This window comes from Theobroma cacao, chromosome 10 (assembly GCF_053813885.1).
Source record: "Theobroma cacao isolate CCN51 chromosome 10, ASM5381388v1, whole genome shotgun sequence".
NCBI lineage: Eukaryota > Viridiplantae > Streptophyta > Magnoliopsida > Malvales > Malvaceae > Theobroma > Theobroma cacao.
This window is the reverse complement of record NC_142648.1, coordinates 23,149,885-23,221,973: the sequence shown is the minus strand read 5'-3', so window position 1 is coordinate 23,221,973 and position 72,089 is coordinate 23,149,885. Positions and strand designations below refer to the sequence as shown.

Here is a 72,089-nt window from a genome sequence, read left to right as displayed (position 1 = left end):
TAGTAAAAAAAAACGTATGTGTTTTAGGTTCTTGAGTTTATTGGTTTATTCATAGAACCCCAAAGTTAAGGAATTGAAATTGATTAAACTGGTTTTTAAGTATTGTGATACTTATTTTTAGGCATTACGTGACTTTATCACTGCGTGATTGGTTTTTAGGCATTACGTGATTGGTTTTAGGCATTGCCTGATTGATTTTTAAGTAATGCCTAAGTCACGCAATGCCTTACTAACAAGTCACGCAATGCCTATCAACTAGTCATGCAATGTCTTATCAAAAACTAGTCATGCAATGCCTTATCAAAAACTAGTCACGCAATGTCTAAAATCAGTCACGCAATGCCTAAAAACTAGTTACGTAATTTTTAAAAATCACAAAAACTACTGTATTCCATTTGATAAGATCAACAACTTCAAACGATACACCATATTCCATTTAACAACATAATTGACGAATATGCCTACTTAACAAAGAATGCTCAAAATGTTCAAAAGTTTTTCTTCATATATAAAAAATCACTCCAAAATGCTTAAAAATGCTCAAAACCCTCACAGGTTTTCTTTGTGTATCAACAATTACTCTTAAATGCTCAAAATGCTTAAACGTTTTTCTTTCTAGTAAGGACTACTCCAGAGATGAGTAATCTGGGAAGAAAAGCTCAAAGAATATGAGTTAGCTTGAGGCGCAGATCTAAATATACTTGACTCGTTAATAGGTTTCGGGATGAGACGTGGAGCCAAATAAATGGGTCGATTTCATTAAGGGTAATTTTGTCCAAATTTTAATTCTCTTAGCTAAAAATTGTTAAAATTATAAAGAGGTCTATTGTTAGAAACACCTTATGCATGGGGCCCATTTAAAAAAAGAACTCTAAAAAATAATTTTTCTTAGAGAAAATTGTGAGAAATAACCTTTCTCATAAGCTCAATTTAAAAATATCATTTTTTATAATTTTAACTATTTTTAGCTAACTTTTGACATGAGTTGATGACAATACCCTTTAAACAATTTCAGACAAGTTAAAATGATTTCAGTTTTCTCTATCTTGCCATTCAAACAAAAATTTTAAAATTAAATCTCAATTTCTCTCTCTAGTCAAATACTGTCTATCTTGCCATCCAAAGATGACATCAAGCTCTTTTTTATTTTGTTTTATTTTTTTAGATGGTGGATCTTAGGGTTTTCAAAGACGATGAACAACGATTTTACTCTTCTATGGTGATTGCAGGCAGCATGATGAATTTGATAATTGAATGCTTTTTGGTGATGACTTGCTTCAAAACATGTGCTGCAATGGAGATGCCTGTGTTGATGAGTTGGATTAGATTGGTTAAGATGATGGGCTCAAGGAGAAGAAATAGCTAAAGTATGCTTGATGGGTTTTATGGTGGTTCACGGTTTTGTTGTGTCTGGGATTGGGATGATTGTTAAGCATGATTGCTGGGGAGTTTGATTTTTTTATGGGATTTTGAATTGAAATTGTTTATGGAATATTTTGTAAAAGGAGTATATTTTGTTTTTGCATAAGGAGAGTGAGCAAGGCCCTCTTGATAGGGATTTATTTTGTCTTGGGGTTATGGAGTTTTGTAACCTATCTTTTATGAAATGCACAATTTCATGGCTTAGCAAAAAAAAAAATGTGTTTTAGGTTCTTGAGTTTATTGGTTTATTCATATAACTCCAAAGTTAAAGAGTTGAAATTGATTAGTTGTTTTTTAAGTATTGCGAGACTGATTGTTAGGCATTACGTGACTTAATCACTGCGTGATTAGTTTTTACACATTACGTGATTGGTTTTAGGCATTGTGTGACTGGTTTTTAGGTATTACGTGACTGATTTTTAAATAATGCCTAAGTCACACAATGCCTTACTAACTAGTCACATAATGTCTAATAAAAAACTAATCACGCAATGCCTTATTAAAAACTAGTCACGCAATGCCCAAAGTCAGTCACGCAATGCCCAAAATTAGTCATGCAATGCCCAAAGTCAATCACGTAATGTCCAAAGTCAGTCACACAATATCTAAAAACTAGTAACATAATTCTCAAAAATCACCAAAACTACTGTATTCCATTTAACAAGATCAACAACTTCAAACGATACACCATATTCCATTTAACAACATAATTAACAAATATGCCTACTTGACAAAGAATGCTCAAAATGTTCAAAAGTTTTTCTTCATATATCAAAAATCACTCCAAAATGCTTAAAAATGCTCAAAAACGCTTACAAGTTTTCTTCGTGTATCAAAAACTACTCTAAAATGCTCAAAATGCTTAAATATTTTTCTTTCTGGTAAGGAATACTCCAGAGATGAATAGTCTGGCAAGAAAAGCTCAAAAAATATGAGTCGTCTTGAGGCGCAGACCTAAACATACTTGACCTGTTAATAGGTTTCGGGTTGAGGCGCTGAGCTAAATAAATGGGTCGATTTCATTAAAGGTAATTTTGTTCAAATTTTAATTCTCTTAGCTAAAAACATTTAAAATTATAAAAAGATCTATTGTCAGAAACACCTTATGCATGAGACCCATTTAAAAAAAAAACTCTTTCCCTTATTTTTGTTGACAGGAGACTTTGATGCTGCTTCATAATTCACTTTACAACAAAACTAATGATTTATAAGTTACAGGAATACGAAAGTGACATGCATTTAGAGTTATTGAAAGACGTTAATTACATTTCAGCTTCAACAACATAAATACACTTAAATCATAAATCACTTGTAGTTCTTAATTAATTGGTGTAGTATATATTCAGATTTCAGTTTTCATAATTTCTTCACTTGATATGCCACATACAGCTATATAAATGTAGGGCAATGAGAAAAAAATTGCCTTTTCATTCATTACAGATTTAATATTTTAAATCTAATTACCTTCTAAGCTACCTTTCACTTCTCACAAAGCCCCTCAAACCCCAAAATAATTCTTTGATTATTATTATTTTTTCATTCATAAATAATAAGGAGCTAATACTACATGAAACTGCCCTCACTCTATCCCCACTTGCTATCCATAGATGTATAAATCCATAATTATTAGTTTTTGGTAAGTATAGACCATAAATATTTTTAACTTTTAAATCTATAAAGATTTATTTGGTCTGTTGTGAAGCAACTTAATAGATTGGAACCCAATAATTTTAATAGAGGAAGACATGTTTTTACCTCTCAAGCTAAGTAAAGTGCTTGGATCCCCCATGGATAAGCCAGAAACTGTTTGAAGGTATATATTGTAAATTTGAGATTCCAAGAAACAAATCAATGAACAAACTAGTTTTGCAGATCATATACTTGTTCAGCAGTTGGTTTTCTGTCAAGATCAACTTGCAGCAGAATAGAAATCAAATTCTTTGCAAGCTGATGAAGAAATATTTTTCCAAGTCCGCCCTGTGTGAAGAGATTGATATTCCTTTCAAAGAGTAAAACTAAAATTGAAAAACCATATGCCTATATCAAGAAGGGATGAATGAAATTAACATACAGCCATTATCATCTGCTGTTTTAGGAGATTTGTTGAGCAATAAATGGTGGATAGCAATGGCATAGATACAAGTTTTTCATAGGCCAGTCCAGGAAAGTAGAAATAAATATGAGTTTATAATAGCAATATGAAAAGTATAAATATATAAAAGCTAATTAGAAAAGTAAAGAAAGAAAGAAAAAAAAACTTAAAACTTGAGTTGATGGGAAAATGAATAAAAGCATACAGTCCATATCCATATCCTCAACTACCTTCTTCCAATGTACGAGTCCCCCACATTTTTCCAATTCCACCAAGCTTCGCTTGCCATTATTTTTCTCGAGAAAATCGGCGAGAATGGAAGAAACAAAATTGCTTCATAATTTTAATTTTATTTAAAAGAGAATAAGTTATTAAATAAACAATTGGAAGCTTCAAGGAAGCAAAACTCTAGTAAGCTAAGCCGTGAGTAAGTGTACTTGAAGAGCTATACTTGTACTTCATCTCTTCAACCCACTTACCTTGTTAAAATCAAATACTAAGCTACTCCAAGGAGTAACTTGATTCCAATTAAAATTAGGAATCTAAAACCTCCACATATTCATATTCAGCAACTATATATCCTAGTTCTTTCATTATTTCTTTATCAAGAAATCTCTTAAGTTCTTGAAGAAATTGAAAAGAATCAGAGATGTTGAAGTTAAAAGATTTAGACAATCTTGATGATGGTGGTCTGTGGGAGAAGCTGAAGAAGGAGAGTGAAGTAGGGACTCATGATGAAAGCCAACGGCAAAACAAGCTATATGTGATGGTGTTGTTAGGGTTTATAGATTACTGTGCAAGGAAGAAGAAGAAGATGATCGTTGAGAAAAAAGGCATCAAGCGTCGCTTCAGAACTGGATTTGGAAGCAAAAGTCCTTCTGTTGAAGAAGAAAACGAAGACTACTGGATTAGGGAGCAAAAGAAGCAGAAGACAAGCGATGGCAAGAAGCAAAAGCCTGGCAGTGGGAAGAAGCAGAAGCAGAAGCACAAGACAGGCAGTGAGAAGAAGCAAAACCAGAGAAAGGGTACCGACCCATTCACAGAGCTTACTGCATTAGGTTTAGAACCACCCCCTGACATGCCTCAAGCGTTCAAGAATCGTATCGAAAACTTGGGTGGGACTGATATAAAGCTGGTTACACAAAAGTTCATAAAGCCTACTGATTTGAATCCGGGGCACAATCGCTTGTCAATGACATTGAAACAAGTTAGGAGTAAGTTTTTGAGTGAAGCTGAGGACGAAAAATTGAAGAATAATCAGGGAATGGATGTTATATTGGTAGAACCATGTCTTGAGGTATCTAGAGTGCACTTGACCAAGTGGCTCATCGGAGGAAGCTTTGCATATGTTTTCAAGACTCAGTGGAATCAAATTGTCAGGAACAATGCTGATACTCTCAAGCCAGAGGCGGTTGTACAAATTTGGTCATTTCGAGTTGGACCTGAATCACAGCTTGGTTTTGCCATGATCAAGGTTAAAGATGGGAAGGAGGTCTCTGAAATTAATTAGGTAATGAGTGGAAGATTTCGAAGAATACAAGATTCTAAATTGTAGAACAGCCGAAGGCTTTTTTCTTATCAATCTTATTTTATTTTTTTATTCTACAGTTAATGTTTCAAATTGTAAATATGTTTAGATTACTTACAAGTGATATTCAATTTAATGATGATGAATTGTTATAATTGTTATAGTGAACGAAAGTTTAGCAAATACCAGATAATAGACATACGTTCCTCTTACAATAAGTTGAGTTACAGCATGAAATCGGCAATGATTACAGAAAGGATGACAAGATGATTTTTATATAGGCAATATGTAATAGTTGAACATCAGTCCAAGGTTCCAAATCACACAGCAATGCTGTTGCATAACAGGTTATTATACATTCACTGGGCATACAAGAAAAAGATTGGTGCCTTCTGTCCAGGCTTAACGGATGATAATATATATGTTGTATCTTCATTCCTTTGCCAGCCCAGGACTGAGTGCAAGTTATTAGTGGCATGAATAGGGAGGAAAACACAGGAATGATAATTAGAGGAGGTGGACCGCCAAAGCATCATATCTGCAATGCTAATATGATGATTATGCTAATATGAAACGTCTGTCAATATTAGTAAGGAAGATGATACTGTTTACCATCTTTCCGCAGACAGCACATGCATGTAATATATACAAGGAGGTCAATGCACTTTGCACTACCATGGTATACATGCAAGCATCAAATATAAATTTCAATAGATACCAAAAAGAAGATTAGTATGAGAAAAAATCATGTTAAAAACTTTTCTTGTTTATATTTTACATTTACCAAATTGAAAAATACAAAGTTTCCCTTAAAAAAAATAAATAGTACATGCTACAAAGTTTATAATAAATTAAGATATTTAATTTTAAAATTTTGTAATTTGTTTCCTCAAAAAATTAAAGTAATTTGTTTGAAGTAAGCATGTATATCCCAAAATCAAGTAAGCATAAATATATAGTTATTATCTTTGAGATTCATATAATTAAGTATATAACTTTAAAGCAATTGATCAATAAATGGTATTTATATATAAATGAAAAAAAGAGAATAAGTGCTTGTTTGGCTTAGTGTTTTTTTAGTTTATCTAGCTCTTGAAAATATAAGCTAGACCAAATAGGATTTTGAGAAGCTCTTTTAAAAAGAAAGAGCTTAAAGATAAGCTTTAAAGAGGAGCTTTCTCTTCTTTTCTTTTAAAAACATGCCAATTTTTCAAGAAATATCCCTCTCCCTCTCAATCGATCTCCCTTTCCTTTCCCTTTTTCTACAAATCACCCTTCTCCAACGCAAATTGCAATCTCTATCTTCTTTATACTAAAAAAAAAGACCCAACAATAAAATAGCAAAATCTAAAATTTTTTTATTCTTACAAAGATTAAGAGAAAAGAAGACCCAAAATTCAAAACTGTATTTAGGTTTTATTTAAAGGTTTTCTTTCTTCTTCACAAAAAAGGATTTTAATGTCACGTGCATTGTTTCCTCTTTTTTATTCTTTTTGGAATTAAATCATCATGATCGGATTGCTTTCTAGATCAACGAAAATCTAATATTATTACTATTATACAAAGTTTGAAAGGTGTTCTGTGTATGAATTTCTTTGATTTTAACATATGAAACTCGAAGTAGACTCGTTTTGCTTTAGTTTATTGGGTAATTAAACATGATATGAATACATTTTATATTAATTTTAATCAAAATTAGAACTTATATAATTTATTTTTTCGAATAACTTTCCAAATAGCTTTATATTAATTTTCAGAACTATTATTTCTCATAAGAGATTAAGCCAAACAGGCTCTTACTCAAGTTTTAGAAGAAGGAAATACCAGTCCATTAATTAAGGCATTGGATGACATATTTCCATAAACATTTATCTTTAGAAGAAAATAAAAAACAAACCCAAGTATAAGATGACTTTGCTGATCCTTATCCATAGGCAGGTAGAATGAATAAACCTTTGATTCTTGCCAAAAGAAAAAATAAAACCTTTGATAAATAGCTTAGTACTCTTGCGTGATATGAATTTAAAACACAAGGTTGTTGTCATTTACTTATTTTTTAAGCAAGGACAACCAAACCAGACAGTTTGAAATTTTATCACTATTTTCTCTGAAGTATCACTGTATAATCTAGAGGAATGGAACGTCACATAGGACCATCTTAGAGCAAGTGGCAGAAACTGCCTGAAATGATTCGTAATTAATAATAAAATTGGTTATAAATTCCATTAAATGTTGTCAGATTTAAAATTTTTTTGATTTAACTTTAATTTCGAGGAAACTTCATTCACATCTACTTGATAGACTTTTTCAGTTGAATCAGATGCATTAATGTGACTTCTGCAAGATGGTAATTTATTTTTTCAACACACCTGAATAGTCAATGAAGCATATAAAATCTTTTATCATCCTTAAGTTTATTATACATAAGAATCAAAGATTGCTACAAACTATTACTTCAAGTTTCAAACAAAAATCACAAGAAAAGTAATGAAGTCAAGAATTTTAAGTATATTATATGAAAGGTCACCCAACATTGAATATGAAATAGATGACACGTCCAAATGTAATGCATATATATTATTGACTATGATGATTGTTTAATTGTATTTTGGCAATTGTCAAAGGAAATCATCACGAAAGTCGATCACATTTACATAGAATTTTCCTCGTTCAAACTTTTACCGATAAGGACAATGTAGATATGGTTGATCCAGTTCTCACATCACTCCTGGTTTTCGTGGCCATTAAGGCTCACATTTTTAAAGTACTCTGCACTATAAATACGGCAACTCCACCACCAAACTTGCATGCACAACTATCCCAACTCCACAAAATGAAGTCCGCTCATTACTCAACATTTGCCTTTCTTTTTGCCATTCTCTTCTCATTTTCATGGGAGACCTCAGCTCAGTCACCTGAGAAATTCCTTCATTGTCTTTCCCTTCGTTCCAACGACTCATCATCTATTTCTAAAGTCATTTACTCACAAAACAACTATTCGTATTCATCTATTCTGGAATCTTCTATTCAAAATCTTAGGTTTTCCACAATAGATATCCCAAAGCCTTTAGTCATTGTTACACCATTGCATGCATCTCATATCCAAGCAACAATTCAATGTTCCAAGGAACTTGGCTTGCAAATTCGATCTCGAAGTGGTGGTCATGATTTTGAGGGTCTTTCTTATGTTTCAGAAGTTCCATTTGTCCTTATTGATCTGGTTAATCTTCGATCAATTGATGTCAATGTTGAGAATGGCGTTGCATGGGTTGAAGCTGGGGCTACTATAGGTGAACTCTATTTTAGGATTGCTGAAAAAAGTAGAACTCTTGCCTTCCCAGCCGGTATTTGCCATACTGTTGGTGTTGGCGGCCACTTTAGTGGAGGGGGTTACGGCGGATTGTTCAGAAAATATGGTCTTGCGGCTGATAACATTATTGATGCTCAATTAATTGATGCTAACGGAAGAATTCTTGATAGACAATCCATGGGAGAAGATTTGTTTTGGGCGATCCGAGGAGGTGGAGGAGGTAGCTATGGGATTGTCCTTGCTTGGAAATTGAAGTTGGTTCCTGTTCCAGCAACCGTGACTGTTTTCTCAATCACAAAGACCCTGGAACAAAATGCAACCGAACTTATCCATCGTTGGCAGGATGTTGCACACAAGCTTCCTGATGATATATTCCTTATTGTCACCATAACAAGGGTAAATTCTGGTCAAGAAGGAAAGGATACAATTCAAGCTGCTTTTACTGCCTTGTTTTTGGGTGGGGTTGATAATCTCATTTCATTGATGGAAATAAGATTTCCTGAGCTCGGAGTTGTGAAACAAGACTGCATTGAAATGAGTTGGATTCAGTCTCTTCTATACTTGGATCAATTTCCAATAGAACGCCCGGAGATTTTGCTTGACAGGACTGCCGTTAACAAAACTTTGTTTAAAGTAAAATCTGACTATGTGAAGGAACCTATTCCAAAAATTGTATTTGAGGGAATGTGGCAAAAGTTCTACGAAGAAGAAGGAAAATATGGCATAATTTTCTTGATACCTTATGGGGGGAGAATGGATGAGATTCCAGAGACTGAAACTCCATTCCCGCATAGAGCTGGCAACATGTACAAAATCATATACTATGTTGGTCGAGCTCAAGAAGAAAATTTGGAATTTCAGAAGTACATAAATTGGATTCGGAGAATTTATCGTCACATGACTCCCTACGTTTCAAAATCTCCTCGAGAAGCATATGCCAACTATAGGGATCTGGACATCGGAGTGAATAATAAAGGTAATACAAGTTATGCACAAGCTAGCACTTGGGGTTTTAAATATTTTAAGAATAACTTCAATAAGTTGGTGCGTGTGAAGACATTGGTTGATCCTAAGAATTTTTTCAGGCACGAGCAAAGCATCCCTCCTGTTTCATCTTGGTAGAATAAGAAAGTTTACTATTGTATCCTCAAAAATAAGCTGGTTAATTTTTTTTTTTTTTATTTTGTTTGGTAGAACCTAAAATGTGTCAGTGCTCTTTAGTTGTTCGATAGAAATAAGCTAAAGTAATTAAAATTGTTGTCTCGACAAAATATATATAGGTGATTAATGTCAACAACTTTAAACAGGTGATTTATTGTTATTACTGAAATCAAAGAGATGAAAGAAATCCTAAATAAGTTTTTCTCTCCTCTCCCCGTCGTAAATAATGATGATGATTGATGAACAAAAGTCTATGGCGCATTCCAAAACAATAAAAAGAAAAGTCAACTTCTTTGAAAAAAATGGTTCCTTTGATACCATTTAATTCTGGCACCATGAGTTTTATGCTTAGTGAAATGAATGATGCTTTCCCTCCAATATTCGAATGTGCTTTTCCGTCTTTTCCAACCTAAATATATACCTAACCATGTTGGAGTAGGGTGTAAGAAGGAGTCAATTTGGTTGGAAGAGGTCATACTTGGCTGCCGGTACCTCATGATTTCATAATCACTGGTTTCTTCGTTTACTCAATCTCCCAAATTTGATAGAGGCTTACGGGGAAAGCAACCTTTAATTTTAAACAAATTAGCCATCCTATATAAACTTCATTTACGAATAGATTCTGTTTGTATATATTCGAAGATTTTGATGGGGTTTCATCTCGAAATATATGACGAAAATGGAAACTTTTTTTTATCTCTGATGGATGTAGACACCATTTTTTTAGTATTTTTTTTCTCAGTGAACAGGTATCGTTTTATTTATGATATTATTGAGTTACACAGCCAAGGTCAAATTAAATCCTGTAGCATTGATCCAAGTCAAATTAAATCCTCAATTTATTTATAGCAAGACCCTGGCATAATTCCAGGGCAGAATTCACCCAATTTATGCATCTAACCTTTTTAAAGCTAAAATTTCCTTTTCTTCCGCATTATCATGTTCTGTCATATAGTGTCTTTGAACCATCAAAACTCAAAACTCAGGATAAAACTCCAACGCTGTTTCCAGCGGTGTGAGAGAACACATGTTCTTCTTGCTTCTTTCATTGTCGTAAGAGACAGAATGTAAAGGAGAATCTCATTTGGTAGTGTATTGATCCTATCTTTGGCATGATTTTAGGAACAAGCGACGAGCTTTGAGGAAAAATTTTCCATGACAACTTATGAATTTCAACCCAACTATCCCCTAGCAGTAATAAATTAATACTATGATTTCTGTAAAATCTATTCGCTGCCAAAGCTTTCCCCAGTTGCAAGAGAAAGAAAGTGCTAATTCCAAAAGAAAGGGAAATTTTGGAGGGCCACAATCATGAAGCTTGAATATAAATATGGGTGGTGAAACTCCAAGTAAATTCAATAAGGGTATGTTTGGTTCGCAAAATGAAATAGGGTGGGAATAGAATTATCATTCCACGAGAATAAAATTAAAATAGAATAGTTATTAATTATATAGTTTAGTTCATGAGAACGGAATAACATAAAAATTGCTATTATGACTTATTCTAATGCTTAGTTAGCTAGCAAGAATAGTTTTAGAAATAACCAAAAAAAAAAGTGATAAATGATAAAAATACCTTTTATTATAATATATAATTATTTTATTTTTAATTTTTATTTTTAGTTTGAAGATATTAAACTATTAATAATTTACAATTAAAATTTTAATTTAATTTTATTTTAAAAATAAAGTAATAATTTTTAGCTTTTGTTTTTTCCATTTTAGGATTTTCATTTTTTTTTGTTTTTTCTTTCTTCTCACTAGCTGGCAACCGAAGATGTAGTCAGCATAATAAAGCATCGATCTGATGCAACCTATGGCTAGATCTAGTCGTTAGAACGCCAAACTGATGCTTCTCGTGGTTGGATCTAGCTAGGGAACACTTGATCGGCACTTCCTACAATAGGATATGGTGACAAAATTCCAATTAGCGTTTCCCAAAATCAATATGCTGCCACCACTGCCCTCCGTTAAAGACTTTAAAGAGAGAAGGAAAAATGTAGAAGATGGGTAGGGAGAGAAAGAAAATGTGAAGCTTGAAGAAAATCTATGTTATGATGGTAATTTTTAAATTTATCTAAGGAAAATTTTGTTCAACAAAATTTTTGACCTAGTCCCCACCTTTAGAATAGCTATTATTGAGATCCCTTTACTAATGGCTATTTAGATCTCTTCAGGAATGACCATTTTGAGGAATGGTAATTTTTGTGAAGCAAACAAGTTATTAGAGACCTTTAGGAATAGGGAGAATGGCTATTCCATTCCCCCCAAGCAAGTATGTTGTAAAGACTAGTGTTTTAGTGGAAGTTAATCACTCCAAAATCAAGTTGTGGTGGTGGTGAGGCTCCTATTAAGTGATGGTAATCTAGGAAAGCTAGATATCCCCAAGTCTTGCTTCATACATTTATTGGGGTTTTTATTTTTTTCTTTTCATTCTCTTTCCTTTCTCTTTACTGTCTCCTTATGTAATTAATAAGCAATTAAGCTTTTCTTTTAGCTTATTGCTTTTTATTATTAATAAAAGCCTACTTTTTCAAATAAAAAAATAGCCATCCAATTCACAGAAAAGTTACAGATTATCATAAAAATTCATTTTACACATTGAAAATCTAAATCCTTAAACATCTAGATCTTTTCTCTTATTGATGGTTTCATCATGCACTTGAGGAACTCAAAATTTCTCCAAAATAAATGGATGGATTCAAAAGAATAATTTTAACAAAGAAAAAAAAAGGCCATAGCCTCGTTGGCTATAGGATGATTATCTTAAAAGAAAGTTTTTAATTTAAGCATCCATACTTGATCAATAGACTTTTCCAAGTAAGTAATGTAGGTTAGGGCTAAAGATTCTAAAAGAATAGATAAACAAGCGCAAAATGTGTGTTTAACGGTAATCAAACCAAGGATTATTTCTTATCATGCAAAGGATTCTCTTTGGGACATTAGTCCTTTTCTAAATGTTTCCACTATTCATGTTTAGATAAACTTTTTCTAGAAAACAAGATTCATGTAGGATGCCATGCATTGATTTGCAACCTAAGTGAAGTTATTTATGTTGTTTTCACCCAATGAGAGGAAAAAGGGTGGTTCACTAGATAGGTTATCTTACGAGTACTAGGTAATCTTTCTCTTTTGATCTTTTCACCAAAAGATGTATAAACAATGGGTGGATGATAGCTTTAGGGAATGCATTAAAGGGTTTGTTTGTTGCATTCCAGGGGCAGCCCAATAAGTTCAAAGGTCTAAAGCGAAATATTCAAATAGGATTTTTTTTTATTAAAAAAAAAAATTTATTAAAATTTTATTCTTCTAGCTCTTTGAGATGTAAAATTTTTAATTAAACTTTTATAATCAAGTTTTTCTAATATTTCTTTTTCAATTGATAATATAGCCAATCCATTTAATCTTTCTTGAGCTATTGTTGATCTTAAATAATATTTTATTAATTTTAATTTTGAAAAATTTCTTTCTCTTGAAGCAACACTTACTTGAATTGTTAACATTATTCTAAAAGTAATATATGCATTTGAAAAAGAATCGAGTTTTCTTATATGATTAAGTATGTCAATTGGACTGTTTTCTTCTTGTATAATTTTTTTTAAAATTTTTAACTTTAAAAATAAATCTAAACCATCAATATCAAAATAGTTGTTATATTTTAAGGAACATTCAACATTAAGGCAATATTTTTTCAAATTAGGCTCACAGCTTTATGAAGATAATAAAAAAACAGACTTGTTGTGTATTCTTTAGAGAAAAATTGAAGTTAAAGAAAGAAAGAACAAATAAGAAATGAAAATTTCAAAAGTAGATATTATACATTGAAAAAAAATTAGTTTTATATATAGGAAAAAAATAGCTGTTGGAAATCATTAAATGCGTTGATTGGAAATAAGAGAAATAAGTGAGAAAAAAAATAGCTGTTGGAGATGATTAAATACATATGACTGTTAATTTATTGAAAATAAGAGAATATAGTTGAAAATTAATAACATTCTAGAAATAAGGAAGTAATAGAAAATTGAGATTTATTAGGCACATAATTAAAAACGTGAAAGAACAAATAATTTTATTAATTATTTTTTACTTTTATATTTTTTTAATTTTTATATATTTTTAATATAATTAATTATATTATAATTATTATAAAATTATAAATCTTTCTTAAAATTGGGGTCTTATCAAATTAGGGGCCTAAAACCCTTGCTTGGGTTGCTTCACCCAAGGGCAAGCCCTATTGCATTCAATTGAATGAGTTTGTGTGGTTTTGTTTTGGTAGAGTTCCCTATTTGCCTAGTTTTTAGAAAGAACTTTGCAAATTAACCGATTATTATATTGATCATTATTTAGAGAAATTTATCACCCTTTGTTATCACATTATAAGATTATTGAAATTTCAAAACTTTTGTTACTAAAGTTCAAGAATGTTCTAAGAGATGCCTTGGGGTGTTCATTAAAATAAGTTCATTCCAGAATAGTAACCACCAATGCCTTCGAAATCATTTTCACCATTCCTTGTGAAAAACATCCTTTTTTTTTTTTGTCACATGATTGCTTATTCCAACAAAAGCATTAAGACATGTACTATAAATCTTGAAGTTTATGTTTTCTGACAAAATCTTGCATATGACATGCACAAGTAAACAAAATACAAACTTCAAGAGTTTAGGAATTGTCCTATATTCTTGCGGGCAAACTGTTTAAGACTTGAGCCTGTTCTTTATGATGCCACAATTTCAACTTTCTGAAAAAGAATTCAATCTATGACAAAGAAGATTTCCAACGTTAAGCTTAAAGGTCAAGGTGTCATCATTGATGAGGCTTTAAATCCTTTATTCAATTCCTTGACTACTTTTCAGTTGAGTGGGCAATTGCTCCCATGTGATAATCACATTTATCATTTTGTTATAATTCTTTACTAATATATTTAGAATTATTTTTAAAGGCATAAAGATGAGGTATTGGTTTTTGATTGGTAGAAGCAAAAGAATAGGAATTGGTATCGACATATGGCAAGTCTTGGAATTTGGAAATGTTCAAGGTACTGGTGAAGATGTGGGTGCTTGTGGGTGGATATTTGCTTGGGAAGTTGGTTGCAAATATGGTGAATAGAGATATAATTTTTGAGAAATATTATTCAAAGAAATCTTTTATACTTTAAAGTTAACAAGATTGTTGCATTTTCCGTCAAAGAATGTGGTATAATCAAATGATGCTAATTACAATAGGGGTGAATGAAGTATAAATGCATGTGGCCAAAAATCGATAGATGCGTGGATGCACAAATGCTTGAATAATGAAGGGCTGATTAAATGTATGTATGGATAGATAGATGATGAATGAACAATGTAAAACACAAATATGTTTGATGATGAATGAACAATGAAACTTTATAAGCATGATGAAAGGATCATGAGAAGGATTCAAAATATGATAAAAAAGGTGAAAAAGGAAGAAAAAGACCCCATTTTTTATTTCTTCATTTTTTTTCCCTTTTCTTTATCTATGAAGGAAAGGAAAGTAATGGAAGAAAAATTTACTTCATTCTTTTTTTTACACAAAAATTTTTCCTTTGTATATCCTTACTTAAGGTGTTTTTTACAACTTTGGTCAACATGACTCTACCTAAAAGTTGGATTCTTACTGTGTTCTACATGATAAGTTTGGTTTCACAAGAAGCTAAAAGTTTTCAAATTGCTCCTTATTGTAATCCCACATTGAATTACCAAAGCACCTCAATTCTCACATTTCACATGCTACCAATAAAAAGGGTTCAATTTGAGTAGGAGAATTTCACTAACTCGCACAGAGGTTATCACCTTGTAAGAACGTATATTCCTTTGCACACACTTGACACTTCAACTTTTTACTGTTGAATAGAAAATCAAAAATACTTTCATATATCTTGAATTGTTCAAATTTACTTTAGAGTGAAAAAATTGCTTGATATAATATATTTAAGAAGTAATTAATTCGAAATGATTTTTCAAGAGATCTTGTTATTTCATTATCAACATTCTCATCAAATTGTTTTTTTTTTTTTCTATGAATGATATGTGTATTATGGAATTTAGGTTCTATATTCAATTTAGGTGCAATTTCTTTAGAAGAATATAGTAGATGCAAATCCATATTACCGTTAGTTGATTGGAACTAGAAAAAATAGTTGAGACTTAATAATATTGTAAGAATTGGGAAGTGATAAAAATTGAGATTTATTAAAGCACATAATTAAGGAAATAAGAGAATATATTATTTTATTAATTATCTTTGACTTTTACATATTTTTAATGAAAAATATGATAAATAGTTGAAAATTAATAAGATGGGGAAGTGAGAAAAAATAGATATTTATTAGGCATGAGAGAATAGTTAAATATTTTATTAATTATCTTAATTTTTATATATTTTTAATATAATTAATTATATTATGATTATTATAAAATTATCCTTTTCCTTTTATTATTATTCCATCATTTAAGTATCTAAAACTTTCCTAGATCTTCCCAACACTTTTGGTGAAAACTAAGGAGAGTCTCCTCATCTCGAGAGTATTCAAGAAAATTACTTATTTTAATATTTTATTAAAACATTTCATTAAATCTTTTCTTCTTTCTTGTTTCTTTTTTTATTAGTTTTATTATTTTTTTAATTTTTCTTAAAACTAAATGAAAAATTCTTTGATATTGAAAATTTTCTAAATTCTCCAACACTTTGGGTAACTTTAGAAAACTTCCCTACCTAAAAATTTTTTAGAAAATTATTATTTACAACTTTCTTAAAATTTCGTCATTGGAGAATTTCATCTATTTGTATTTTTTATCCCTTTATTTTTATTTTTTAATAAAAATAAATGAAAAACCCTTTATATTGAAAATGGCAAGGATGAGATAAATTTAAAGTATTGATCGGTTCTTCTATTTCTCTAATTTTTTATTTAGTGACAGTCTTTATGTTTCAAAATTATTATTATTATTCGATACAACAATATTGAAGTTTTTAAATTCAATAAAAGGGGTTAGATGATTAAAATATATCGTTTTAATAAGTAACTAGTATAGTTGGTCACGTACATTGCAATGAATATGTATTATTAAAATATTTATAAATTATAATTTTATATATAATTATTTTTTTTAGTTATAAGTGACATAAAAAGATGAAGGTGATCAGGAGATAAACATAAATTTTCTAAACAAGAAAAAAAGCTATGTGATATGAATTAATATTTTACATATCAAAGCTTGGCCAAAAGACTATTATACTTTGATAACAATGCTTCCAAGTTTGGCGAAAACTTGAGTAACATAATGCCAGCTCATCTTGCTCTTGCTTTCGCAATTAGTTTCTTTCTTTGATTGGATCAATATCTCGAGCCATGACGACTCCACTTGTCACAACAATCAAAATTCTTAAATGAACATAAACATTCAAACTTGTCATTGCAATCTTTATGAATAAAAAATAATTTCCCTTATTTTGGTTGACAGAAGACTTTGATACGGCTTCATAATTCACTTTATAACAAAATTAGTGATTTATAAGTTACAGGAACATGAAAGTGACATGCAGTGAGGGTTATTGAAGGACGTTAATTACATTTCAGCTTCAACAACATAAATACACTTAAATCATAAATCACTTGTATTTCTTAATTAATTAGTGTAGTATATATTCAGATTTCAGTTTTCGTAATTTCTTCACTTGATATGCCACATACAGCTATATATATGTAGGGCAATGAGAAAAAAATGGCCTTTTCATTTACAGATTTAATATTTTAAATCTAATTACCTTCTAATCTACCTTTCACTTCTCACAAAGGCCCTCAATCCCCGCAATAATTCTTTGATTATTATTGTTTTTTTCAAAGAGTAAGGAGCTAATACTACATGATACTGGCCTCATTCTATCCCCACTTGCTAACCATAGATATATAAATCTATAATTATTAGTTTTTGGTAAGTATAGACCATAAATATTTTTAACTTTTAAATCCATTAAGATTTATTTGGTTTGTTGTGGAGCAACTTAATAGATTGGAACCAAATAATTTAAATAGAGGAAGACATGTATTTGCCTTTTCAGCTAAGCAAAGTGCTTGGATCCCCCATGGATGAGCCAGAAGCTGTTTGAAGGAATATATTGTAAATTTGAGATTCGAAGAACAAAATTAATGAACAAACTAATTTTGCAGATCATATACTTGTTCAGCAGTTGGTCTTCTGTCAGGATCAACTTGCAGCAGAATAGAAATCAAATGCTTTGCTAGCTGATGAAGAAATTAAATGTTTTTCCAAGTCCTCCTTGTGTGAAGAGATGGATATTCCTTTCAAAGGGTAGAACTAAAACTGAATAACCATATGCATGTATCAAGAAGGGATGAATGGAATTAACATACAGCCACTATCATCTGCTGTTTTAGGAGATTTGATTGAGCAATAAATGGTGGATAGCAATGGCATAGATACAAGTTTTTCATAGGTCAGTCCAGGAAAGTAGAAATAAATATGAGTTTATAATAGCAATATGAAAAGTATAAAAATTTAAAAGGGGAGTATATATTAACTGCAATGCTATGTGTCGTGACGTGCGGGTCCGGGAACCCGTCCGCCAGACGCGGGCGAAAATTAAAATCGTGTGGGTGTGGGAGTCGCCACCAATCTTTTTTATCTAAGGTGTGATTGGTCACCTATTAACCCGATTCTTAATCGACGGAGTCCTAAATTAATTTTAGGTCCGTCGAAAGAACGAGAACTGGTCCACGTTTTTTAGAGATGGGTTCGGGAGTGCGGTTACGCACGGAGAAGGGTTAGCACCTCCGTGACGCCCGTTCTACGAACGGTACCATGTAATCTTAAATTATCTTAATATAGCCTTTTCTTAGTTTAATCCCTATTTTATTATATTTTTATTGAATTGCCAGACTGAGTTTTTCGCTTGATTTTACGTATGCATATGATGCAAGCGTAGAATGATGTCATGATTTGTTTATTTTAAATGATGGAGTCGGTAATCTTTTATTGGAAAATTATCCGAAGACTATCCCAACGCTTTGGTGAAGTCTCGAAATTCTCCTCACCTAGAGATCTCCCCGGAAGAACTCGTCTCTACGAGCTCCTCGGGGAAATCCCATCATCGGGATTCCCGCGCCATTTGCAAAATAAGAGTGGCATGCAATGACAGTATAAAGTGATGGTATCTACATGCGCGCGTTTATTGATTGTTTTAAAAAAATTTTGATTATTTATTATTTATTATTTATTATTTATATATATACTTTATTTTTTTGGTTTTCTATTCAAATCCATATTTGTTGTTGGTCAATTTTTTACTTGGTTACAAAGCTTATCTAATAAATAATTAATTAATTTTTAAACGATTGGATTATTTAGTAATATTTATTTAAATTAATTCGAATGTAACAAAATTTTCTTACATATATTATTTTTTTAACAATAACTATTTGACTTAACGGGTATTGGAGTTTAGAGTTCGGATTTATCCCGACGCTTCGGTGAAAATCCGTCTCTAACTTCACACCCGAAAATATCCACCGGAAAGAGGCAACTCTTTGCCCCTTTTTGGTGGTAATACTCAAATGTTTGTTCCAATTATATTATTTATTATTATTATTTATTTATTTTTCATTTTATTATTATCATTATTTTTTTATATTTTTTTATTTTTTTATTTTTTATTCAAAAAATATAATATAATATATATATATTTGCATCACAAATTATTATTATTATTATTTTATTTTTTTGCAAGCCTCCAAATATATTTATAATATTAACATTTTTTATTATTTGTCATTGTTATTATTTACATATATATTTTAATTTTTATTTTTATGAATTCTTTTATTTATTTACTTATTTGATATATATGTTCTTTTAGACTATGCATTTTTACCATTATTTTTTATTACTATCATTATTTTTTTATTTTATTTTTGATTTTTAATACTAAATATAAGTGTCCATATTATATAAATATTTTTTTCCTAAAAAAAATAAATGCATTTTAATTAAAATGGGCTAGACCCAACACTAAGAAACCCAAGCAAAACAAAACAAAAAAAAGGGTTATACCTTGTTGGGCTGCGATTGGCCCAACTCGGTGGCCCGCGGGAGCCCAAGTCTAACACCCCGGCCTACTTCTGGAAGCCCACGAGGTAGGATCCAAAACGCACCGCTTGATGCCTGCAAAGCCACTCAAAACGACGCCGTTTGGCCTGGACCTTCCAGCTTCTGCTTGCCTCTCTGAAACGACGTCGTTTTGCCCTCCTTCCTCTGAAACGACACCGTTTTGCCCTCCTTCCTCTGGGTATAAAAGCTCTCTTTTAGCCTTTTTTATTCATTTTCTCATTTCTTTTTCTCTCTCTAGCCGCACCCTCTCCCTTCTCTCTAAAAAGTTTTCTTCCTTTTCTTCGCCGGCGCCGGCGTCTTCCCCTCTCTTCCCGCCGGCTTCTCTCTCTCTTCTCTCTCTCTCGACGGATCTCTTCGCCTTCTGTCGGCCGATCCCTCTCTTTCGTCGGCCTCTCTCTCTCTCCTCTCAGATCTCACCCCCTCTTCTTTTCGTTTTTTTGTTTTTGTTTCTTTCTTTTATTTTTCTTTTTTGTGGCTAACTGCTGGTCGATCTACCCCCGTTTTTTTGTTTTTGTTTCTTTCTTTTATTTTTCTTTTTTGTGGCTAACTGCTGGTCGATCTACCCCTTTTGCAGGTTGCAGGGTTTTTAAAGAGCTGAGTTGTCCAAAAAATTGGACAACCCGGCGAGGGGGTTCTGGCACCCCCTGGAGTTGGTGGCCAGAACCCCCATCACGCGTAGTGGGTGGGGGATGGGATGGCGCCCAGCCATCCCCATTTTTTTTTTTTTTAATTATTATTGTTTTATTTATTTATTTTATTTTATTTTATTTAAAATTTTTTATTTAGGTGTCTACACTGAGATGCAACATTGCCCAGAAAAGCTAGTTAGAAAAGTAAAGAAAAAAAAAAGACTTAAACTTGAGTTGATGGGAAAAAGAAGAAAAGCATACAGTCCATACCCATACCCTCAACAACATATAAACCTTATGTTGCAAATCAAAAGCTTTTTTGCTGACTGTTTCATTCTTCAATGTAACGTGCTTTTGCTTTCACTACTGCGGAGCACCGTCTGACCTACCTTCTTCCAATGTACGAGTCCCCCACATTTTTCCAATTCCACCAACCTTCGCTCGCCGTTCTTTTTCTCGAGAAAATCAGCGAGAATGGAAGAAACAAAATTGCTTCATAATTTTAATTTTATTTAAAAGAGAATAAGTTATTATATAAACAATTGGAAGCTTCAAGGAAGCAAAACTCTAGTAAGCTAAGCCGTGAGTAAGTGTACTTGAAGAGCTATACTTGTACTTCATCTCTTCAACCCACTTACCTTGTTAAAATCAAATACTAAGCTACTCCAAGGAGTAACTTGATTCCAGTTAAAATTAGGAATCTAAAACCTCCACATATTCATATTCAGCAACTATATATCCTAGTTCTTTCATTATTTCTTTATCAAGAAATCTCTTAAGTTCTTGAAGAAATTGAAAAGAATCAGAGATGTTGAAGTTAAAAGATTTAGACAATCTTGATGATGGTGGTCTGTGGGAGAAGCTGAAGAAGGAGAGTGAAGTAGGGACTCATGATGAAAGCCAACGGCAAAACAAGCTATATGTGATGGTGTTGTTAGGGTTTATAGATTACTGTGCAAGCAAAAAGAAGAAGATGATCGTTGAGAAAAAATGTATCAAGCGTCGCTTCAGAACTGGATTTGGAAGCAAAAGTCCTTCTGTTGAAGAAGAAAACGAAGACTACTGGATCAGGGAGCAAAAGAAGCAGAAGACAAGCGATGGCAAGAAGCAAAAGCCAAGCAGTGAGAAGAAGCAGAAGCAGAAGCACAAGACAGGTAGTGAGAAGAATCAAAACCAGAGAAAGGGTACCGACCCATTCACAGAGCTTACTGCATTAGGTTTAGAACCACCGCCTGATATGCCTCAAGCGTTCAAGAATCGTATCGAAAACTTGGGTGGGACTGACATAAAGCTGGTTATACAGAAGTTCATAAAGCCTACTGATTTGAATCCGGGGCACAATCGTTTGTCAATGACAATGAAACAAGTTAGGAGTAAGTTTTTGAGTGAAGCTGAGGAGGAAAAATTCAAGAATAATCAGGGAATGGATGTTATATTGGTAGAACCATGTCTTGAGGTATCCAAAGTGCACTTGACCAAGTGGCTCATCGGAGGGAGCTTTGCATATGTTTTCAAGACTCAGTGGAATCAAATTGTCAGGAACAATGCTGATACTCTCAAGCCAGAGGCGGTTGTACAAATTTGGTCCTTTCGAGTTGGACCTGAATCACAGCTTGGTTTTGCCATGATCAAGGTTAAAGATGGGAAGGAGGTCTCTGAAATTAATTAGGTAATGAGTGGAAGATTTCGAAGAATACAAGATTCTAAATTGTAGAACAGTCGAAGGTCTTTTTTATTGATCTTATTTCATTTTTTTCCCTTTTACAGTTAATGCTCAAAGTGTAATTATGTTTAGATCTCTTACGAGTAATTCAATTTATCTAAACTTTTTTGCCTTCAAATTATTCAATATAATGATGATGAATCGTTATGGTGAATGAATAAGTATAGCAAATCTTTATTTATTTTTTTCTGTTTTCCACTGTTTTATCTTGTAACCGAACATCAATGCAAGCATAGGCTTTGACTCGAACCCAAAGCCTGTTAAGCAGCACCACAAGTAGAAGTTGGCAGCAACCAATATACTATTTTTCAGTAGATCGTAATGCTTAGTTTTCAATTTCAGCTAAGTAAAAGGGGGTTGAGGCACCTTGTAATGTTATGCTATCAGCAGGAGGGGCTGGCAGTTGATTTTACTTTCGTTTTTGTTTTGTTCAATCAAGTACGAGTTTTATTAGCATCGAAGAAGTAGGATACATAAGGTGTGGCAAAATCCATCGAAACAAACACAGGTCTAAGGGACCTGATAAAAGAAAAGAACACATTGTACATTACAACACTAAAGCCACTACATTGATAATAACATTGACAGATAACCACACCGGGGTTGATTATCCGTGCAGATCCACGAGCTCATCTTGGACATGATTTTTCAATTCTCATTATATTCGTTGACCATAAATAATACCCATTGATCCATTAAAGAATAATCATCCTTGGAGAAATTATCAGCATGAGTTTTAGGATATCATGTTAATATATAAAGAACCTTCACGTGCCAACAACCTAAAACCATTGTTCCATTCATTATCCTGCTCTCCCATCCTCCTCAAATACTATCATAACCTTTGGAGGATAAACAAGTACGTCTCTGGAATGACAAAATAATGAATAATTGTTTTTCTTATGCAAGAGCTACAAAATGATACTACTATTCATCAAGTAACTAATCTACATATAGTCCCTACAACATGAATATCCAAAGAAAGATTGAAATTAAGGACTGTTCAACTAATTGATGATATTGGAAAAGATGGGAATCCTATTGCTGACGAAGAGAAGAAAGGACAACGTCTTGGAGGGAGCTATCTCTTTGCATGGCAGCTTTGAATTCATCGAAAGTAACCTTTCCATCACTGTTTGCATCCATCCGGTCAAATATTTCGTCTAACTTTCCAGGTTCTGTTATATCCGGTGGAAGACAGTCATCTGGCAAAGCCTGATGAATGAAATCATTGTTATTTCTATGTATTGCATGCAACAGTAATACATATGCTAGCATCTTTTAAGATGAGGGAAGTGACTTTACTCTAAGCATTGATGCTAGTTCTTCCCTTGTAATGCAACCAGATCGATCTGTATCATACATCTGTTAAGCCAAGAAAGCAAAATGCTCGTGAGACGCTAAGCAAAAACATTGCCCATGGTCTGTTTATCGTATGGAAGGTTGTAAAAAGAGATATCTAGGCATATAAATAATTAATATGCTAGCATTTTTTTTTCAAATTTAAGATGTTGTAGTTGGGTGAGTAATGTGTGTGCCAGTTTTGTCAATGCATTTATCATGCCCATTGAAACACAGAGAGAAGAGTGCACCTCAAAGCACAAACGGAGAGCATCATCTCCTTTGGAGTTTCTAAGGCTGGAAAATCCACACACTATTTCCCTCATGTCAACGGTTCCATCACGATTGCTGTCAAACAGATCAAAGATACGAGTAGCCAGAGGGAGTAGTGAGGACATGTTCATTGCTTTTAGCACCTCTTCAAATTCAGGTAGGGTAGCATTGTCACCTTTAGCACATCTGCATGTTAGCATCAAAATGTTATCCTCATCACTTGCTTTAATGCCAACAACGAATAAGAAAAATGACACATCCTTCCAATCATTGTAAAATTCATCCTACGAACTTTCCAATCAATTTGAAATCAAAGAAAGCAAAGTAACTATACTTGGTAAACAGTTTATCAGCCATTGACAGCTGTTAGGTAGTGATGGCAACTGGTAAATGAAGAAAAGTTGGCGTTGAAAACCCACATGTTCTTAAAATATATCTTCAGGTTGTCAATTTCCTCCTTGGTAAGGTCATGGGAACCAAGCAGAGTCCTTAGCTTCTTTGTTCTCAGCAAAACCTTGCTGCTCAACACGCTAGCTATTGCTGCAGCTCGAAGTTTGCGGCGTGCATTAAAACTCTGCAGTCTTGACACAACCTCAGCATCCATTTGTTCCTGTTTGGCTGAATCTCCAATGACCCATGGATGAGCCAGAAGCTGTTTCAAGATACACACATATATATATATTGTAAATTTGAGATTGGAGGAAACAAATTAACCAATAAACCACTGTTTTGAGAGGTTCAAATAATTAAGAATGCAGATCATATACTTGTTCAGCACTTGGTCTTCTGTCAGAATCAACTTGCAGCAGATTAGAAATCAAATGCTTTGCTGATGAAGAAATGTTTTTCCAAGTCCTCTCATCAAAATTATAATCTCCCTGCGTGAAGAGATCAATATTCCTTTCAAAGGGTCAAACTGAATAACCATATGCACATCAAGAAGGAATGAATGGAATTAACATACAGCCATTATCATCTGCTGTTTTTGGCGATTCGATTGAGCAATAAATGGTGGATACCTGCGAGGTAATAGATGAATATGACATTTGTGAATACAGAAATTTAAATCCTCATGTTCATCGAGTCAGAAATCTTAGCAAGGCAATGGCATAGATACCAGTTTTCATAGGCTAGTCCAGAAACTAGAAATAAATATGAGTGAACATAATGTTTAAAAACATTCCTGATCTATTCAAGCAAATTTAAATCTTTCTTCTATCTAATCAAACTAGTATATTTTTATCTTAACTTAAATAAATGTTAATGATTAATGACACCCCGAGCATTTGGTGCATTGATTGGTGTATAATCTTTTTACTTAAAAAGCAACAATTAGGGTTTGATTAAACTTAATAAAAAAAACAAGAGTTTTTCATCCTATCACGTCCACAGGACATTTTGACTAACAATAATTAAAATAGAAATATAAACATTTGATTAAACATAATAAAAAAAAATAAGAATTTATTTGAATTTTCTTAAATAATTCATAAACTTTTTTGAGTATTGTCCATAAAAATATAAAGAGGTAATAAAAGTAAAATTGGAGTATCCTTATTATATAAAGTGAGGTTTATTGATATATGATTGTGGCAATAATGTCTGTGTGAGAGAGAAGCATTCTTACCATAATAGTTCGTTCTTCTCTCTTTTTTTATTTTGTTTTGTCTTCATGTTTGCTTCTGTTTTTTAGGGTCTTTGAGTGATTTTTCTCTTCTCCAAGTTTACAATTTTATTTTAAATACTAAATGGCTGAAGGGTTTATTTTTTTGACCAATAATTTTTATTTGAGTAATTAACACATAAATGTCAATTAGATTTAATAATGATAATATTTTAAAGAATTATCAAAAGCTTACAAATAAAGATAACAAACATAATCTACTATTATAATAGTATTAAATTAAAATTATTTTACTATCAAATTAATATAATTTTTGTTCAAATCAATAGCTTAAATAAGCATGAAAAAAGTTAAAATTAAAAGAATATACTTAAAAGAAGAAGAAGAAAAAAACATATAAGCCCAACCATGCAGTCCAATAAGAAATTCATCTAACAAATTCTACAATTTTATTAAAACTATTTTATTATTCCACTTTTTTTTCTCTATGATTATCTTTTCTTTTTTTTCTTTTCATTTCATTTCTTTTTTATTGTTAACATTTTCCTCTTACTCTTTTTTTTTAACTTAAATAATAAAAAAGAGCTCTTAAGTTTTTATTTATATCCAAACAAACCATTAACCCTAACAAAATAAGTTGTAATCCTGTCAAATTTAAACATTTTTTATCTGCGTGGCCTAATGACATAGTCACTTGACAACTGACGTGGTATTTTTCCTTAATTGAGATATAAAAAAGATGATAAATAACTAATCCAAATAATATTATTTTCTACAACAATAGAATAGTTGGACTACTCATATATAACTTAGAGATACTAAACATTTTTTTTTTTAAGAAGTAATTAGACTGTCAAATACTCTTAACAAATATTTCTAAATATAAGCAAGAAAAAAAAAACTTGAATGAATGTTATAGCAGGACAAAATTCAGAGAAATATGGGGGAAAAAATGGGGACATACCCAGAGAGCAAGATATATAGGATGACTCCCAAAGACCACATGTCACTCTTGAAAGTGATTTTGCCTTGAGAAAGAGCCTCTGGTGATACATAATCTATAGAACCAAATAACCCAACAACTGGATCAGTAAACTCTTCCACTGAACTTAATCCGAAGTCCATGATCTTCAATGTGGAATCATCACTCTTATTGAAGAAGAGGCAATTCTCAGGCTTAAGATCCCTGTGGACAATGTTAGCCTGGTGAAGAGCTGCCAATCCTTGAGCAATCTGCTTAACTACAGCTGCAGCTCCAGCCTCCGAGTACCTTTCCTGAGCTACAATCCGATCAAACAGCTCCCCTCCTGAGCATAGCTCTAACACTAAGTGCACCCCACTTTGGTCCTCATAGACATCATAGAGATCAATCACGTTTGGATGGGGTGAAACATTTTCCACAATCTTTCTCATAACCAAAATCTCATTGGTTAACAAGGCATCCGAGATGGAAACCTGATTCCATGCTGGTAATCCCATTGAAGCTATGCTTTTCTCAGCGCTGACTCGAAAACTCCCTGATGGGGTTGAAGCTGAAGTGCCAAATCTTTTTAGTGTCTTGATGGCTACCTGTTGACTACTTTTCTGCCCATCCGTTTTGATCTTTATGCCTCTCCTCACAACTGAGAATCCTCCTCTTCCTAGGATGTCCTGGATTTCATATTCATCGCATAGTTTTCCTTTCTCCTGTCCCATGGGAATTCAATGAAAATGGATGTTGGGAGAGACTTGGGAAATTGCAGGGCAAGGAACAAATGATGAAACAAACCTTGTCTGTTCAAATAAACAAATCATCAATGATGAGGGAGAGAAGTAGGGACGCGGATTGACATCAGCTTGCCAACAGGTTCTTCATTTGTTTATGCTATAAATTATCAAGGAAATTCAGATGGGAACAAGAGAATATATTATATGGGGCAAGTAGCTAAGGAAGAAGATGACAAAGGCAAAGTCAACTAACCATCTAATTTATTCCATTGCTAGAATAAGAGCTACGCTTTAGGTAGAAGGTTAGAATAAAAGTTGGAGAGTGCAACTACATGATGAACAAAGCTAGAAACCAACCAACTCCGGCACCCAAGTTGAGAAACTTATATTGGGAAAGACTTGTTCCATGATGTGATACATTGGGCATATAGACTCAGCCTAATATGCTGACAAAGCAAATGAGTCAGCCACCTATTAGTCTGTAATGGAGAGTAACCATGGTTGGAACATCTCTTGTAACATTGGTGACCCTATTACTGACTTTCGAAAATTATGTGACAAACAAAAAAGACAATAGCACTGTATTTTTATCAGGTGATGACGGATCACTCCCCTGTAATCATATAAGATCACCAGAATATACCAAACATGACCATCTCATCGACCATAGCTTTATCAGTTATCACCCTATCAGCCTTACCAGTTATCACCCATACCGAACCCATCCACCATTTCTACCCAAACACTAATCTATATTTATCACTATTCCAAAGCAACTTTAATTATAATTAACTTTGCCAAAAAAAAAATAGAAAAACCAGCTTTTTGCACACATCCAGAGCTTCTAACTTCCAAAATTTATAATGCAAATAAATGGCAAGATTTGTTATCCCCATGTCGAGGGGCTACAAATACCTCCGGCTTTCATATGTGACCTAAAAGATAGAAGAAAATATCATCCACCTAAGTATACAACATTCTTCCTCCAAATGATATACGTCCACTGTGCACATGACCATTATCACAGAATCTATTCTGTAAAGGAGGGAAAAGAAACTTCAGATCAAATTGTAATTTGCTGCTCTTCATTTGCTGCCAACCTGAGCAGTTGGCACTACAGCACTGTGGTACTCTTGGCACATAAATGTTTTTGCTCAGTCAACAATTGAATAATAAAGTCACACATGGAGCAAATCGCCAATCAATTCGTAAAGATCACAGCACTTTTTGCTCTTCTAACATTATACGTCATGAACTTCATGCATGACAGCAAAGGTTTATGCATGCCCTTGGACACCAATTCTCTATGCTAATGAATACACAGCCTTGAACTTCAATGTTTAGAAGATGTTTTCTCACGAACTCTACCAGACCCTGCAGCATTACTAGCTGAGGCATCGGACTTTACCCTTCGATAAAATAGGACATAGGCAGCAGCTGACTTTACATCTTCTTCATTTATAGGCGATATATGGCTGTCATCAAAGTTGTACCACCTATTCTCATCTAGAAGCTGCAAACAGCAAAACAGTATAAAACAGGGTGAGATAAGTAAGTTATGCATCAACAATCACAGAAGCCAATTTGTGGAACAATCATTGTCCCAAATCAAATCTAAGCTCTAATTAAGAGGATTGGCATAATCAATATGCCATAAACTTCTGAAAGGACTCAAAATGTTATTAAGGTCTCACCCCAGAAAGAAAGAGCAGAAAAACAGTCTCAACTGAAAATTCACTATAAAAATTGAAACAGATATAACAACCCTCGCCAAGCCACCGCCCCACAAAAGAAATATAAATAATACACAACTCTGTAAGCATAAACCAATTGAGAAGAGCATTTTTCATCCTCTATATATTTGTTCTTGTTATTCCATTTCAACAAGGACACATCTGCTTCTAACTTACCTTAATATGTGCAGTGTAGTGGCCACTGCCCATGCCACCATAATGGTTGATCAAGGCATAGAGGTCATAGAGCTGAGAACGGGAACTTCTCTTGTCAGCGACATAATTTGTTAAGTCAAAGTCATGAATAGGAAAGTTGACAAAAGTTTCTAGTTTATGCTTCATCGACCGGCTATAGGAGAATCTCTTTAGATGAATGACTAGAACTTCTGGGAGCCTCCACAGATCAAGCTTTTTACTTGCTTGCCGTTGTTCCTTGCATTGTGGACAGTACCTACATCAAATAAACACTAATAATTCACAAATACTGCTGGAATGGAACCCCTTTTATTCTTAAATACAAGTTTAACACAGAAGATTGTTAAAACTGTCAAGCAAACAGTAAGTATTGGCTTCATTCACATGCATAATTAATAATGAAGTTGAAACTAAGGTTACCAAATTGCAAGTATGAATCTTCTAACTGGGATATGTTCCCGAGCTTTCAGAGTTAAGTACAAGATGTTACAACACACAAAATATAATATAAAGAAATGAGAGACATCTGCTCCCTTATTTGCACAGTCCTTTCTGCAAAATTACATAAGGATTCCAATTAACTTATAGAGCTTGCCAAGCGCTCCTATGTTAAACAAAAGAAGAAATCAATCATTTTCAGGGTGCACCCGAGCATTTGTCTCATTGGTTGGTGCATAATCCCCCTGCCTCAAGAGCAGGGTTCGAATCCCCCCTCCCCCAATTATAAAAAAAAAAAAATATCATTTTCAGGGCACATCTTCAATAGGGTACTCATTAAAGGAGACATCACCACCCGAATGGAAACAAGACTGCATCCTTATTCATTAACCATCACAACTATTAAATAGCTCAAGTGTAGCAAAGAGAGTCTTCAAAAAAAAACTGGGAATAGACAAAGCATTCTGTGGTTTTCTAAAATTAAACTATTTGGTAAAGACAACACATCAATGGTATACATTGTTTATCTTAGGCAGGAACACCATCAATTTCATTTATATCTACCAAGGAATCATGAAAAAGCATAACTGCAAATCTACACATCATCTGTGCACAAGGACATTCATGAATGGAAACACACAAAAGCACATAAACAAAAAGAGAGAGACACACTAACCACATATCCTCTGGAACCAATGGCTCCTCTCTTAGAAAAGCCTCCAGGCAGGTATACAAAGAGAGAGGTTCAGTACGAGCTTTCTTTGTAATAGGCCCATATTTAAACACTTCAGGCAGGTTCTCCAGGTAGTGCATATTGTACTTCTCCAAAAGCTTTGATGACCAATCAAGATATACTACTATAGGCAATGATGCTGACAGATTAACAGCTTTCTCATCTCCCACAGACAGGTCAATGCATGTCATACTTTCATCAACCAACTGAAGAGGTAGTTTTGGTAAAACCTTTTTATTTACTGACGTTGATGCACGGTTAGTATCCACCTCACCAGAATTACGATCAGATGGATCTGTTGCCGCCACTGAGGTGCTTGGATCCGAATTATCAGTATATTCTAGACTCTCTTTCAGCAAAGGAGTAAGCATTGTCTGAACAATTGTCTGTATATCACCACTTGCAATTACATCATCACATGAAAGTGATGAAATGAGAGGAGTTCCGAAAGGTTTCCATCTTTGGGCATCACTAGTTTCCCTAGACAACAATAAAATGCAGCATCACATTAGAAACACCTCAATAAAGCAACCGTTTGAGCTTCAAAGCAAGAATATAAAAGCAGCAGCAGCAACTATTATCTTCTAGTTGGTCTGGAATTAATTAATTCAAAGTAAAAAAAAATAATATGCAAAATTTTTATGTTGTGTGTGAAAGAAAAAGAGAGGGAGAGATTAAACACTTCTGAAAAAATAATGGTACTTCTGTAAGCACTATAAAACTATTCAAATAGGAAGAACATACTACAACCACATCAAATGCTAACCGAACAGTGAAAACAAGTAATGACCAAAACTTCCAAGTCCAATTCAATTGGCATCCAAGGGAAAACATTTTGATGCCATGCCAATATTCACATGTCACTATTTAAAAATTAGTATGAGGTTAGGCAAAACGTACATACAGCTGCTATTTAAAAATTAGGATGAGGTCTAGGAAATACTACATACTGTTCTTGACGGCGATGTATCAACTGAAGAAAAACATTGCCCTTCACTGACTTTTGAATCTTGTATGCAGCAAGATGATCATCATCTTTGATTGTGGACAATGATATATAAGAATCATCTAAAAACCTATGAATCAAATGATTTCGTATCTGCAAGCAACAATTTCAAACAGCTTAGCCCAAATTTAGCACATATGTACAATTCCATAAACAGGAAATCAGAATGTTTAATGGCACATGCCTCGACAAGCTTAATCTCCTCGGTCTGCTTCAAGGAACAAGCATTGCTAAGGGCTTGGATCAGGTCCCTGTAACGTCCCTGCTTAGGAACAGTCACAGTGCATGTTGAGGGTAGAGCACTTCCATCACAAGTAAAAACTGTTATTGTCATGGTCCTAGTGATGGTGAATTGAAGTGGCAAGGAGAGGTACATGAAGGGATCAAATGTTACAGAAACTTTGTTGCACACAGGACAAACCAATGTTGATTTGTATTGACCCTACAAAATTAGGTAGACATGGATTAGAGGCTTAATAATGACAATAACAATGAAACAGCATAATATTTTACACAAGGTCAGTTCATCTTTTTACAGATGATTATCATAGTACCAATATTAAGAAAAAATGTTAAGTTGAATTAGAACTGAATTAGCACAGCTTCCATCTTATTCACCTAATTTTGCTAATATTAACGCAATAGTAACAAAAATAACAACAAAGCACTTTCAGATGGAACCACCAATTTCTTTATGATTTATTACATAAGTCCCTCTATTAAAAAAAAAAAAAAAGAATTAAACAAGCCCCTGAGAATGTATAGAAAAAATTTTTTTTTTTTTCAAAATTTGTGGTCTTCTTTCATACACACAATTTAGGGAAATAAGTGAGAGAAATTAACCTTATAAGGATCTAAATGTATTCCACCAGTGAGACAAAAGGGTAGATATTCAAAATTAAGAATCTAAATGTGTTTTCAATAAACCTCAATGATGGAGCATCCTGACTACATTCTCCAAAGGTGTAAGAAGGGTGTGCTAAGGCTACTTTTGATGCCCAAGCCTAAAATTTGCTTTTGTCCGATGATGAGAAATGTAGTTGGGTTCTCAAGTAGGATTTATTAGTAAATATTGGGATCTTTATGTTTATTCAAGTTAACGTGACAAGTTTTATTCTTTTGTTTTTCTGAGATTACATGCCTGCCAGGGTATTTTCATACTTTTATTGTTTGGTGGAAACATCAAATTTTGAGACTAAAAGTTTTTCCCTAAGTTTCAGAAGTCATTATATTTTTAGTTATGATTTAGGAACATTTTAAAGCAAATTTGTTGGTTTCCCTGTTGGAATCTAAGCATCTATTAAAGTCCTTATTAGACCACAAGTGCTAGGAGTCTATGCATCAATGTAATATTTCTATTGTCAAACAGAACTTTTAAGTTGAGATTTTGCAGTATTATTGCTCTAGCAGTTGTATGAAGCAATATATTTTCAGTGTAAATTGTAGGGAAACTTAAGTGTGAATCCTAGGAATTTCTTTTTCTTATCTTTATTCGAGTTTCTTCAGCTTTCATTTGAAAAAAGGTTGCATTTAAAAGAAATCATTCAGTATTAATATCATGCGGAGCATTTTGAAATGAAGCAACTCAAATTCAGCATTTCAAAATCACAGATATTTAAGGATTGTTTCTTTGATTCATTCTTCAAATTAATTCTCATTTTCAGATCTTCTAAAATGAGGCAATTCCAAAATATGAAATCCTCATTTGAAATGAAATGCATCTTATAAAAACCACATCAATGGATGACTATAAGTAACTACCTAAATCCCAGATTTCTGCACTCAGCTTCAACCCAATCCTAATCCTATGGAAACCCTAATTATTCTGGTAAACCTACACCTGCTTTGCCCTCAAGTAACCCAAAAATCAGACCTTAATACCCTAATCACCCAGCTTTGCTACATCACCTCAAGTATGTTCTTGTAATTTACCCTATTCTTTATTATTGCAGCTTTGAAAGTTACAAGTTGCAAGGATAGATTTGAAATGAGTATACTTCCAATAAATGCAACATTGATATTCAGTTCTTGTAGGAGATACAAAGCTACATGTCACCAGTCCTTTGAGGGCCAAAAATCTACAGATTAGGAATATTTTAGAAAAAAGATATAGGCAATTGGAAATTATACTTGTGCACAGTATACACAGTAATTTGAAGTTACAAAACTATATAACATGTGTACTCAATATTTAAAAACAGGGAAGAAAAATGGTAGACACTCGATTTCATAAGTTGGTATGAGAAGAACAGATAATTAAGCATTAAAGAAAAAGCAATTCTAGAAGGTATGGTTTCATAAATTCCATTTCTCCAAGGCTTAGGAACTACAAAGCCTTTTTATGAGGACCAAACTTCAAGAAGTTCGAAAAAAAGTAACACATATGCAAAATAAGAATTTCTTCCTTTTTTCTTTTTCTTTTTTTCTCAACTCTTACATCCATAATATCTTTCTTCTAAAATTTAACTGAAATAATCAGGCTCCGTATCATAAGTATTAACATCTCATTTTAGAATTCTCATCTCCAAAGTAATTTGGGCAGTGTTAGGGAGAATCTCACAATTTTAGTAAATACTTTTCAACAGAAGTTCAATGGAATCTCAATACTAATGATACTCAGTATCTGACACGGTTAAGTGCATCAAAAAACTTTAAAACTAAGCATTCTCAATGAAGGACTTAAACAAATAGTTTCAAATTATCATTGACTCAAATTGTAGTGAATAATACATCCTATTCAAGGAAGAACATATTGGAAATACTATAGAAAATGTTGACTTAAATCTCCAGTTAATATCAAAGTTATGAGATTTACCATGAACATGTAAGACACCTGTACAGCTGTTTGGCATTCAATATTATAATGTATAAGACATATTACTCACCTGGCACACGTCAACAATTATTGAATCATTACGAGCAATATGATTTGCCCAATATTCATCAGCAACTTCTTCATCTGGACGGCCATCAGCATCTCTAGAATTTATATAAGGTTTGTGTTTGACACGATTCAGATCTTCATGAAGGCCATCAAGCAGAAATGCTAAAAGCTCCTGAGAAAATAAAAGTTAAAAATGATAAGCTTGTATGAACTATAAGCAAAGCATGGATTAGAAAGTACTAGACGTCAAATACAAACCTGAGAGTCATGCTGATTGTATCCACTAAATTGTGGTGCAAAGCGGGCAAGCTTGGCTTTAAAGGGCCGAGGTGCAACTGGTGTTCGTCCAGGTGCCCACAGCTTTCTCAGCAACTCACCAAATGCTAGAGCAAGCTCACCCTACACAATAATCAATCAGCTTAGAAGTTAGTTAACATATTAATTATACAACTAAACTGAACTCTTCAAGAAAAACATATGAGATTTCAACAACAAATTGATTACAGTAACACTAAAGTTGAAACATATTAGCAAAATGTCAATGCACATATTTTCCACTATTCTGACTAAATAATATTTGCTTTGATATGTACAAGGAGAGGTATAATTCAAAGGTCTTACACATAGAGTAGGATATTTCCATAAAATAACACAGTAAACCTGCTTTTGGGTGGATCGAGAAAAGATAAGAGCTTTGTGAAGCACACACTTTAGTCACATTTAACCAAACCATGATTATGTTATGTAACAGCATAAGATAAAACGCAACACTAGAAAAGCTACATGGCTATCTCTATATTTACTATTGTGGACAAAGAAAGTTTTTGGGAGTACAGTTCATTGCCTACAAATATTCCCAACCATCTCAACACACACCCCATGGCAGGTGGACATAGTAGTGAGCACAATCAATACATTAGTGTTCAGCACAAAGTGATCATTATCAACCTAAAATAACCACTTGGCAGTGAACCACATGAAAGCAAGCATGATCAGCTCAAATAATTGGTAAATCTGCTACAATCCTTATTAGAGGTGCATGCCCTAGATTCCTGGGAGCACCCTTTTGAAAAGGAAAGGCACCACTCAGTTGAGTGTCTTTGTTTTGTTCAAATTTTATACTTCTTTTATGAGTATCTTCCGATTGTCAAAAAAGGCAATACAAGTGCTATTTATAAGAATTTTCTTTTAAAAATAACAAATTTTCTGTGCAACTTTTCTCCAGAGAAAGAGTTGCTCTATTTATCTATCAATTTTAAAGTTAAATCTCCCAAAACGTAGCACTGCTGATGCAGGCGCATATGGAAATTTATTTAGTATTTTAGTTAGTTTAGGATTTTATTTTATTTATTTAGTTTAAGATTCTTTTTTCCTATCTTTATTAGAATTTTAGTACTTTAAGTCTTTATTTAGGATTAAGATTACTATTTGATTAGGATTTATCTTAGCTATTATAAATAGGTGATCTTAGATAGAAAATTATTATTATCATCTTTTGTTATTTTGAATATTTATTCAAGAGGTTTCTTTGAAAACCCAATTATCTTTCTATTGTTCCAACACAACCAGTCCTATTCTAGCCCTAATTGTTGAGTTCTAATTGCCCTAAACCTTTCGGCTACATCAACTGCTCTACTTAATAACAAGCAAAACTAAGAGCACTTGCTCTAACTTCACAACCCAACTACAAAGAGAAAGAAATGAGAGATTATTCATAAGGAGGAGATGGAAGTTGAAGGAAAGCTAGAGCTAGAGTCCAAAAATGATTTTTGTCACAATCTTACAAATGCATACAGGCCCTGCTAAGTTTATGCGTGCGTTTAGCTATAGTAACTATTAATGGAGAAATTATGTAGATGATGACTACAAATAAACTCATTGACAGAAATGTATGGCTCCAACAACTCATTTATGTAAGCATGTTAAATTCTCCTGCATCAACCATAAAAGTAATGGACAAGGATGAACAGAGTCTGGCATCTTCAAAGTGTGGACCACACCATTGCTTGAAATGTTAAGTTTTCAATAAAAGCTAGCAATTTGTTTGAAAGTGCAAATCTACATTATGCATTTTGCTTGAAGCAAATTTACCGCTTACAATTTGCTTACCATGTTTCTCTAACTTACAGAGAGCAGATGCTTTTCTATAAAGGTGAGTCAAGCATGTGCCAAGAAGCCTCTAGTAGTTCATGGACACAAGTCTAATAGACTAAGCATATCTTCATAATATGCTAAATATCACAAATTTGAAATGTAAAGTTAATTAGATTATACAAGTTCACTTTAGTTTTGACACTAAATTCTGAATTTAATTCAACATTTCGAAACCTAGTCTGATGGACATCAATCTAAGAGATAAAAATTGAATTTCAGATACAACCAACACAATGTGAACACTGCTGGTTCACATAAGTCAAGAACCTTTACAAGCAACAAATCTGAAGGAGGGCACACCAAAATGAAAAGCAACCATAGATCATATTAACATTCCAAACATGAACAATCTGGAGTTGACTAATTTTTTTCCTTTTGGCCAGCTAGAGTCAATAACTTGACAAACCTCAATTTCTAACATTCACTTATAAAATATAATATTGCGCACTCTTGGTCCCCTGAATACCTCAACCACAAAATAAAAAGGCAACTTTATAATACTAGATATAGGAACTCATATAACATCTATAGATGCTCATCAAAGGAAAAGAAGAAACACAATATTTCTATACGTATATCTATACTTAATCAATTAATATAAACTCCCCAAAAATAATTACAATAAAAACCCTACGATGTGGAGAACCAAGGAAAGACAGATTACACAAACAAAACCCATGTCCTATGATGCTCACTGACTAGTACCAGGTAACATAAAACGGTTCTTCAGTTATTTGAAATCTTTCCTAAAGAAAAGTATATTATTTTCCACTTTATAATACTAGATATAGGAACTCATATAACATCTATACCTGCTCATCAGAGGAAAAGAACAGACACAATACTTCTATACGCATATCTATACTTATTCAATTGATATAAACTTCCCAAAAATTATTAAAATAAAAACCCTAGGCTGCGGAGAACCAAGGCAAGACAGGTTATACAAACAAAACCCATGTCCAATAATGCTCACTGACTAGTACCAGGTAACATAAAAAGGTTCTTCAGTCATTTGAAATCTTTCCTAAGGAAAAATATATTATTTTCCATAGTCCCCAATTAGTTTAAATCTTCAATGGGAAAAACACCTTTAACCTTAATCAGTCCTTGAACTGTTAGCATTGATTCCAAATAACCAGGGCATAAAGTATGAATAAATAGAGATGACTATGAGCATCCATGCATACAATCTTACAATGTGAAAGTAGTAGAAGTTAGCGCAAAATCAAGGAACAATAACACCTAATGGCCAAAGTTCAACACTATATGACTGGGCAGCCAGTGTCTTAGACCTTTATCCTTGATGGAAAGGTCAGGAGGACTTCGCCATAGGATTAAAGTTGAATAAGTCAAATGGAGAATGCTCAAAAAATGTTGTTCAAATATCAAAAGCAGTTACAGATAAATGGAAATGCTTTGAGGGCAACAGCAAAACATCTCTACAAACTAGAATTATAGCAAGCCAAAACAAGATGCATGCAACAACACATTTACAATAGATAATGGTTTTCAAAATAGATGAACAGAAAATAATTTCTAGTTCAAAAACAGATCATATAAGGATTACTCATAGAACATCTATTTTTAAGTTAGACACTTACAACCATGCCCAAAGGGTTTTGCCAATTTATCTCCTGATGATAGTCTTCCCGGAAGTATCTAGCAAACTCTGGCGTATGAACAAGGCACTGTATTGCACTATTCATAAAGCAAGTATTCCCAAGATTCAGCAGTCCAGTCAAACCACCAGAAGCACCCCTCGTAATAACACCACTGTTTGCATAAGTGTTATCCAACTCTCTACCAGGATAACTCAAGGTCTGACTTTGCATGTGCTCTGCACTATAACCTCTGGATGCAATCTTGTTTGCCGACAGGCCTCCTGCAATTGATAAGCTTGACTTAGAAGGCTCTAGAAGTACAGAAGTAGCTTCCTTATCTGCAAATCCATTGTCTGGAAAACTTATACCGCCACTTAATGCAGTACCATTAACATTGTTAAGGACCTCCACCAAAATCTGTTTAAATTGATCACAAGAAAACCATAGGTTAGAACATGAAAAGATTACTAATTAACAATAAAACAAGAAATCCTCAAGTACATTCATTTTTGTGCTCTATCAGATATCTATGTGCATATTTGTATGTGTCCAAGACGGGTGGGCATAGATATCATTTGTGCATGAATGGAGAGAAGGGAAAATGCCTTTACCAGGCGAGTTAAAAGGCACTGATTGTTATAATAAATAACTAACCACATAATTCTGTACATCACTGAAACAGCTATCGCCAGAATGACCAGATGAAAACCCAGGGGGTGAAACATGGATATGCCTCAGAAATAGATAATAATAGTATGCAGTGGTCACCAAGAAAACATATGAAGGAGGCTATCCGCTTATTGCTGTACACAAACAGCACAGCAGAAAAGCACAAATAAAGCAAACCCATGGATAATGGGTTTGAACATGTGCAGACATGGATAATGGCGGTCTACGCTTCTAGGTTCAAAGCAGCTACAGAACTCAAAAAGTGCACCAGAATTATTTATGCCATTAACAATTTCTTTTGCTGAAACTTGATACCTAATTTCTTTCCCCTTTCCAAATTTATGCTTCCTTTTTCTTCTAGAGAGAAGCTCTTGTCAAGAATAATGTCTTCCATGCACCCAAATAAGAACAAAGTGTAACAGATTATTATGCATAAAGAAGGAATAAAGAAAGAGAAGCAAGCCCCAAAGATAGCAAAATTAGAATATCCACCAAATTAGTGGGTCAATAACCTATTATTTCCACCTTGGCATCTATATCCATCCTAAAACATCCTTATTTTGACAATCAAGTACCGTGGAGATTGAACAGCCATGGCTCCAATAACAAAGGAGGGACTACAAATAATCCAAGAAAGATTATTGAATTTAACCCATGATGGGAATAAAACTTTGTCCTCCTCAGCAGCCTCTTAATGAAGCAACTGAGAATCCTCAACTATCTGTATGTACATACTGATAGACTTTGACCAACTTAACCAACCATACAGAATATCAGTCATAAAACTCGAAGACAAGGAAAAAACTTGGCCATAGATCCCCAAGATTGTGCTCCTAACATCACCTGCATTGACTGCAGCATAAAGGCTTAAACTTCACAGCAGAGAAAAATGCGACTGAAGCTTCCAAAGACAATTCAACACAATATAGAAACTGGCAATAGATGACAAAGACAGCTTGTTTAATAGATAGATTGAGCAATAATACTGTCATAAAAGGATGGTAATATGCAGAAGAAGCACTAATTCTGAATCTGAAATGATATGTATTTCTTTTAGCTTAGTTGGCAGAAATCTTAATTCTAGAAATCAAATTAGATATTCACAAAAAGCATGAAACTTTTTTTCCCTAAAAATTCCATCCATTTTACAATTGTACATAGGGCAGAAGCATCTAATGCAGAATCCAATTTCAGATGCTTAACTGGTTTCTTTATAACAGACACAGTAGTCGTAAAATGATAAATAAGTGGTGCAGCAAAAAGGACCCACATCCTGATCCATCTGTATGTTGGCATCATCAAGTGTTTTATCCATATCATTCATCAAAGCATGTTTCCGATGGCCATAGTAATCCCAAATACAAACCTGAAAAAATAAGTAAATAAAACTACTGAAGAACTTGAAAAGAAAAAAAAATTAGGAAAACAGAAAACAGAAAAGGAAATAATCTTGCATCTGCAAATTACTTGTTCCAAGTTGAGATAAAAAATCTCACATGCTCGCCGGTGAAGCTCACCAATGGTTTCCTGTCCAAAATAATTTAATCTTCAAAAGCAGTTATTCTAAATAAGAACAATGAGAGTAGCAGCAGAGCCGAAATAAATGGCGTCTCATAGCGGAGTTTCACATCATACCTTCTTACTTATTCTTATAGTAGAGCGATCACCTTTCGGTGTCACAAGAAGTTGCAGACGCAGCGGATAAACCTCCACAGCAAACTCTGTCTGAGAAAGACCTGAATCAATTACTTTCCGTGACAACGTCGGACCACCACCATACCTGAACCCAAAAGAGATTAAATGATTCCTCAATATATCACCAAATGTACAGTTAAATGTGGAAAAACAAGACCAAAAGAAACATATGCAGAAAATTTAATAGCAATACTGCAAATCATTCTTTATACAATCATGCCACATATAAAATTGTGTATAAGCATGGTAAAGAGAGAGTCATATTAGTTCCCACCACTAAAACCATATAAACTAGAAAGTGAAGGGAATAGAGGGGGAGGACTTGCGGGGGTTGGGGTAAGGTTTCTTTCATTTGAATTATTTAAACAGAAGGAAAGAAAAAGGATGTGTACTGACCTTGTTTAACTATGGAAGGAAGGGGTAACGTTTGATTTATTTCTACAATTATGTCCTTTCTGAGTGAGATATACATATATAAGGGTAATTTAGTCTAAGCAATCAAAAACAATTAAATGAGAGATCATTCTCGTCTCATCCAAATACTTCAAACTCAGAAGAATGGAAAGAATGGAGGTTAAGAGGGTTTTAAAGGGTTACATATATCCTCTTTATCTTTCCTTGTATCAAAAAACAAATTGACCTATTCACAGAAGCAAATACACATAAAACATAAAGTTAATCAGGGGTTTCAGGAAAAGTTGCCGCTTTGTTGACATCAATAGTGAATCTTACCCTTGAATTCCATAAAAATATTTAAATAGGGCCCAAGAAACATGTATGCTGGACCTAATGTATAAAGGACAGGCAATCATACTAACAAATACATAAATGTGTACATATAAATTACAAAAATAAGTACACACATAAATGTATACAATTATATATATAAATGCAGATATCAACTTGAACCTTGATTCCGGGGCGGTCATAGGTTCAAACCTCTGACATAGCTAGGCTTACAAACAATTTCTCATGTACAAAAGAATATATTGGAACTCCAAAAATGATGTCAACTTCAAATATTTCTTAAAATTACAAAGGTAACTTGTGATAAAAATGTAAAAAGAAAAAATACAATACTTCAGCGTCTAAGAATGATGTTTTGCGATAATTATAGCCACAATCACTCCTCAAGATGAACCTTTCAAGGCTGCCTTTAGTAGAGATGACAACAAACTATGGGCACAATCACTGCACAAATGAACCTTCTTCGGTAATTGAAGCTTCACCTTAGTAGCTAGAACTAGGGCATCCATCATAGAGAAACTTGCTTAGCGTGGTGCTGAAGCTTATAGGACTACACATAACAACTATTATCTTATACATCAGCAGTTGAATTTAAGAACTCCACACACGGGTTTCTATACTTAACAGAAGTCCAGTTAACTTGTTCCAGCTTAGTGTTGATATAAATTCACAAAAAGATTATCATCTTATACACCAGCAATTGAGTTTCAAAACTCCAAAAGCCTGCCCACGTACTTGGCAAATGAAAATTTACTTGTTAACAAGAGATGCAACATTGAGTTATTACATTAATATGTTTGGCTAACTAGAAACAAATTACCTACACAAACTGGCCTGTAAGTTTTAATATGCAATAATCCTTGACAAAATACCAAAATAATTCAAAGAAGCCATATCTAACTAACTAACCATGAATAAAGCTGGTTCCAAACTTGTTGAGGTAGTAAGACATAGTCACGGCCTTCCAACAAAGTATCATGAATCTCAATACCGCTGCCGGGGCTTGAGTCCTCCGAAGGCCCATCTGATATTAAATCAGAATTATCAATCCCTGAAGGCCTTTTCAAAGTAGTCAAACGAGGTGAATCCGAATTCCCAGCCAAAGAAGAGCTTCCTTCGTTGGTGTTGTTGTTAGTATTCAGCTGCTGCTCTTGGTTCACATAATCAATCCAGTGTTGCCACCATCTATTTCAAAAATTAACCACAAAAAAACCCGGAAAAAGAGAGTTAAGACAAAGAGCAGAAGCAGTTAAATAAAATTGAAAATTCTTGTACAAAATAGAGGTTAAAAAAAAGGGTATTAACTTTTGAGTGATGAGAAAAAAGGAATCGCCTTCTTTAGTGTTAGCTTCGGCGGTAATGGCGATGTCTCTGATTAAAACCCTCTCTTCTTCGGGACTCAGTTCCTTAGTCGTCGCCGTCGACGTCGCCACCTCCGTCATCACTCTCTAATCTCTATCTCTTCTCAGAACAGATCTCGAGTTAGCCAAAAGTTTTGAAATTTCAGACCGTCGGATTCGGCCCCTTTAAAACAACAGAGGAAAACCTGTGTTTCCTTTGCAACGCTGAAGAACTGGTTGAATTTACAGGTTTCTTCTCTCGTTTCTTTTTCCCCCTTAAAATGTGCTTCAAGCTTTGGTTTTGCTTTTCAGTTCCTCAAAATCTGGTCCTGCCCCAAGCAAACTTCTCTAGGCTTTTCTCCAACCCAACCTTTTAATGGGCTAAAGCCCAACCCTAATTTTTCAAACTAAGAAAGTGTCCCAACATGAATACTCGGGTACGAGTATTACCCGACCCATTTAAAAAAGATTCAGATATCTTATAATTGAATTCAAGAAATAAAAATACTCCCCATCATGGGTTTAAGAAATGTTCTCGATATGCCCACCGCTCAAACTCGATTATAAATAATAATTTTGAATATTAAATTTTAATTTTATAAATATAATTTTTTATTTATAATTTTCTTATAATTACTGCAATACTTTCTAAAATTCATTAGTTGTAATAAATATTATTTTAAATTTTAATTTATTTTTTCATACATAAACTTTAATTCATTATTTTTTATTAATAAAATAAATAAAATTTATTTAAAATTTATTTTAATCGTGTATTTAATAAGTAAGGTATAAAATATTCGAATAAAAGTTCGAGTAACAATTCCAAAATTTAATTGGGCATTGATAGGGTTCGAATATCTTATCAAATAATTAGATTCAAATTAAAGTATTTCAAAAATAACGAATATCTTACCTGTTGATATTCCTAAACTTGATAAGTTACTTAAATCAATTTTTAACATGAGAAATTACTTTACCGATAACCAGTAAAATTTTATAAATGAGTTTATATAGTTAACGCGCATGTCATTTGGTGATTTAATATATTAAATTAGCTTAATTACATTCTAATCAAATAGGTAACAAACCTTAAACTTGTTCGTACAGTTTAAAAATTTTGCTGCCTTATTGTCTGCCTAGCATTCCTTGGTTGATTTGTGCAACCTAATTTTTCTTTTAGCCTTGTTTGAAATATGCTTTTTTAATAAATGAAAGATTTATCCCACTGCTTATTTGAAATTTCTTTAATAGTTCATAATTTTTTTATTATTTAAAATTTTTTAAATAATTCATAATTTTTTAAAGTATTATGTCAAGAAATTATTTATATCATGAAATGTTTGACAATTTATTTTAATTAATTCATAATTTTTCATTTGTGCTAAGGTTTGAAAAATATTGATTCAATTATAACTATACATAACAAATATAAATCTAGCATATGTAATAATATCATTTAAAAATATTTTCTCAATACCTCAATAATATATAGTCAATAAGGATCATATAACTCTCTATTTAATAGATCATCAATTACTAGTATAATATATATTTATATAAATAGTATTATCATATATTCTGATAATCATATCATATATTTCATAAATAAAATAAGATCCTAAATTAAAAAACCCATACATTATAATGTTTAATTTGTTCATGTATTTAAATTCTCTTGTAGAATTTTAAAAGAATAATCTTGAAAATAAAATAAGAGCATGTCTAACATTTTTGGAGAAGCATTAAGCTTGTAGATGTGATTAGATATCTATAACATACTTAAAAGAGTTTTCCTCACTTAATCACGTGTGGCTTTAAAGGGTAATTAAAAAGATTAAACAGTATTTTTAAAAAGGATTTGAAATTGTTTATGTGAATTATAACAATAGATATCTTATGTTTAACTCTTGTGCAACGCATCGGATCATACTTTAATGGACTAAAAAACTAGGTCAAGAAAATCAAGAGCCAATTTTGGGATAGGAATAATCAGATAAGTGGCCCTCTTGTCCCCCCCACCCCCCTCGTCTCCTTCCTTTATGAATATTTAATTCCTTTGGAAAGGGTACGGCACAGTTATCAAAATGTATTTTGATTGGGATTTAAACAAAAACAGGCGAAGATCTCTCAAGTTCACCTCCTTTTGCCCCTCTTAATTCCTTCTTTTTCTTTTTCAAAATATCATTAAATTAAAGAAAGGAAATTCAAAAAGAAAAAAACAAATACAAAAACCCAAAGATACTTTGAATCTTTGGCATCCATCCACCACCCACCCACAACAGCTTTCCAACAACAAAAACTCCCCCCTTACAGTCCCATCTCTTATAACCCATATTGCCGAACCATTTAAACAGAGTAGTTACAAGAAACTGTGGTTGTTGAGGAAAATGGAGAATCAGATGAAGGCAACAACCTTTCCTTCCCCATGTCTACCTCCATGTTCATGGAGACACCAACTTGACCGACACCCTCATTTTCATTAGGCCCTACGTCGAATATCAAGTCGATGTTATCTTCGAACCCCGTATCGTCAAACAGGTTTGGTAATCCACCGGTTTTTCCAAGAGGGAAGTCCGGAACCAAAAGTGAGGTCATCCCTGAATCCATGCAGAAACTCCATGCTAGCTCATTGCTATCAGCTGTCTCCATACCAACCATTGAGGCATTGTCAATGCATAGAGGGAGCTGCTGCATTTGCATGTATTGGAAGTGTTGGGGATCAGCTTCTTCTTCTTCTCCTTGTTGCTGTAATTGTTCTTGTTGTTGTTGTTGTTGTTGCTGCTGCTGCTGCTGCGGTTGTGCTGTTTCGGCTCCACCTCGTTCAGCTCCCGAAGAGTGAGGAATTTGTTCTTGCGTTTGATCTACAAACAAAATGCCCTTCTGCTTCAAACGTTCTATGTAATGGCTAATATCAAAGTTGGTCACGGCATTGGTCCCTCTGTACTCCAATGCTGCCATATCATACGCTGCTGCTGCTTCCTCTTGAGTGTCTGCAAACAAAAGTAAACATTAACAAATGAATAATTCATCAATAAAATCAGAGAGACAAGTAATCAAATCGCGAAAGGATAACTTTTCCCATGACATTTAACAAACAAATTAAAGTGGATCAAACTTTAAGCAGCAGGAAAAGATATGATTAGGGATTCACATGCTGACACTAATTCTTAATTAGTTACTGTCCTGGTTTATTTTACTAAGCTGTTTTCAATAGTAAAATATAAACGTCAGAGATATAACCGACATTGCTGAAGTTTTCCCCAACTATATAGACTTTTTATATCCTTTTGTTCATGCAAATCTAGACTTTTTCTTGGGGCAACATGTTAGCATAATTGCAGGGGAGAGTGCAAGGATCATGTTTTGCTTGGCGAGAAGTACAGGGTTAAGGCACAGCTGTGCTTGTTGAGCTATCATTTACAGATCCTTACCAACATTTTCCGCCATGGCAGGTAATCTAATACAAGAAAGAAGATCATCTAGAGCGTAATTGTTCTAATCAAAACTATTTCAAATTAATTTCCAACAAAAAAAATAAGGGTTTCAAGGAAAAACCTGTCGCAACGATTAAACCTTCATTCCATCTTAATATTAACTTGTTAATAGAAAGTATGCTGACATAATTAAAACAAATATAAAGGAAAAACAAAAAGCCCCATAGATTTCTTGTCTTGCCTTCTATCTTAGCTTAAGTAGTTGAACAGTTGATAAAGGGTCCATATTATTCAATTCATAATGTTCTTCCCTAATTCAAATTTCAAAAGGAAAAGTCATAAGCCTTTGATATTAGTGAACAAAACCTCAACCAATCCGAATTATCAAACAAAACCATTGTCAAGAATTGAAGGCCAATTAAAACTTGTCCCCAACATATCTTCTCTGTTATACTAATCACTATTGGCCAGCTAAGCTAAAGGAATTAGGCATTTATAGCTCACCTAAAGCTAAGGCCAAAACTTCTCCTAAGGGCACGTGATCTCTGCTGCCTCCTACTCAGCAAAGAAGATTTCTCAAAAAGAAATCTTTTTTACTTAAGCTTTGACAAATGAATCTGCCCTAATGGTAGAGTGATGGTCACGTGCCATTCTGCCACCATTTTGAATGCAAAAAGATGGCGGTAAAACTAAGTCACATTTATCTTGTTTAATTACAGAAATGCCATCCTTGCTGAACTTTGAATCTCCATGTAAACCAGCTGCCAATTTTATCCTAATTCATAGCACAGCTTGCCGGCATTTGACTGATGCAGATGGGGCGTTTGAACTTTGGAATCTACCCATCTTTTTGTTTATTTACCAGCAATACAAAAGACAAGTACAAAGGTAAGAAACACCCCCAACATTGGTATATGAAGAAATTGCTTATGCTCGATGTACTTGCATCGAAAAACCCAGCTAACCGTATGTTTTTCTTAGGATTTTATTTAGTTTGGAAGTTGTATATCCAAAGTCAGAAAAAAGGGAAATAAAGAGTTTGGTGATTATATTAGGCAAAAGAGTCTTTAAGTCATTGCAAGTTCCAATGTAAAAACTATACATAAATTTATAATGGGGACTAGACATTGGACCCCCTAGTAAACCATAGATATATATATAGTACCAAAAGCTCCCTCAAATGTGTACCAAATGCAAACAGAAATAATCTCTTTGGATATCAAACTACAAGAGACCAATGTTAGTATAAATATTGTAAGGAGAGAGAGAAAGAGGGCTTACTATAAGTTCCCAAATAAAGATATTTGTTCCCAAAGACTCGACCAATTCGTGCTTCCCACCTCCCATTGTGGTGATGCCTGCCATTACAATAAAACATAATTTAACTCAGATATATCAGATTCAACCCAAACCCACTTTTAGTCAAAAAAATGAATACCTACTTCTTATTATGAGCACATGCAATCTCTCCTACTCCTGACCCTATTGCAAATATTAATGGAAAAATTAATGGAAAAAGGAGAGATAGCAACTAAAACTACCTGGCCACCCCACGGTACTTTGAAACTCCCCTTGAAAACCCACTGCTCCGCCGCCTTAGAGATGCCAAGTATTCCTCCTTTGTTACCTTCTTCATTTCTTCCATCTCCTTCTCATATCTATCTATCTGCATTATTGTTTTTGGTTAATTAAGCTTAATTGTTGAAAGTAATGAAGAAAATGAAGTTTGGGTTATCATTATTATTTGTTGTTCATGAATTAAAATACCGGAAAATTCAAGGTTGTCTCTGGGCCCCAGTACTTGAGTGCAGCAAGATCATAGGTACGAGCAGCAGCCTCCTCACCGTCATAAGCCCCTGCACATATATCAAATGTTGTTAGGCATACAGAAACCATAGTTTTTAGCGAATTATATAATAGTTGAAGAGATAAAAGGGAGAGAAGGACTTACCCAAATAAACTATGGAGGCGACGGTAGTGTAAATGAACGTTAAGATGGGAGCAGAGACAAATTATAAGGAATAAAAAAACAACAGTCAGTACACAGAACAGAAGTAAAAAACGTAAAAAAAATGAAAAAAAAATATAAAATACTTAAAAGTAAAATAATAAACAAAGAATTATAGATCTCCTTGGGGAAAAAAAGGGGGAAATTTTTTAGTAATTAATTTACCTTGTCTTCCTTTCTTGTTCTGAATGTTATTCCATGAACTCTTGTCCCAAAGGTGAGCTTCAAACCTCCCAGTCCATCTATGCCTGTTGAATGTTGATAGATATCAACAACAAATATGATACATGCAAATGAAGCAAAACCCACATTTTGAACATTATTTATATATTTAACAATTAACCTGGTGACTCCTCTATAGATGGAGCTTCTTCTGCCAGAGTTTGGACTGTTTGCATTCAAGCATCTCTCAGAGTTTTGATCTTTTCTAGCCCTTTTAGCCTTGGGTTTCTCTGATGATGGGAGGTGAGGAGTGTCAGGCCCCAAACAAGAAGATGATGAGGAAGAAGGAGAGGAAGGAGAGGAAGAGGAAGAAGAAGCTGGAGACCTCTTCATCGTTTCTTTGTTCCTATCACCAAAGCCAAACAATGTGAAGTCTATCAATTCAAGGCTAAGAGATTGGCTTTGGCAATATATAATGAGAAGAGGCTTTCTTTTCTCCTTTTCCAAGTCTCATTGTTTGTTTCTCTGGTGAGCTTGTTGTATATATATGAATTATGATGATGACTTTGGGGTACCAAAAAGTTGTTTACCAAAACTAGGAGAGAGAGAGAGAGAGAGAGAGAGAGAGACAGAGAGACAGAGACAGAAACAGAAGAGGAGGGTGGGAATGGAAGGATATGGAAAAATAAATGGGCTAGTGCAAGTGCTAAAAGCAATGTAGTTGAAACCATAGGGGTTGGGTTGGGTTAATTTAACCCTGGGTTAATCACAAAATGATGGCCTAACACTTGGCTTCTGTGTGCAGCCATGCTGCCAATAGCATTTCTTCACTTCCGCTGGCAATTTTCCTTTTATTATGTCTTGAAAAGAATCTCTGCCTCTCTCCATTTACTTTAACTAAAACTCTAATTGTCTATCATCAACTTAACCTACTGCAACTTAGAAAGAAACCCAATTCATCCTTCATTATGTTTTCTTTAAAGCATTTAACTAAAAACCTGTTAACCATTTATAATTCTTTATTTTCATTTAAAGATTGAAGATGTCCTGTTTACTATATATGAGAAAACCAACCTCAAAGTGTCTGCTATCAAATTTATTTCATAATCCTTTTATAGGGTCTTTAATCATTATAACGCCTATTCTGTTCTCATCAAGTTTTTTATATTTTTATTTTTAATTAAATATTTTTTTATTAATTAATTAATTTAAATTATAATATTTATGTGACGTAAACGTAAAAAATAAAATCACTATTTGATCATGTAATCATATCACTTCATCATCTATTATGACACGCAATATAAAAATGACAAATATCATTTTAGTTAATAATTGTTAATTATAAAAACCTATTTGAGTTTTTTTTTTTAAAGTATTTTGTTAATTTTAACAAAAGAAAGCTGAATTCATGTTAATGTTAACATTAAATTAAATTTTATTTATATTTTTTATATAACGATGGAATGGGGAAAGGAATATGCTGAGGAAATCTGAGTTAGGAAGAGAAGTTGAGTTCCAACTTCCAAGTGGGTTAAAAGCTGAAAAGGTATTTTACCAAGACAACACTCGTGCATGTCAGTTACTCTTTATTATGGGTTTTGAATTGTCACTGTGACTCGAACTGGAGTGTTCTGTTCTGTCCGGGGGTACAACGGGGCAATGCCCTCAGTGTTCAGTTAGATTACAACTACTACGCCATGTAATGCATGCCATAAAAGACAATTTCAGGAAATACGAATTAAGCTCCAAAATTTCCTTTTTTTTTGTGATTTTTTAATTCCAAAATTCCACATTGAATGTGCATTGAAATTATTTTAGATATATATTTATATATATATATATTGATTATATGATTTAAAGTTTTGATCTTTCGAATCAAGACTTAGGCTTTTTTTTTTATCAAATTATTCGAGTAGTTCTTATAAAAAAATGAATTTAATATTTATATAATAATTTATGTAAATTAAATTTTTATATTTTTTTAATTTATTAAATTTAATCTAAAACCGAACACCATTAAATTTTTATTGTTAAGTATGTAGACGTGGTGTTTTAACCAAAACGTGAAATTAATTAAGATGATGTAGCATTTTCTTATTGATGTGTGGCGTTGATTATGTGATGATGTGAGCTTGATCAAAATATCACATCAACATACATAAAGAGTGAAAATTTAACAACATTAAGATTCAGATTGAAATTAACAAATTGAAAAAATATAAGAACTCAATTTATATAAAATTATTATAAAAGAACTAAATCCGCGTTGTTATAAAGTATAAGAGTTGGTTACATAATTTGATTTTTGTTTTGCCCTTAAGAAAATATTCAAGTATTTTGAAGTACTCTTCCAATACATTTTATTATAATTATCTATTTTATATATTGATAGTAGATTTTTTAACTCAACTAATAAATTTATAATTTTTTTATTTAATAATTACGTTAATTTATTAATTTTTTTCATTACAGTCTAATAGATATGCGGCAGCATGATCGTGTATAACTCATAATATCATTTTTCTTTGCTTTGTTTTTTATTAGAAATGAGATTTTATTCATTAACCTTGTTTTTATTCATAAATCAAAATTTGAAATTAATCGAACCAAATAGATTTGTATTTTTAATTAATTTATTTTCATAAAATAAAAATCATGATTTCATTTATAATTTTTTTTTTAAAAAATAAACTAAAATTAATAATAAAAATTTTAACAATCCAGAAATCGAACGAATGAAACTCGATCCGGACTAATTCAATTTCAAAAACATTTGATTCGATTTCAATCTCTATGAAATCAAAATAATACACATTAATTAAATTTTTTTGATCAAAATCGAACCAAACCGAATCATATGTTCAACTTTACCTATAACAGCTAAGATGGATTGTCTCTGTATCTATATTGGTTTTGCCTTTGAGAATCACATTTTTTAATGTCCAAACAATTAAAATATGTAGAAATTGAACATTATTATTATTATTATTATGATTGATTATAATTATAATAATTCTAAGTGGAATTCTTTTTAGTTAATTTTTTTTCTTAATCTCCTGAAACATGCCATTCCATATATTCTATATATTTTATCTTGAAACATGCAATGGTAGCAAGATGCACGTTTTTCTGAAGTAATCAACGGCTGATATTTAGTATCTTGACAAATCTAATGATCATTATTTGATAATCATACAACTTCACGTTTTTGCTTCCTTCGGGATTTGCATTTGGCTGCCCAAAAGTCCACCTTTGACCACGGACGCCATCAACCACGCGTTGCAATCCAACCTCACAAGCCAAGCACCACCTTCAATGGCGCTTTTGGGTTCAGTAGCGTGAAAACCCGGAAATTCTACAGTAAGGAGGCGTTTGGTACGTTGTACAGATTCCTTGCATTTTACTTGAATGCAATCATTTTAGTATGTTCGATTTATGTAAAACACATGATAAAGTCATCCCATTGCAATGTGATTACAATAGATTGAAAAAATTGTCACTTCATTCGATTACCGAGGGAACGTAATTTTCTCTTTGCCAAAAGAAAGTAATTTTTTTGCCCAAATTGTCTTACCCATAGTCGACCTTTTCTTCTATTGTCTCCTCTTCTTTTTCTTCTCGCCATAGTGAGAACCCTAGTCACTCACTCTAGCTTCTTGGGTTTCATTTTAATTTGGGTTGTCATTGATGTTTAATGGGAATCCTTCATCATTGATCCTTCGTTACGAATTATTTCCCATATTTTCTTCATTGATGTTTAATGCAAACTATTAGGTTCCAAGTAACTTCATTCATACATGGTCAATTTCAAACAAATTCTTATCCTCTAAAATATTTTTCTTTCTTTCTTTTTCAAGAATGATTTCAATCAATCAAATTTTTTTAACATATATATATATATATATATATATATATATATATATATATATATATATTGATTGTCAATTTTTGTTTATATAAAGATAATTTTATAAATTTATAATATATTCTCAATAAAGTGTTTTCAAATCAAACATTTTAATGTAATTTTGTCAACAATCATCACTTTCCATATAATAACAAATGTTGTAAAATTATTTTTTCAGTACTCATATTCTCAACAATCACATATTTTGCAAAATACCAAACGCCACATAAGATCGTATTATTTGACCTTATTGTAAAGTTGGTAAAAACCATTAAATAAATAAAAATAAATCTCAACAGTCGAGATATTTATCCTGTAAATTCAAAAGAATTGATGTTGCATTTTATGAGTAAGTGGACTCAAATTCTGTTAAAATATTGAGGTAAACAGTCAATTTAGACAAAATAAATATAATTCTTGTGAAAAATTATTATATATTTATATTTTTAAATTTAAAAATAAGAATATAGATTGTGATAATTACCCATTATTTGAATGGGAATATGATAATTACTCATGATCTTTGAAATTCTCTAATTTTGATGTAGTAGCGTCTCTTTGATGGGAGGGATTCTACTTATAAATAAACGTACGGGTCCCCAACCCAAGGCAATTTTAAGAAAACAAATACTGTATTACCATCATTGTAAAATTGCCATTTGGGTTGGTAGAACTCATTAGGAAAAGGCTGAAGAACTCTAAAGGTGAGCTTGTAAAGAAAGAAGCTTGATATTTTGTCACGACCCGGTACTCCCCTCGAGCTCGTGACAACCGTCGCGGTGTCTCGATAGACACTCATTACTCGGAATACTAATCGGAACCTTGCAAGGCTTTAATATCAGTTTCTTATTTCCTCTGTGAGTAACCGTTGTCAAATATCATGTCCTAAAAGATTTTAAACTGTTTTCAAACCAAAACAATACAAAAATAATTTTCGCCTCACAGAGGTATTTTAATCATTTTTTTCATAAAAATATTGAATAAAATATTCAATTTTCTCATAAAATAATATTTTTAGAACACTGCGAAAATAATTTTTACAGCGTAAAAGTAAAATAAATTTATATATACTGTAATACAATAAATCAGAGTATTTAATTTAATTTACAGTAACAAGTGGGCCCTCGAAATAATTCATAAAATAGATTAGCATAAAATAATTCATAGCCTTTCAAACTCATTTTTATGAGATAAAATAAATTTATTTCATCCAAATAATCATTGAGGCTTATGATTTTCTGAAAAGTTTGGCTCGTGCAAAAAAAAATCATTATCATACTCCATTATCAGGGATATCTTGGTCGAGGGCTATCTCAACTGAATCCGCCAAAGCTGTTAAAAAAAATTATATACACATAAATCATGTTTTTATTTTGAAAACATAGTCGTTCTTTAGTGTTGACCGAGTTCACCCTTACGTTGTGGTTTTGCATGAAGTGAACTCTAAAGTGTTAACCTCAGGAGTTATTCATCCACGCCTCTCATACTGAGGTAAGATATAATGGGGTTTACAGTGCCCCTCTAATAGACTGATTCATGGAAACCCACCCACTGCAGTAAGCTAATTGATATCCACCAAATCAATAAAATTCCAACAGCATGACGTGGGAATTATTTTACAACACAGCATGTCAAGGCAAAACAACAGTTCATACATTTTCAGCATATTTACTAAATCCAGCCACTCATGCCCACATTATCATAAGCCATTCAATTCAAACCATAATTTACAACACAACAATTAGTCTCCAATTACTCTATTTCCAAAACCATCATTCAATTTCAAGACAATTTTATAAAATCATTTCATTTAATCACATTTTGCTTTTAAAACATTAAGATTTACCATTTAAACTCATTTTCCATAAAATCACAAAAACGAATTAAAATTCACTTCAGATAATTAAGATGATGATAAGGTTACTCACAATGTCTAGAGTGCGGATTTCCCGAAGTACTCTGACTACTGGTCCTCAAATGCAATTTCCTTGCCTTTATCAGAGGACTCACCACCTTGACATAGTACATAATCGAGAAACTTACTACATTTGTACTAAATCGAAATTAAACTAATTTAAACTACTAATGCATGATATGGAATGCAAAATGCACGGGTAATCATCTAAACCCGATATTGACCTAATTCGTCTTATCACCCGATTAATTGGCCAACGCGTCCAATTTAGCTCCAAATTGCTCCATTTCTTTTCCAATACCTTAATTCACCAAACACAAATCAAATAACCTAAAATTTGGCAAAACCATATTCACTTTTCTTATTAGAATTTTCAGTCAATAATGGTGCATTAACACCGTGATTTTTTCTACTACTTTTCCACACCATAATTCATCATTTTCTAACCAATTCTCTTAAAAAAAAAAATCAATTTCATCCTCACTCAATACAAGGTAGGTTCGGCCATTGATGGGTGATGGGGAAAATGAATTCTTTTCTTATTGTTTTACTTCTAGACATAGTAAACTAACTAAAAACACTAACATAACTTGAAATCAAATCAATCCAACATCATTCTCTCTCCATACCCATTCGGCTAGCCATGAATTCACCATAAAAATATGAAATTTAACCATGAAAAATAAGGAGAAATGCTTAAGGAAAATAGATTTCAAGTTTAAATTGAGAAATCTTACCTTTTTCACTTATTTTCCTTGATTTTCCTCACTTTTTCTCTTGAAATTCTCCACCTAGGGTTTGTTCTTTCTTTGTTTCCCTTTTTTCCTTACTTGGCCGAATATTTGGAGAGAAGTGAGAGGTTTATAGGCTGATTTTTAAAGAAAATAATAAAATATTCTAAGCTTGACAAGTGTCATTTTATTATTGGTCTATTTTTAAAACTTTAAAAATTTAAACTTTTTATTTTCATCACATATATTTTCTTACTTATCCATAACATAAAAAGTCAATGGATGAATTTTATGAGCATGACAAGTGTTGGGTGTGTAAAATTACCATTTTGTCCCTAGGGTGACAAAATGACTATTTTGCCCTTATCCTCCAAAAAACACCGAAATTAAAATTCTTCACTTCTCAAACTCAAATCATACTCTACTAAGTCAAATGTGATCAAAATCTTTCAAAAAATTTTTCATTTTGTCCTCGAGTGGTAAAATTACTATTTTGCCCCTAGATACTGAAATTTTTGGTTTGACTCCAAATTGGTCTTCGAATCCCAAATCACCATTTTAAATCATTCATGGACTGTAAAATTTTCAATTTCACCCTAAAATTTCTATTTGATCTAGCTCGAGGCTTAAATCAACTTTGTTGTACCTCTAGGTACAATACTGACTTTTGTAAATTTTTCGGACTTTCCTAGCATGCAAACATGTTATCCATCACATGTATATCATGGCAAGTATTTTATAAGGTCGGGCTTTACACATTTGCTATGGTTGGAGGTTAGTATCGTGATTCTTATTGAAATTATTTATTTGGTGGATTATTTAAGAAAGATGCACTATTATTGTCAACTAATAGTTGATAGTTGCTTATATTTATTTATTTACACTTCCGCTATTATTTATTATTCATGTATGCATACATACATGTGCATATGAATATATTTAACATGTGGTATCAGAGTTTGAATAGTATCTGTCTAGCATATTTGAGATGTAATTCTAATTGTATATTTTCAATTTTTTTTCTAAAATAGTATTTTAGAAAATTATTTAAAGAAATAATGAGCCAAATGCACTTATGATATATCTTTGTCATATTTCAAAATTATTTGAATATTATATGACATATATATTTGGTTTGTTGCAATAAATATTTTTTGCTTTGTTTATATGCTTGAGCCTCAAAGTGAGTGTCTTTTTTAAACAAAAAAAAGTCCATAAACCCTTTCTTTTTACGCCTTGGACCACTTCAACAAATGGGTCTATCTTCATGTTTGTTATACAACTTAATGCATTTTACTAGGCTTGTTTGATTAGATAGTCTGATCAGAATTTTGAATTTGTATTATGGACCAGAATAAAGAATATTGGGTTTTGTTTTTTATACAATTAGTCTAGACCAAAATAAACAATATTGGGTTTTATCTTTTATACAATTAGTCTGGACCAGAATAAAGAATGTTGGGTTTTGTCTTTTAATGCTATTAGTCTGAGCAAAAGTACATAATATTGAACTGAGCATATTTATATTATTAGTCTGAGTCAAAAGTAAACAAATATTGGGTTTACTTTTATACAATTTGTTTGGATCTGAATAAATGAATATTGAGCTTAGTCTATTTATGTTTTGTTTGGGCTTTTTGGTTGTTAATTTAAATAGACTATTATGTGTCTAAAACTAATTGGCTAACAAATCTAAAAAAAGTAAATTCATTTAAATGAAGCTAATTTTGGATCTAATTTTGGTTTTTAGATCTAATTTGTTTGACTATATTAATCATGGAAGGAGTTTACTTAGTCAAAATTAAACTCATTTATTTATTTTTATTTAGTCAAGACATTATTAGTATAATAAATTAATTGATATTTAATTTATGTTATACTTATTTTGTGTTTGTCTTGATTATTATTATGATGTTATGTGATTTTATATATTTAAATAATTGAGATTAGCCACAACATCTTAATTATGATAAGACATACATTAAATAAAAAAAATTATTTATTTGAATCACATCAAGTTTAAATGACATCATAGTCTAATTAAATATGTTTGTATAATTATTTTACTCCACAGGGAAATTATTATATTTTTATGATTAATTAGGATGAAATATAAATTATTTTTATTTCTTAATTAGCCCACAGGTATTAGGAAATATTAATATTTTTTAGTTTCATCATAAAAGTTAATGAATCATTATGTGTTAAAATCTTTACCCACAGGTAGATTTTGATGACATATCGATTCATGTATATTTTGATTTGTCTTACATTGGTAAGCCTATCTTTATGATTGATGGTTTGTGCCTTATATATCATTGAGCAAGCATGTTTATTTACTTATTTATTTATTTGCAGTTGATCAAACTTTGATGGTTTTTAATGATAAAGTTATTTACTTGGGTGGTGACAATTATAAAGGGTGGAAGGAAAGTGTTCTTTTTCATTTAGGATGCTGTTGTTTATTTTTCATGCAAGTGCACGTATCCTTAACAAGTAATATAGTAATGAAGTAGAGTATCATTCCCACAGAGAATTGTTTAATTCCTACTATTAACTACTAAAATTATAACACCTTAATTTTATCTAAAAAATTAAAATAAAAAAAATTAAAACTAATAAACTAAAATTAAAATTAAATAGTAAATAAAAGTTACTTAACTATCAGACATAAGATTATGATATCCCTCAATACTTTATCAGATTATTGTCTCTCTCTCTTAACTCAGTTTAAGGGATTAAGTTGCTAACCTAAAGTCCTAAATTATTTACAAGTCTTTGTCAAGTTTCTCATAAAAATACCTATCTCAATTAATTTACTATATGTCTATGCAAATTAAATTGAAGAAAGATTCATTAAGTTTAAGGTATGTCAAGTTTCTCATAAAAATACTTATAAGTGTATGTCTACCATATATGCAAATCAAACCGCCTAATTAACTAATGCATTCGATCATAAGCTATTCTATTTAAGGTCTACTTAAATCTCCTTCGTCAAGGTTTAACCTAGGTTTCCAATTCAATCTAATTAGTGATCAGGCAATTAGAAGCATTAATAACAGAATAAAATAAACGAATTAAATCCGTAAAACATAAGCAAAAAAGAGATAAAATAATCAAACTACATATTGAGTTCAATTATAATCTTAGATTAGAAACTTAGTTCCTCATCAAGTCACACATCATTATCAAATAAAATTTAAATAATAAAAACAAACTAAGAAAATAAAAGACTAATCAAAAGATGAAACTCAAGGATTATAATCTTGATCTTCCAAGTCTTATTGAATCCTTCAAAATCGTCTCAACTTCAATGACTTTGCGGCTTGATTCTCAACTATTAATTTGGTGTTTTTTTTTTCTCTTTTTTTCTCTAAAAGTCCTCCGAAAGGTTGTTTTTGTAAGCTTTGAAGTTAGGCCAAGTTGGGTGAAGAAAGAAGTCAATTGCAGTTGGGATTTCCTCATCAGACTACGTGCGTCGTAGCCTTACCCAATTAATTAACAGAAATCGTAATTGCTCTATGATTGCTACAGTATGTTAACTTCAACAAGATTTTTGACCACCTTCTAGGTCGAACTAGACAAAGTATTAATGAAAGTTGTAGCTTTTTTTTTATCTTTCCAATGATCCAAGAATCGCTTCATTTGAACCTCTGAAAAAAAAGTTATGACCAAAATATCAAAACATGTGCAGTGCAAGTCTGCACCTTAAAATTGCTCTTCTTCTTTCACTAAAATTCTTCTTTTATCAAACACCTACAAAAGCACAAATAAATCAGTAACAACCTATCTTAATCACATTAACACCAATTTAAGCATAAAATTAACTAAGATTAGATTGACTCACCTAAATTAACTAATTTAAAATAATTTAAATAAAACTTATTAATTTCTATGCATTACTATAACAATTAAGCTAAATTACTATCAAAATTAAGTCCACATAACTCTATATCATAGAGTTATCAGATGCTTAGACCTTAACTATGCTCTTCGTAAGGATGAGCTTATTGTACCTACGAGTATTAGTACTCAAGCTGAGATAGCATTGTATGAACGGTGGGAACGGTCAAACCATTCAAGTATGATGTTTATCAAATCTCACATTATGACTGGTATTCGTGGGTCGATATCTTATTGTAAAAATGTCAAGGATCTAATGAAGGCTATTGGTGAGCAATTTGAGTCTTCTAATAAAGTATTTGTTAGCACCCTAATGAGTAATTTGACATCGATGAAGCTCACTAGCGTTAAAAGCGTCCACGGGCACATTATGCAAATGAGGGATATTATTGCTTAATTAAAGTCCTTGAAGATGGAGATTTCTGATGATTTCCTGGTGCACTTTACCCTAAACTCTTTTTCATCTCAATATAATGCTTTCAAAATATCTTATAACACACATAAAGATAAATGGTCAATTAATGAACTTTTTATCATGTGTGTTCAAGAGGAAATAAGATTGATTCAAGAAATGGGTGAAAGTGCATATCTGGTAACAGGAAATAATAAGCAAGCCTTTAGCAAGAAAGAAAAAAGAAAATCGAATGCAGCTGGTAAGTCGAATGGACCTACCCATATTGGAATGAAAGACAAATCCAGGTGTTTCTTCCGTAAAAAGAAAGGACACATGAGGAAAGATTATCCTAAAAGGAAGGTTTGGCTTGAAAAGAAAGGTAATCTTATATCTTGTGTGTGTTATGAATCTAACATGGTTTATGTTTCCCATAACACTTGGTGGATTAATTCTGGTTCTACAATCCATGTTTCTAATACCATGCAGGGTTTTCTAAACCTAAGGAAACCAAAAAAGAGTGAATGCAGCATCTATTCTAGAAACCGAATGCCTTCACGTGTGGAAGCTGTTGGAACGTATAGACTAGTTTTATCAACTAGTTTTGTTTTGGATTTAGAACAAACATTTTACATTCCAAGTTTTTCTAGAAATTTAATTTCCATTTCAAGACTTGTACCTTTGGGTTTTTCCTTCAACTTTTTTGGAACATCCTTTAATTTATTTAAAAATGCTACTGTTAAATAGTATAATGGATGACGGTTTGTTCAAAATTCATTTAAATGATAATGTTCCTTATAGTTTGATGGCTTCACATGATAATGCTGGTATTAAAAGTTATGTTATGAATGAGAAAACTTCAATGTTATGGCATCAAAGATTGGGACATATCTCCATTGAGAGAATCAAAAGATTAGTAAAAAAGGGAATTTTAGAAACTCTTGACTTTACTGATTTTGATACTTGTATAGACTGCATTAAAAGAAAGCAGACTAATAAGACTAAAAAAGGTGCCAAGAAGAGTTTTGAAATTTTAAAAATCATACACACTGATATTTGCTGCCTTGATATGTGCTCGAGTGGTCAGAAATATTTCCTCACTTTTATAGATGATTACTTACGATTTATGTACCTCTACTTGTGTCATAACAAGAACGAAGCATTGAATGCTTTTAAAATATTTAAAGCAGAGGTAGAGAAACAATGTGGAAAACAAATTAAAATTGTGAGGTCAGATAGAGGTAGTAAATACTATGGTATGTACATAAGAACTGGACAGGCACTTGGTCCATTTGCTGAGTTTCTTCAAAAGCAAGGTATTGTAGCTCAATACACCTTGCCTAGCTCATCATTTTAAAACGGTGTAATAGAAAGAAAAAATTGAACATTAATGGATATGGTAAGGAGTATGCTTAGTTACTCCAAACTTCCTTTATATTTGTGGAGTGAAACCTTTAAAACAACATCATATATATTAAATGGGGTTCCAACTAAGGTAGTTCCTAAAACGCCACTTGAATTATGAAAAGGTTGGAAACCGAGTTTAAGACATGTATGCATTTGGAGTTGTCCAACTGAAGTTAGGGTTTACAATCCACAAGAAAAAAAGTTAGACCCAAGGACTATGAGTGGATATTTTATTGGATATGTTGAAAAGTCCAAGGGTTACAAGTTTGATTGTCCAAATCATACAAGTAGATTTGTTGAATCAAGAAATACTAACTTTCTTGAAATAGACGTGGTTAGTGAGAGTGATCAACTTAAAACCTTAGTCTTTGAGGAAAATCATGTTCTTAATACTACTCCTGCATTAAGTAACACATTGCTTGTTCATCCAAATCGGATGGACATTGAGGAACCAATTATTCAAGCTCCATGTCCTATTGAAAATGCTTTAGAAGATCTTATTGAGCAACCACCACAAGTGGAACAACCTGTTGAACAACAATTTCCAGAAGAGGTTGTTAATACAACATTAACAAGATCAACTAGAGCAAGAAAATCAACAATTTCTACTGATTATGTTATGTATCTACTCTATAGGAATCTGACTATGATGTTAGTGTCGAAAATGACCCAGAAACGTTTTCATGAGGAAAGTGATAAATCTAAATTTTGGTATGATGCGATGAAGGATGAGATGGGTTCTATGACAAATAATCAAGTTTGGGATCTTGTTGAGTTGACTAATGGGGTGAAGCCCATTGCTTGTAAATGGGTTTTTAAAACCAATAAAGATTCATTAGGCAACATTGAGAGATACAAGGCTAGACGTGTTGCCAAAGGATTCTCACAAAAGGAAGGAATTGATTATCGATAGACATTCTCTCATGTTTCGAAAAATGATTCTTTTTGTATCATTATGGCATTAGTTGCTCATTTTGACTTAGATTTACATCAGATGGATGCGAAAACGGCATTCCTCAATAGAGATTTAGAGGAAGAGGTTTATATGAAACCACTTAAAAGGTTTATTTCGAATACGTGAGCACTTGGTTTGCAAGCTTAAATTGTCACGACCCGGTACTCCCCTCGAGCCCGTGACAACCGCCGCGGTGTCCCGGTAGACACTTATTGTCCGGAATGTCAACCCGAAACCCCGCAAGGCTTTACTATCAGTTTCTCTGTTCTTTTGTGAGCAACCATTGTCAAATATCGTGTTCTAAAATATTTTAAGCTGTTTCCAACTTTAAACAAATAAAATATTATTTTTTCGTCTCACAAGGGTATTTTGGTCATTTTTCTCAAAAATTTTGAAACTAGCTAAAGCGTAATATACAAGTACAAAACACACAATTCATATTCAAAATGAGTTTAAAAGTCTAAAATCTTCATTTAAAACGAAATTATGGTTATTTGAATATAATAAGAAAATAAAAGAAATATTAAGTAAAATATTCTATTTTCTTATAAAACAATATTTATAGAGTTATACGTGAATAATTTTTTATAACGTAAAAGTTAAATAAATTTATACATACTTAAATACAGTAAGCCAAAATATTTAATTTAATTTACAATAACAAGAGTGCCCCCGAATAAACAAAAGTAAAGAGGACTGTGAACCTACGGTGAAATACCCCATACTTTGATATGGTGATAAATAAAATTGATCGAATGCATATTGAGGTCAATTAAAATATTTAGAAGTGATAAAAGACGAAAGGAGTAGTTTAGGATAAAATGTTTCGCAAGTGAGAAAATAATAATAAAATAATAATAATTTTATCAGAGGAGAATTTGTGAGATAAAAGGCGATTTGGAAGTCAAGTGAGGCATAATAAGGTATTTTGGGTACCAAAGAGACAAGATAAAATTTTTAGAATAAAATAATATTTTATTAATAAAATATTATTAAAATATTAATATTTAGCCGGATGTCGAAGTCAATCAAGAAGAAAGATCATATGGTTGATCCAAGTGGGGGAGAAGATGACAAGCTCGACTCTATAAAAATATTTATCATGACATACATGTGATGGATAGTATGTTTGCATGCTAGGAGAGTTTCGAAAAATTTACAAAAGTCGGTATTGTACCTAGAGGTACAATAAAGTTGATTTAAGCCTCGAACTAGATCAAATAGAGAATTTACAATGAAATTAAGAATTTTAAAGTCCCAGAATGGGTTAATATGGTGATTCGGAGTTCGAGGATCAATTTGGAGTCAAATTGGAATTTTTGCTATCCAGGGGCAAAATGGTCATTTGCCACCTGGGGACAAAATGGAAATTTTTAGAAAAGATTTTTGGCCCCATTTGACTTATTGGAGTAAGATTTGAGGTTTAGAAGTGAAAAATTTTAATTTCGGTATAATTTGGAGTAAAAGGGTAAAATGGTAATTTTACCATTCGGAATCGAAAATTTAATTTTTTGAAAGGATTTTGATCAAATTTAATTATTTGGAGTGTGAAATGAGTATGAGGAGTGAAAATTATGCATTATGGAAAATTTTCATTTTTTGGGGTAAAAATGTAATTTTTGAAAAGTTTAGGGGCAAAAGTGTAATTTTGAAACATTTGCTCCACCAAAACTTTGGAAAAATCTGGAAATATCACTTAAGACTTGGATAAGTCAAAGGGAATGCATGGTGAAAGAAAATAGGACAAGTGGATGGCTAGAAAAAAGAAATGAATTAATAAAATATTTAAAATATGAATAAAATAATATTATTTCATTAAACAATAAAAATGCATTAAAAATCAGCCCACCCATTCTTCTTCTTCAACATTCGGCCAAGCAAGAAACAAGAGAGAGAAAGGAGAAAACAAAACCCTAGAGAGAGAAAATCAAAGAAAAAGTGTGAATTTTCAAGGAAATTAAGTGAAAAAGGTGAGATTTTTCTATTAAGCTTGAGTTTTCTTATTCTCAAGCATTTCTCTTTATTTTCCATGATTAAATTACATTTTTTCATGATGAATTCAATTCTGAAAAAATGGGTTAGGAGAGAGAAAGTTGTTGGATTTATTTGATTTTAATTTATGTTAGTGTTTTTAGTTAGTTTAGCATATTTAGAAACAAAACAACAAGAAAAGAATTTATTTTCTCCCCCAACCATTAATGGCTGAATTTACCATGTAGTGAGTGAGGATGAGTTTGATTTTATTCTAGGAGAATTGGTTAAGGAATAATGAATTATGAGCCTAGAAAAATAATGAGAATTTTCGGAGCAAAAATACGAATTTTTACCCACTAGGGGTATTTTCGTAATTTGCTGTTGGGACTGATAATTTGCATCACACTGAGGGACATTAAGTTAATTTGGGTGCAATTGAGGTATAGAAACTGAAAAGAATTAAATTGGAGTTTAAACGAACCCGTTAGGAATTTAATCGGGTGATAAGACGAATTAGGCTAATACCGGATTTAGATAGTTACCAGTGCATTTTTGCATTCCATATCATGCATTGGTAGTCCAAATTAGTTTAATTTTGATTTAGTACCAACTTAGTGAAATTCTCGATTTTGTACTGTGTCAAGGTGGTGAGTCCTCCAATAAAGGGAAGAAAATTACATCCGAGGACCAGTAGACAGAGTGCTTCGAAAGTCTGCATTCTAGACATTGTGAGTAAACTTATTATCGTCTTAATTATCTAGAGTAGTTTTATACAACTGTGTGATTTTATGAAAAATGGGTTTAAATGGTAAATTGTTATGTTTTAAGGGAAATTGTGATTTTATAAAATGATTTTATAAATTTTCTAGAAAATCGAATATTGGTTTTGAAAATAGAGTAATTGGAGACTGCTAGTTTGTGTTGCAAATTTATGGTTTTAAATTGAATGGCTTATGACAATAAATGAGCATGAATGGCTAAACTGATTTTAGTGTTATAATTATTTATATTGTGTATTCAGTCTTGAGAGGCTAGATTACGATAAATTGCCATGCCATGCTAGAATGAATTTTATTGAATTGGTGGAGTATATATTAATTATTTACTGCAGAGGGGGTTCCGTGGACCAGCCTATTAGAGGGGCACGGTAAACTCCATTATATTATTACCTCGAACGGAGAGGCGCGTAGGGTATCTCCTGGGGTATAGCTTAGGGTTCACTTCACGCCAAACCACCACGTGAAGGGGAACTCAGCCAACGCCAAGGAACGGCTGTATTTTTCTCAAACAAAAATATATTTTAAGTGTATACAAAATTTTAACAGTCTTGGCGGACTCGGTTAGATGCCCTGCGCAAGGTATCACCGAGTATGAGTTTTGGCACGAGCCAAAGTTTTAAGAAATTCATAAGCCAAGTTGATTACTCGATTTTTATGGATTGATTTTATTTGGTTGAAATGAGTTGAATGGTAATGAAATTACAGTATGATGATTTATTTTAATTGTCTCCATTTACTCGACTTTAGATAGTTTAGATGGTATCTGTTTACTCACTGGGATTTTATAATCTCACCACCCTCATTTCCTCACATTTCAGGCTCAGGGAATTTCGTAGTTAGCTGACTTGAACAAGGACCTTCATTTGGACTCGAATCGGTAAAAGCTGTAGGTTTCCAGCTTCCGATGCATTTTGGATAGATATGGGCCCACGTGTCACTGTAAAAGAAATTTTATGCTTTGGTTATTTGTTTTATAGTATATATGTATATAATTATCTTTTACGCTATAAGAATTATGTATCGATAGTTTTATGAAAATTATTTTACAAGAAAATAGTTTATTTTATTGAATATTTTTATTATATTCAAATGGTCAAATTTTCACTTCAAATGAACGTTTTAGATACTTAATTTTTTTTAAATCATTAAATATATATTTTCGGCTTACCTACTACATTTTTAGCAAGTTTCGAGGTTTTCGACAAAAATGACAAAAATGCCACTATGAGCAAAAAAAAAATGTTATGTTATGATTTGGAAATTATTTGTAATCCTTTGTATTTTGATTATTTGATAACTATTGCTCACCGGGGAAGTGCGAAAGCTGATACGAGAGCCTTGCGAGGTTTCGATCGACATTCCGGGTGAAGAATGTTTGTCGAGGCTTCGCGGCGGTTGTCACGGGCTCGATGGGGAGTTCCGGGTCGTGACATACGGTTTGGAAAATGCAGATCCCACTGTAGTCCTCGATGAGATAAGCTATCTACAGTCTATACTGAACCTGAAATGGGTGGAAAGGAGGGTGGTGAGATTATAAAATCCCAATGAGTAAACAAACATCATCATAAACATCTAGAGTTGAGTACATGGAGACAATAAAGTAAATCATCATAAACTGGGTTATAGCATTAGAACACATTTTGTTCAAAACACGTAAAGAGGCTTATGAATCTCATAAAAATCTAGGCTTGTGCCATAAATCCATTCTCGGGAACACCTTGGCCGAGGCATCCTACCGAGACCGCCAAGGCTATTAAAATTCACATTTCACATAAATCATGTTTTTGTTTTGAAAACATAGCCGTTCCTTGGCGTTGGCTGAGTTCCCCCTCACGTGGTGGTTTAGCGTGAAGTGAACCCTAAACTTTACCCCAGGAGATACCCTACGCACCTCTCCGTTCGAGGTAAGAATATAATGGGGTTTACCGTGCCCCTCTAAAAGGCTGGTCCACAGAAACCCACTACTGCAGTAATTAATTAATATATAATCCACCATATAATAAAACTCAATAACATGATATGGCAATTTTGTAATTCGTAGTTTTTCAAGGTAACCAAACAATTCGCATTTCAATACAATTGCCAACTAGCCAATCATGCTCGATTTATCATAAGCCAGTTAATTTAAACAATCAAATTGCCACAATTAACAGTCTCCGTGTACTCTATTTTTCAAAATCACTATTAATTTCAAAACAATTTATAATTTAATTTCATTGAAACTCATTTATTCATAAAACATGAAAATTTATCTTTTTAAATTCCTTTTTCCATAAAATTCATGAAAGCATTTAAAAACCACCCTAGATAATTAAAATGACAGTAAGTTTACTCACAATGTCTAGAATGCAGACTTTCGAAGCACTCTGTCTACTGGTCCTCGGATGCAATTTCCTTGCCTTTATCGGAGGACTCACCACCTTGACACAGTACAAAATCGAGAGTTTCACCAAGTTGGTACTAAATCAAAATTAAACTAATTTAGACTACCAATGCATGATATGGAATGCAAAAATGCACTGGTAACTATCTAAACCCGGTATTGGCCTAATTCGTCTTATCACCCGATTAAATTCCTAACGGGTCCGTTTAAACTCCAATTTAATTCTTTTCAGTTTCTATACCTCAATTGCACCCAAATTAACTTATTGTCCCTCAGTGTGGTGCAAATTATCAGTCCCAACAGCAAATTACGAAAATACCCCTAGTGGGTAAAAATTCGTATTTTTGCTCCGAAAATTCCCATTATTTTTCTAGGCTCATAATTCATCATTCCTTAACCAATTCTCCTAGAATAAAATCAAACTCATCCTCACTCACTACATGGTAAATTCAGCCATTAATGGTTGGGGGAGAAAATAAATTCTTTTCTTGTTGTTTTGTTTCTAAATATGCTAAACTAACTAGAAACACTAACATAAATTAAAATCAAATAAATCCAACAACTTTCTCTCTCCTAACCCATTTTTTCAGAATTTAATTCATCATGAAAACATGTAATTTAATCATGGAAAATAAAGAGAAATGCTTGGGAATAAGAAAACTCAAGCTTAATAGAAAAAAAACTCACCTTTTTCACTTAATTTCCTTGAAATTTCACACTTTTTCTTTGATTTTCTCTCTCTAGGGTTTTGTTTTTGTTTTCTCTCTCTTCTTGCTGGTTTGGCCGGCCATGGGGTGGAAGATGGGCTGATTTTGTGCCTTTTAAAAAGGAAAATAATAAATTAATAAAGGCATGACACATGGCATCATGTCATTGGCCCCGTTTTTAAAATTTTAAAAATTTAAACATTTTATCTCCACCACATGTTTAGTCAAGGGTCAAAGATGAAGACAAAGGAAGACCATGTGCTGGAAAAAATATCCTGGTGGTGGAAAATTACATTTTTTGCCCCTGAGGTGGCAAAATTACCATTTTACCCCTATACTCCAAATTATACCGAAATTAAAATTTTTCACTTATAAACCTCAAATCATACTTCAATAAGTCAAATTATACTCTAATAAGTCAAATGGGGTCAAAAAAATCTTTTCTAAAATTCCCATTTTGTCCCCAGGTGGCAAATGACCATTTTGCCCCTAGTTAGTGAAAATTCCGATTTGACTCCAAATTGATCCTCAAACTCCAAATTACCATTTTAAGTCATCCATGAACTGTGAAACTCTTAATCTCACCTTAAAATTCCTATTTGATCTAGTTCGAGGATTAAATAAACTTTGTTGTACCTCTAGGTACAATACCGACTTTTTTTAAATTTTTCGGGACTCTCTTAGCATGCAATCATGCTATCATCACATGTATGTCATGAATAGTATTTTATAAGGTCGGGCTTTACATAAAAAGTCCATATATGGACTGAAACAAGCCTCCCGTCAGTGGTATTTAAAGTTCCACAACATTATTTCTTCATTTGGTTTTGTAGAGAATGTTATGGATCAATGTATATACCACAAGGTTAGTGGGAGTAAAATCATCTTTCTGGTTTTATATGTAGATGATATTTTGCTTGTAACCAATGATATGGGATTGCTACATAAGGTAAAACAATTTCTCTCTCAACATTTTGACATGAAAGATATGGGCGAAGCGTTTTATGTCATTGACATCAAGATTCATAGAGACAGATCTCAAGGTATCCTAGGTTTGTCTCAAAAAGCTTATATCAATAAGGTCTTAGTCTGATGAAAGATTGTTCACCTAGTGTTGCACCTATTGTGAAGGGTGACAAGTTCAATTTGAACCAATGCCCCAAAAATGAACTTGAGAGGGAACAAATGAAAAACATTCCATATGTTTCAGTTGTTAGAAGCTTAATGTATGCTCAAGTTTGTACTAGAACAAACATTGTATTTGCAGTTGGAATGTTGGGAATATATCAAAGTAATCCAAGCTTAGATTATTGGAGGGCTGCAAAAAAGGTCATGAGGTATCTTCAAGGGACTAAAGATTTCATGCTTACATATAGACGATCCGACATCTTGGAAGTTGTTGGATATTCGGATTTAGACTTTACTAGTTGTGTTGATTCTCGGAAGTCAACATCTAGATATATCTTCATGCTTGCTGGAGGAGCTATATCTTGGAGAAGTATAAAGCAATCTTTAGTTGCTACTTCTACCATGGAAGCTGAGTTTGTTTCTTGTTTTGAGGCCATATCACAGGGTATTTTGTTAAGGAGTTTCATTTCTGGGTTTCAAGTTGTTGAATCAACCTCTAAGCCATTTAAGTTGTATTGTGACAATTCTGCTGTTGTGTTCTTTGCTAAGAATAATAAGATTGGTAGTCGAAGTAAACAGATCGACATTAAGTACTTAGACATCAGAGAGCACATTAAAGCAAATAAAGTGCTTATTGAACACATTTATACTGAGTTAATAATTGCAAACCCTTTGACGAAAGGCATGCGACCAAAGATGTTTAAAGATCATATAGCGAAAATGGGATTAATTTTCGATTTGTCACTTATTATTTGAGTTGAGATGCTAGCACATTTTTCTTCGTAATGAAACTCTGATTTTTATTTGTTTTCTCATTTATGATTGTATACATTTATGTTTGAGAACAACAAATATTTAAGGACCCAGAATAAACATTTGAGGTTTATTCATAAAGTGATATTACGAAGTTTATTCAAAAAAGGAAAAATTGCATTGTAATGCATGGAAGGTAATACTTATATATAAAAAGACTTACTGCCATGATTCACGTAATTCCATTTTTTTTGTTTAAGCATAAAGGGAATAAGCTTATTATGTTGCGGAAATAATTGTGTAATAAAAGCTTGGACCAAGTGGGAGAGTATTGAAATTTTTAATTTTGAAATTAAAAAAAAATTCACATTATCTTAAATGGTTCTAACTTTTAGTTTCCCTAATAAGCGATATGGTTTTAATGGGATTGTGATAACTACCCATTATCTGAATGGGATTATGATAATTACCCATTATCTGAATGAGATTATGATAATTACCCATTATCTTTGAAATTCTCTAATTGTGATATAGCAGTATCTCCTTGATGGGAGGGATTCTACTTATAAAATAAACATATGAGTCCCTAACCAAAGGCAATTTTAAGAAAACAAAATACAGTATTATCATCACTGTAAAATTGCCATTTGGGTTGGAAGAACTTATTAGGAAAAGGCTAAAGAACTCTAAAGGTGAGCTTGTGAAGAAAAAAGCTTGACGTTTGCTATAGTTAGAGGTTAGTATTATGATTCTCATTAAAATTATTTATTTGGTGGGTTATTTAAGAAATGTGCACTATTATTATCAAATAATTGTTGATATTTGCTTATATTTATTTATTTCTACTTTCACTATTATTTATTATTCATGTATATATGTACATACATGTGCATGTGAATATATTTAACATAATAAACATACTATAAGTGAAAATTAATCATTTCATTTATATTCTCGAGTAAAAAATATTTAACCATTTACAAATTTTCATTTATAAGTGAATAATAATAAAGATAAAAATAATTATAGTAAAAATTAGTTATTTAAAAATCTTAACATAAATTTATAAGAATGAACGTAAAAAATAATAAAGTTAAAATAAGTATTTTTGAAATATTGACATAAATGAGTGAAAGTTACTGTAAAAAATCAATATAAATAAAATAAACATATTGTAAGTGAAAATTAATCATTTTCATTTACATTAACAAGTAAAAAATATTTAACCTTTTAAAAAATTTTAACTTATATGTGAATAATAATAAAGACAAAAATAATTATAGTAAAAATAAATCATTTCAAAATCTTGCTATAAATTTATAAGAATGGATGTAAAAAAATAATAAAGTTAAAATAAGTTTTGTTAAAATATTGATATAAATGAGTGGCAGTTACAGTAAAAAATCAATCTAAACAAAATAAATATACTTTAAGCAAAAATTAATCATTTTCATTTATATTATTCAATAAAAAATATTTAAACATTTACAAATTTTAACTTATATGTGAATAATAATAAAGATAAAAATAATTATAGTGAAAATCAAATATTTATAAATCTTGACATATATTTATAAGAATAAACGTAAAAATTAATAAAGTTAAAATAAGTATTGTTAAAATATTGATGTAAATGAGTGAGAATTACTATAAAAAATCAATTCAGACAAAATAAACATAATTTTTGTGAAAATTAATTATTTACATTTATATTTTTGAGCTAAAAATATTTAAATATTTACAAATTGTAATTTATAAAAGAATAATAATAAGGACAAAAATCATTATAATGAAAATAAGTCATTTAAAAATCTTGACGATAAATTTATAAAAATTAAATAAAAAAATCATTAAATTAAAATAAATATTATTAAAATATTAACGTAAATGAGTGAAAGTTACTGTAAAAAGTCAATTTAGACAAAATAAACATAATTTTTTTTGAAAATGAATCATTTACATGTATATTTTTAGCTAAATTTATTTAATTATTTACAAATTTTAATTTATAAAAAATAAGGATAAAAATAATTAAAAATAATGAAAATTAGCCATTTAAAAATCTTTACGTATGTACACAAAAAAAATATTGATATAAATTTATCAAAATAAACTTAAAAAATCATAAACTTGAAACAAATATTGTCAAAATATTAACGTAAATAAATGAGAGTTATTGTAAAACGTCAATTTATACAAAATAAATATACTTTAAGTAAATATTAATCATTTACATTTATATTCTTGAGTAAAAATATTTAACTATTTACAAATTTTAATTTTTAAAAGAATAATAATTAAGATAAATACAATTATAGTGAAAATTAACTATTTAAAAATCTTGAAGTAAATTTATGAGAATGAATGAAAAAAATCATAAAGTTTTTATTTTTCATCTTTTAAAGATTGCTACCTATCCATGAAGGATAAAATAGAGAAAATCATAAAGTTGAAATAAGCATTCTTAAAATATTGACATAATTGTGAAAAAATTACTGTAACATCTCAATATAAAACAAAGTAAACATACTTTTAGTGAAAAATAATAATAAAAATGCTTAGTGAAAATTAGCCTTAAAAATCTTGACATTATTGTTCATTTTTTATATTAACTTTAAATGTTAATGATCCTTGTAATTATATGATTAGAATGTTAATATTAAATGTTGTTATATTTTTTATCTTTAAATTATAGTATTATATTTAAATATTTAATATGAGTTTAACCGAATTAAATTAGTTAGATATGATTTTATATTAAAAAGAATAATATTCTTACTTTTTACAGTAAAAAATAGAATAAAGATAAAAATTAAATAACATTTAACTTAAAACGGATAACCTTAATTAAATTGTTTAACAGATTTTTATTATTTTTTTAAATTATATTATGTGACTTTCCAGTAAACCTATAAAAAAAAGGAAATGCTTTCATTTTTTTTCAAATTACATATCTGCCATTTTGAAATGCATAGCACTAATTTTTCTTACATAATATCTAAAAAAGTATTTAAATTATTTAAAGAAATTCAAATAAACCATTTCATTTGCTAGCTTGAAGAAATTTTTATTTTCCTTTCAAAAATTTAATTTTGCGTTTCTATAATTTCATATAATTAGATAGAAAAATAATTTATACACTCAGTTCATAAATAAACACATAAAACAATAATTTACTCTTTACTTTTCAAAATCATATTTTTCTTATAGACATCTTAACTCTCCACAGCAATTTTTCGCGACAATGCCGAACACTCAAATATCTCGAACCACAATTTTCCATGACAATTTTTTGATCTGAGCTTTTTTTTACCTCAAAGCAACGCCAAATTACACCTGAGTTCTCTATCGATGCATGAAAAATAAAATCACATGATATAAAAT

General features: G+C 32.0%; 5 protein-coding genes, 2 long non-coding RNA genes and 1 pseudogene across 9 annotated transcripts in view; 3 read left to right on the top strand and 5 right to left on the bottom strand.

Annotated features, from left to right (window-relative positions):
• Nucleotides 1-7,846: 7,846 nt before the first annotated feature.
• On the top strand, nt 7,847-9,673 carry LOC18586975 (tetrahydroberberine oxidase-like). The gene has a single exon (XM_007010599.3). It carries the CDS (start codon nt 7,876-7,878, stop codon nt 9,472-9,474), a length of 1,599 nt encoding a protein of 532 aa, XP_007010661.3. The 5' UTR covers nt 7,847-7,875; the 3' UTR covers nt 9,475-9,673.
• A 13,118-nt stretch (nt 9,674-22,791) lies between these two features.
• LOC18586974 (calcium and calcium/calmodulin-dependent serine/threonine-protein kinase-like) lies at nt 22,792-27,125 on the bottom strand. Its single transcript, XM_007010598.3, has 7 exons — nt 26,222-27,125; nt 24,598-24,652; nt 24,401-24,511; nt 24,053-24,285; nt 23,612-23,819; nt 23,325-23,384; nt 22,792-23,234 (listed from the first exon to the last, which is right to left on the bottom strand). Exons 1-7 carry the CDS (start codon nt 26,950-26,952, stop codon nt 23,058-23,060), a joined length of 1,575 nt encoding a protein of 524 aa, XP_007010660.1. The 5' UTR covers nt 26,953-27,125; the 3' UTR covers nt 22,792-23,057.
• A 677-nt stretch (nt 27,126-27,802) lies between these two features.
• On the bottom strand, nt 27,803-42,463 carry UBP5 (ubiquitin-specific protease 5). 3 transcript variants are annotated; one of them, XM_007010595.3, is made up of 14 exons: nt 42,128-42,463; nt 41,732-42,007; nt 40,016-40,160; nt 39,848-39,907; nt 39,651-39,746; nt 38,080-38,128; nt 37,712-37,992; nt 34,212-34,352; nt 33,955-34,125; nt 31,254-31,511; nt 31,014-31,162; nt 30,007-30,543; nt 28,875-29,148; nt 27,803-28,477 (listed from the first exon to the last, which is right to left on the bottom strand). In XM_007010595.3, the coding sequence occupies exons 1-14, from the start codon at nt 42,262-42,264 to the stop codon at nt 28,298-28,300; spliced, it is 2,754 nt and encodes a 917-aa protein (XP_007010657.3). In that variant the 5' UTR covers nt 42,265-42,463; the 3' UTR covers nt 27,803-28,297. The 3 variants fall into 3 exon arrangements, with proteins under 3 accessions (XP_007010657.3, XP_017984874.2, XP_007010658.3); XM_018129385.2 differs by having other exon boundaries at nt 38,098-38,128; XM_007010596.3 differs by having other exon boundaries at nt 37,712-38,128.
• A 1,853-nt stretch (nt 42,464-44,316) lies between these two features.
• Nucleotides 44,317-48,266, bottom strand: WRI1 (Integrase-type DNA-binding superfamily protein). The gene is made up of 7 exons (XM_007010594.3): nt 47,951-48,266; nt 47,773-47,855; nt 47,551-47,559; nt 47,367-47,455; nt 47,141-47,265; nt 46,881-46,957; nt 44,317-45,155 (listed from the first exon to the last, which is right to left on the bottom strand). Exons 1-7 carry the CDS (start codon nt 48,160-48,162, stop codon nt 44,512-44,514), a joined length of 1,239 nt encoding a protein of 412 aa, XP_007010656.3. The 5' UTR covers nt 48,163-48,266; the 3' UTR covers nt 44,317-44,511.
• Nucleotides 48,267-61,651: 13,385 nt separating this feature from the next.
• LOC148760445 (uncharacterized) lies at nt 61,652-66,934 on the bottom strand. The gene is made up of 4 exons (XR_016023252.1): nt 66,805-66,934; nt 66,071-66,154; nt 65,166-65,235; nt 61,652-61,685 (listed from the first exon to the last, which is right to left on the bottom strand). It is a non-coding gene; the product is annotated as an uncharacterized LOC148760445 (long non-coding RNA).
• On the top strand, nt 62,857-64,783 carry LOC148760446 (uncharacterized). Its single transcript, XR_016023239.1, has 3 exons — nt 62,857-62,951; nt 63,600-63,683; nt 64,553-64,783. It is a non-coding gene; the product is annotated as an uncharacterized LOC148760446 (long non-coding RNA).
• Nucleotides 66,935-67,916: 982 nt separating the features above from the next.
• On the top strand, nt 67,917-68,708 carry LOC148760444 (secreted RxLR effector protein 161 pseudogene; annotated as a pseudogene).
• Nucleotides 68,709-71,980: 3,272 nt separating this feature from the next.
• LOC108663559 (uncharacterized) overlaps nt 71,981-72,089 on the bottom strand; it is a 6,401-nt gene continuing 6,292 nt past the window's right edge. Inside the window, exon 8 of the mRNA XM_018128594.2 lies at nt 71,981-72,089. This exon is cut by the window's right edge and continues 399 nt beyond it. The gene's annotated coding sequence lies outside the window, so the exon portion shown is untranslated.

What these genes read in the sequence shown, in the direction of transcription:
- LOC18586975 (XM_007010599.3), top strand. Translation starts at nt 7,876, where the DNA reads ATGAAGTCCGCTCATTACTCAACATTTGCCTTTCTTTTTGCCATTCTC.
- LOC18586974 (XM_007010598.3), bottom strand. Translation starts at nt 26,952, where the DNA reads ATGGGACAGGAGAAAGGAAAACTATGCGATGAATATGAAATCCAGGAC. An exon ending in GAAGACCAAGTGCTGAACAA is followed by an intron (nt 24,286 to 24,400) that starts GTATATGATCTG and finishes ATCTTGAAACAG; the next exon opens with CTTCTGGCTCATCCATGGGT. An exon ending in AAGATATATTTTAAGAACAT is followed by an intron (nt 23,820 to 24,052) that starts GTGGGTTTTCAA and finishes GCTAACATGCAG; the next exon opens with ATGTGCTAAAGGTGACAATG.
- UBP5 (XM_007010596.3), bottom strand. Translation starts at nt 42,264, where the DNA reads ATGACGGAGGTGGCGACGTCGACGGCGACGACTAAGGAACTGAGTCCC. An exon ending in TTTATCTCAACTTGGAACAA is followed by an intron (nt 39,747 to 39,847) that starts GTAATTTGCAGA and finishes TTATTTTTTCAG; the next exon opens with GTTTGTATTTGGGATTACTA. An exon ending in ATACATCGCCGTCAAGAACA is followed by an intron (nt 30,544 to 31,013) that starts GTATGTAGTATT and finishes ATTGTTGTCTAG; the next exon opens with GGAAACTAGTGATGCCCAAA.
- WRI1 (XM_007010594.3), bottom strand. Translation starts at nt 48,162, where the DNA reads ATGAAGAGGTCTCCAGCTTCTTCTTCCTCTTCCTCTCCTTCCTCTCCT. An exon ending in AAGTACCGTGGGGTGGCCAG is followed by an intron (nt 46,958 to 47,140) that starts GTAGTTTTAGTT and finishes TTGTAATGGCAG; the next exon opens with GCATCACCACAATGGGAGGT. An exon ending in TCTTTATTTGGGAACTTATA is followed by an intron (nt 45,156 to 46,880) that starts GTAAGCCCTCTT and finishes TTTTGTTTGCAG; the next exon opens with ACACTCAAGAGGAAGCAGCA.